The sequence below is a fragment of the Chrysemys picta genome, chromosome 6 (assembly GCF_011386835.1).
Source record: "Chrysemys picta bellii isolate R12L10 chromosome 6, ASM1138683v2, whole genome shotgun sequence".
In the NCBI taxonomy this organism is placed as follows: Eukaryota; Metazoa; Chordata; order Testudines; family Emydidae; genus Chrysemys; species Chrysemys picta.
The window spans coordinates 16,771,215-16,843,303 of NC_088796.1; the positions used below are offsets into that span (position 1 = coordinate 16,771,215).

At 45.2% G+C, this 72,089-nt stretch overlaps 1 protein-coding gene and 2 long non-coding RNA genes across 4 annotated transcripts in view; 2 read left to right on the top strand and 1 right to left on the bottom strand.

Moving 5' to 3' along the window:
• Positions 1 to 3,874: 3,874 nt before the first annotated feature.
• Positions 3,875 to 35,244, bottom strand: MEX3C (mex-3 RNA binding family member C). The gene is made up of 2 exons (XM_005296870.5): positions 34,488 to 35,244; positions 3,875 to 6,991 (listed from the first exon to the last, which is right to left on the bottom strand). Exons 1-2 carry the CDS (start codon positions 35,167 to 35,169, stop codon positions 5,766 to 5,768), a joined length of 1,908 nt encoding a protein of 635 aa, XP_005296927.3. The 5' UTR covers positions 35,170 to 35,244; the 3' UTR covers positions 3,875 to 5,765.
• A 339-nt stretch (positions 35,245 to 35,583) lies between these two features.
• LOC112059231 (uncharacterized) lies at positions 35,584 to 43,324 on the top strand. Of its 2 annotated transcripts, none has more exons than XR_010602098.1 (3): positions 35,584 to 35,865; positions 37,127 to 40,704; positions 42,901 to 43,324. It is a non-coding gene; the product is annotated as an uncharacterized LOC112059231 (long non-coding RNA). The 2 variants fall into 2 exon arrangements; XR_010602097.1 differs by having other exon boundaries at positions 35,584 to 35,735.
• A 26,732-nt stretch (positions 43,325 to 70,056) lies between these two features.
• Positions 70,057 to 72,089, top strand: part of LOC135984201 (uncharacterized) — an 8,857-nt gene continuing 6,824 nt past the window's right edge. The window contains exon 1 of the long non-coding RNA XR_010602099.1: positions 70,057 to 72,086. This is a non-coding gene — a long non-coding RNA (uncharacterized LOC135984201). The remainder of the gene's footprint in view (positions 72,087 to 72,089) is intronic.

Genomic DNA, 72,089 nt, shown 5'->3' on the forward strand with positions numbered 1-72,089 from the left:
CCTCCTGTCCATAGACAATGGCCATATTTCCATATTCATCTTTGGACTCGGTCATAATAAGCCACCAAGCTCTATCATCTCCTCTGTATTAGTCAGCATCCGTATGAAGGGGATCAGGTGAGAGACCACCAATGGCAGAGCCATCAGTATTTACATGAAACTTAGCTCTATATTACACCCACAGAGCTTTCTTGGGGGCCAGTCAAGGTCAACACCTGGAGGAAACGGAACCATATTAAAAAATTTGTCAGCACAGGGGGATGTTAGGGGAGGAGACAGTAGCTGCTTGCTGTTTCGGGGCTCAATTGGACTTCTTACTATTGGATGACAGGATGGCCATGACAAATGCTCATTTCCACCTGCATCTGGCAAGAATACCATGCCTCAGCCTATCGGATTCAAACCTGGCCGTCGTGAGCCAGGTCTTCATGAGACCTTGGGCTGAACATTGCAACTGGTCTCAGAGTGACTGTCTTCAATCGTAGGTAATGCTGACCGGTGGGGAGTGTAGCAGCTTATCTGCAAGCCACAACAGGATACCACAAGCACAAGTTCCTAAAGGATAGACTCCTGCCCAAGCAGCCTGATTTTCAGAAGTTCAGTGCACAAGCAGCTCCCTCTTGACTTCATTAAGAGTTGCTGAGTGCTTAGCACTTTTGGGAAAATCAGCCCACTTATTCAGAAGCCTAATTTTAGACTTTTTAAAAATCTTGATCAAAGTTACGTAGGAGCAAGGTGCTCAGATGGGGGCTAGGCATGCTATAAGAATCTAGATGTATTGAGAGCAGCCCCACTGCTGCCCCCACACCACACAATGGAATGCTCCGTTCATCAAGTGCTCGTATTTGCTAAGCCTCCACCAGGCCATGTTCTAACTGAAATCGTACTTAAGATCATCCCACTACCAGGCAGACTAAGTGTTCTTGCATATCAAGTCTTGGCTCTTTGTGTAAGTGAATTATCTTTACTATCACTTTTGCTTACCTCTGCCATAACCACCGAGTAGCCCGATATAATTCTTCATGTTTAGGGAGCAGCTTACATTATGGTTTTATGAAAGCTAAATGAAAACATATCAGAAACACTATCCCTTGCCCCTCCTCCCCAAGTTTCCCTTTGCTATTTTCAGAAGGGAAAATAAAAGTGTCAATCATAAAAGTTCTGATTATAAATCACTTTTAGGTAAGTACAGAAACTCATTCAGGTCTTTCATTGGCGATTCATAAAAGATGTTTGCTGACAGCGCTGAAATAGATGTACTGATGGCACTTTAGATCACTTTAAAAACACTAAATTAATCCTCAACACCCCTGTGAGGCAAGTATTAGATCCATTATGCAGATGAGGAAAACGAGACCAGAGGTTTAAAAGGAAGAGGCACGTGCGCCAGGGTTTGAACTCTGGAACTTCTGGTTCTGAGTTCCGTGGTACAGGATTCATTTTTTGTGCCTCAAATGATTTCCAGACCAGCAGATTTTTGAAAGGTTAATACTGCAGCTACCAATGAGAGTTCAAAATTGAATGTGTTTATCGAAACTTAAGACAAAACTATCCTTTTTCACCCCCTCTACCTCCCCCATGCAGAGGAATAGAAGTAACACACTCACATGTTTACTCAAGTTACAACACACATGTTGCAGCTGGGCACATTTGTGGCATCCAAATAACATGACCAACTCAAATTTGGCTTAAAATTTGCATGACCTTAAAACAAACATCTACAAAACTTAGGACCCATTTAAAATCTATTTTCTTTTTAAACTGACACTCCCTTAGTGTTTGCAATTTTATTATTTAACACCAAAATCTGAAAGTAAAATGGATTTGACTGTCTATTGCCCAAGCTGAACTGAAACAAGTAGATTAAAAAGTGTTCAGTTTTAATAACCATTTTATTACATCGGTAAACAAAAGCTATGGGATTTTTAAAAACTGTCAAACACGGACTTGCCAATGAATTAAAGATTCATGGAAATTGTTTTACCTCTATCTGAACAGAAGCTAAAATTCTGAACTTTAGTCACTGATCAGAAGTGTTTCTGATGCAGGGGAAATAAAGTGTAATACAATAACTATAAGAAAATCAAAATTAGTCTTTTAAGCTAATTCCAGCCTTGCACAATCTAACATAGCTGGAATGCTAACTGGTTAAGAAACAGAGATTTTATTGGAAAAATCAGCTGTGTATTTGGATATTATAAAACATGCCTCATTGTGGCATCTTCTCAAAGCCTGAAAGGTAAATTATTCCCTTGCCATATGACACACTAAAAGAGAGCAGGGGGTGAAGTCAAGTTTTATTTGTCCTCTTCAGGGTTCTATCAAGAAAAAAAAGTGAATGAGAAAAGAGGAATCTTTCATTCCAATCTGAAGGTGGACAGCAACATCTTCTGGGTGTTTCATAGCAGGGGGCCTACTGCACAAGAGGCTTGAGCATCTATAGAGACGCCGAGGAATACGGAAGTCAGGGTAGGCGATGATTAGAGAGTGGTAGGCTGTCTCCAAAATAATCAGGGCCCAGCATGTTTAGAGGCTTGAAGATAAATAGCATGACTTTTATTCAATACACTTGTTATTGCTGCTGGCAGAGAGCAATCACTTCAACAATGCCTACTGGATATTGATTACTATAAGAGCTACATTATCATTTCATAAGAGCTTGGACTGAAGTACATCGTGGTGCTCAAACAACCAAGTGCTGCAGATTCCAGTCCCTTCAAATGGAGAGGTCAACAGAGAACTCCTTTTCTTTACAGGGACATTTGTCTTCACTCTTCCCTTTTAATCCTAATGCAGCAGATTGATACCCTGAGCAGCAGCAGCCGCACCAGAGGCATCAGAATCTGGCCGGGTGGTAGAAATCCTTTACTGCCCAGTTAGATTATACATATTTTTCACACACACACACACACACACACACACACACCCCACCCCCCTTCTAGTTCTGGACAGTTTCTGAAGGCAATTTAGGGCCAAGTTCTGCACTCTTACTCATGTTGAGTTACAGCTCACTGAAATCAGAGGAAGAGTGGCCCAGTGGTTAGAGCAGCAGCCTGGGTTTCAGGAGGCCTGGATCCAATAACTCACACTGCCTCAGGATTCCTGTGTGACCCTGGGCAAGTAGTTGAATTGCTCTGTGCCTCAGTTCCCCATGTGTCAAACCAGGATCATAGCACTTCCCTACCTCTCAGGGGCGTTGAGAGAATAAGTGCATTAAAGTTTGAGATGCTCAAACACTACAGTAATGGGAGCTATAAACTCCTAAAATGGATCAGAACTAGGTGGCTTGCAGAGCGAGTTATGGATCAAAATGAGGGTGAGCAACAGAATCTGACCCTTAGTAAGTAGAACAGATCCCATGCTTGAGACCTCAACGCATCTGTGTTCACATTCAGTTTACCACCAAATACAATGCACCTGATATTGTTTAAAAATTTCAATTAAATGGGAAAGACAAAAAAAATTATACCTGCAACTTGAAATCAGCAAGGAACGGACACTGCTGAAATAATGAAAGTAAAACACTAGTTCAAACAAATATGTGATCATTCTCTTCTGCTGCATTTGTGTGTATCTAAGAAGGGAAATACATTTATCTTAGATGGGCTTGGAACAGAAAATTTCTAAATTTTGACTATTTGCTCTCAGATATTACCAGTCCTACAACTAACTTTTCTGAAATTTGGTCAGTCATTGCTATTTTTTTTTTTTTAAAGATTATGTGTCTAATTAAAAACTATTCACTTGCAAAGCACTTAAGCAATACAACCCCCAAGTTTTAAGGGAGGGAAAAGGAGCTAAGTCAGATTATAGTTTCCCAAACGTGGCTTGAAATGAGAACCATGAAGACAGCAAAAATCAGAAAACATTCAAGTTAATGGAAACAAGTCTTTATTAAGTAACTTTTAATATCAGAAAAATAAAACTCTTATAATTCTCTTTACAGCAAATATATAATATCAGTGCTTTGGCCATCATAAGTTAAAGGCCCTTTATCATAAAATATATGGTTTTTAAACTTTACTCAAATTGAATTTATAATCCCTATGACCTCCCTACATATACATAACAAAAAGAGTGTAGTAAAATTAGCAAATACTAAACTATATTGATAGTTTGTCATTGTTAGTTTGTGGTTTATAGAAATGGTACACGCACCTAATATCTGTCGATTCCTTGGCTTATTAGTTGCAGTGTACAATGCAATAAAATACAAAATACATGCTTGGTGAACATTTGTTCACATCTACAAGACTGCAGCTAAAGATTAGGTTTCAATACTGACATTTAACTATTCTACAAGCAATTAGCATTAAAGTTATGCATTACATAATATGCCATCAAGGCAACTCTTATACTGAAAAAATCGTCAAATAAAAACCATTATTTGTAAACTTTTATACGAAATGTAACTCTTCAAGTGGAAATAAAAAATAAAATTTCTGTATATTTACTAGTTCAATACATAGAATTTGTTTTGCTATACTGAGGAAAAAAGCTTGTGTGTGTCTTGGGAAAATAACGCTTAAAAAAATAATAGAAAATTCCACTTTGTGTGTGTGGGGGTTTCATTTTTTCATATGCCAGCACAGATTTTGGAACATACTGAGGATGAAGAAGCTAGAGACATCCACAGGTTGAAATGTAAGCAGCACATTTGAAAGACATTGTTTGTTGTGATTGGAAACAGTTTTGAAATGACGTACAACGATTGAAGGGCCATGGTCACAGCTGCTTTCAGGAATTATACAAGAGCACATACACGCCTCCCCCATTTTCCTTTACCTTACTAAAATAAAATATATATATATTTATATAATGTGCAAGACAAGTATGGATTGAACATAAAAATGCTTCACATTTTGAACTATATAATCTCTAAAATGTAATTTAAGAACACCTTGATCAGACTAGTGAATGGAATGTTAGCATCCTCACTATTAGCCAAAGTATGTGCACCCCAAAGCCCTTACTGAAATGGGATCAAGCCACAGTCAGGCTACTCCACATTCCATTAAGAAAAGCAATGGGTAGGAATTCACAATGAAGGAGACCAAATCGTTCCTGATCCTCTGAACATACCATTGTTCACAAACTGGGTGAGATGAAGGTCAATTTGGCAGTCCGTCCCTTCCCCCCCCCCCCCCGCAATTAACAGTGATCTATTTAAAACTGCCAACAACCTTACCCATTAAAAAAAAAAAAAAATCAAACTGTGCATTAAAAAGTTATTTGCAATACTGAAGAATTAGGCGTAAGTTGCTGTAAAATAAAACTAAACAAAACCCAAAACCTATTTCAAAACTGGCAGTGTAAAGAAGGCAGCATTGGAAGTGTTTTTTGATACATCAATAATACCACGAACCCTCCCGCGCAGACAAATTCTCTGTTTAGGCTATGGGGTCCATTGCCTCCGGAACATAGACATTACCAACACTAATACAGATCACTAAGAAAACCTGTAAAATTCATTTGTTTTCTTGGTTATGAAACTGATCTAAAGTTTCCCCCCTACTGTGCCTTAGCCTTATACCAGATGTATCTCTGATAAACATGCCATCTGTTTAAACCAAACCGGACAGAGACCATCTAGGTTTAGTGTTACCGTAGCAGCCTTTTAGAAAGTATAAGTTTACTAACAACTTTAGCCTAATCCCAAGAAAGCCCAATAACAGTCAGAATTAATTAGGAAGTTTACTGGGGGGGTACCATTACACCCATGCCTTTAAGAGTTTAAAAAGTCCATATATAATATCTATATATATTTAAGAGTGAATTTGGATTGCCTGAGTAACAGCGGTCTGGCAAACTGGACATGATGGAGTTTCTTTTTCACAGATCTTGTTGGCACATTCCATACAGAAGAGATTGTGGCCACAAGGAACTAGGGCAGCAATAACTTCATTCTCAAAGCATATCACACAGTCATGCTTTCGTCTAGACTCGGGTGGCGAACTGGATGTAGAACCGCCATTGGAAGAGGAGTAGCTGTTGGTACCATTAGAAAAAGCAGGGATGTATATTGGAAGGCCAACCTGGTTGCATGTACTGGGTGGGTCACTTCTCACTCTCCTAGCAAGCGGATGTTCCAAAGTTTCAGGAAATGTAGGTGACAGACGAGGAGTGGATGGCTGACTCCCTCGACGCTGAGTCTTCATGTTACCAGTAGGGTCGCTACCAAAGCCAGATAGCGGGTTTACTGGTTCAAAAGGGGTCCAGATAGTTTGGGAAGGCGTTGGTAAGGAGTCATATGCAGGAGAGTCAACTGCAAGATCTTCTGTGCCCACTGAAGGCAACGTTTCTCCAAACCAAAAGTTTCCTGTGCTGAATGGACTTGTTGGGCTGAAGTCAGCCAATCTATTGCTTCCAAAATAGGAATCAGTGGAGCCACTTCCTAAGGAGCTGGAGCTGTCATTTCTATAATTAGAAATCATTCTGGTGCGGCTAGGAGGGACAGGATTGGAAGTAAGCCAAGCAGATCCAAGAGTGCCGCCTTCAAAGCTCACATCTGTACCATTGTAATGGAAATCATTTTCTTCATTCAGCTCAATGTAGTTTCCAGTGCGCATGGCAATATGCATTTCTATTTCTTCACGTGCACGGTCTACATTTTCAGGCATCCCTGTAACCTCAAAGACTGGCTCCTTGTCTCTGCTGGGAGTAACAATGTATGTGTGTGTCTGCTGCTGAATTCTTTTGATTGTAGCTCCTTTGGGTCCAACCACTAGCCCAACTACACGGTAAGGCACCCTGACTTGGACTGTAGTCTGACCTGGCAGGTTGGGAGTACATGGCAACCCGCCCAGAGCAGGACCATTTTTGTTGCGTGATGCTCTGATCATGGAGAAGTGTTCAGCTGCTGAGAGAATTTCCCTTTTAGCCATGGCTACATCCTCTTTTCGTCCAGTGACGACAAAAATGGGTTCTTCTCCACGAACAGGGGTCTTAATGTAGGTATTCGTCTTGGCCCTTAATGCTTTTATTTTGCAACCTGTTTAGAGGAAAGAAACACATATTTAGTAAAGAATGTTTTCTTGTGGTTTTTTTTAAAATCAATCTACTGTTTTAAAATGCTTGCAAGCTTCAAGGAACTGCAAGGGTGAAACCTGAAGCCATGTGGTCTTCTCACAAGTCACGTCAGTGAAAGCAGCAAAAACTTCTCTCTCAATTATTTCCACGCTGATCTGTGGTGACCACAAGGGTGAGACTAACACACTGTGCAGTAACATTCTTCAATTGATTTTTCTTAATCACTTAAAAAAGTGTTTTTACATTATTCCTTAATACTACAATCTATTCTGAAGGCAATTCCCCTAGTGCTTGGCCTATTCGATGAGGCTGTGTTATTTTCTATAGGTTTTTTTTTTAAATAAACACATTATTAAAGATAGCACCTTTCCAATGTTTCCCAGAGAAGAAAGTGAAATTAAACTCACTGAGATATCAGAGTTGTAAGTGATGCAATAAAAGTTTTCATCTCCACGAGCACAGTGTTTACCGCACCATCGAGAATTTTATGGAATGTCAGTTCTACTAACAAAAGCAATCTTCTAACAAGGTGTCAACGTTTAAGATGAAAAGAAATTCACTTGCTTAGGTGCATGCTAAGGGTTTACCTGTGACAACGTTTGGGGGGTGGGGGGGAGAGGGGGTAGAAATTTTGCTATTCAGCTGTTCAATTCAACTCTTTTCAGCCCCGTCTACATCAGTTACTTTGTGATGAATCTTCAATGTTAGTACTGGTAGACCTCCACGAGTTGTAGTAACAGTGGGAACACCAGGCAAGATGCTGGCAGCCTTTCAACGCCGTGTCAATTAGGCCTACGTACCTGTAGCCTTGTCTACACTCGTGCTCCATGAGTGGTTAAAAACAACACAAAACAAAACACAAAACAAAACACAAACTCTGGATAAATGCCCTCACATTACAGAGCAAAAGTCAGGTATACATGGCTCCACCACCACCACATGGCACTTATTACATTTACTGGCACTGTGGAAGTTAACTAGAATTCTGTGCGTTTCTGGGTTTGTGGGGTATATTTCCTCAATCATTTCAAGATGCATGCTGAACACCTACAGGAACAAGCTAAACCCTCAAAAAACAAAACAAACAAGGCACACCAGCTTGCATTAACACACAGTCCACTGACTTCTCCTGGCCCCCTTCCCCCCCACATCAGAAGTGTTCAGTACAGAGAAATCCAACACTGACAGGAGTTAGGGAACAGACAATGCACACACGTACTAGGTACTTAAATCAACATCCTCAAAACATGACATGACATTTCCCAAGAAGGGTCATTGTTACCAGTGAGTACTAGTATCATTTATGCTTTACTCTTGCCTCATTTGATAAGTGGAGATTTCCTTCCCAGCCTGTTGAGTCTGCCAGTTTTCTCCTTATACATAATTTGGTATAATCTTTGTACATTAGGCGCCTGCTGGGATTTTCAGGCTGTATTTACACAATGAATGCTGAAGGAGTAGAAATGAATAGTTAAAGAAGCTTTACACTTGTATAATTCAAAGTCTGAGGACAAAATGGCAGGCAGGCCTCTTCCGAAAATACGTGAGGATTTTTAGCATGTTGCACACACAAGCAACTTGAACTCCTGCTGTACATCATCAGGACCCAGAAGTAGCCAACAGACTCTGTCAGGGAGCTGCAGAAGTTCTTTAGGACACAAGGTATGTCTACACTGAGCTGGGAGCAAGCCTCCTAGCCCAGGTAGACAGACTCCAGCTAGCAGATAAAAAATAGCAGTACGGATACTGCTACTCAGGCTGCAGCTCAGATTCCCTAGGCTTGAAAGCCCAAGCCACAATGGTCACACTGCGCTAGTTTGAGCCCCACTCGTGTAAGTCTGTCTACCTCGGTTGGGAAACTTGCTTCCAGCTGCAGTGTAAACATACCCAAAGAGGCCAACTTTAACATTAGCCACTTAACGGCCGTAGGGGGGAAAAACAATTCAAAGGGCACTTCGGCAAGGGAAACGATCAATTTAAGCTCCCCAAACATTTCCGTCTCAAAACATTACCTACTACTGTTTCAAGTAACACTTCTGATGATTAGAATCAGGAGTGAGTGTGTGTATATGTTGGGAGGGGGGAGATCATTACCTCTTGGGGCTCCTCTGCAGATCCTTTCTAGGAGTTTAGAAGCCCAGGGGATGTCAGGTCAGCTGACTTAGGATTGTGGGCCTTGGGCCAAAAAATTGGTGTGCAGACGTTTGGGCTTAGGCTGCCTACAAGGGTGGAGGATCCCAGCCCAAGCCAGAACATCTACCCAGCAATGTTTAGCCCCAAATCCCGAGTCAGCGGCTCACGCCCTGGAGCTTTTATCCTCATGTAGATGTGCCCTAAGAAGCCCTACATTGCAAAGCTGCTGTCAAGGCCAGAAAGCAGGCAGGTGAGAAGAAGAAACAGGTACAAATGGTGTGGGTGGCACTGGGTTTGTGCCCAACTGCTCTCCTTTGCTGAGCAGGCCCCTTAGTGTCAACCAGAAACCAGAAAACCTTAGAAAAGACTCTTTAAAAAAAAAAAAAAAGGATTTTCTATCAAATATTCCAGGCTATACTATGTACAAGGATGCTTGCAGAAAGGGAAATTTTAAATTAATTTAGTAAAAAAACCAAACTCGCCAAAAAGCGATGATGTGTCCCTTTCATTTACTTTGTAAAGAAAGATTTTATGCAAGTGATTTGGGAGTGGAGTCTGCTAATATTCAAATCCATCTAGCAGGCCAACTGCCACACCAGTAATTGAATGGGAGGACTCAGAAAAAGTCAGATTCACAAGCATTATGGGAGGTTGTAGGGATCAACTTTTGGAGAAAGGGTCAATTTCTCTGCTAACAACATTAATGGACAATATAGCTCCTAATTTAGGTAATTTCCTCTTCTCCCTGTACACCCTAGATTGTGTTGTGGGCTTCCCACTCTGAATAAGTGCCCAGCCTGCCCTTGGTTTTGGATGTCACCACAAACACTAAGTTGACAAAGCAACATGAAATTTGCCTCTGGGGATAAACTAACCCACTGTGAGTCTAATATGTTGCTGCTTAGCTTTTCAATCCAGTCAAGTCTTGTTTATCCAAATGCCCCCAAACTGAAGTCATACCCTCCTCATGTGCACCAACTATCCCCCCACACCCCCAACACACACTAGCAAGAATTACTTTAATTTCCTTCATTCCACTTGGATAACTGATACTATGTCTTTATTTCATAGAGGGTATGAAACATGAACATGTAAAGAAAGCCTTAAACACTTTAGAGTAGATCTGGCACAAAATGTGATTTAAAAATAGCAGATTTGAGCCTATTGAATACTAGTTTCCATGGTGCTTTACCAATCTGAGTAAGTTACACATTCAAAACAAGTTTCCCTGGTAGCTAGTCTTCTGTCTCCAACACCCAATCCCCGCAACCTGCAGGGACTTGTCATGTCAGCTGAAAACTCATAAAAATGTTGCTTTTAATAAACTTCAGTCCCAGTACAATTCACATTGATAAGAAGGTTTCATAACATGTCAGCATTCAGAATGGTGCACTGACCAAGAGGAGCATCGCTTTTTTTTTTAAGATATGACTCATCAGCCTCGAAAAAGCAAAGCCCCAGATCTGAGTCTTGCCAAAAGGTGGCAGAACAATACCTCAGACATTTAAAAATTGGCTTCACAAGAAAGCGGTTTCCACCAAATCCAAGGTATACTCTTAAACTTTATCTAAAGGATAGAAAAAACTGCCACTGAAGGAAATCATTCATACCAAATTCATAGTCCATTTTGGCCAATTTCACAGTCATAGGATTTTAAAAATAATCAATTTTATGATTTCATGGGGGTGTAATTGGGGGATGGGGGGTCCTGACCCAAAGAGGGTCATGGGGGTTGCAAGGTTGTTGTAGAGGGGTCATGGGATTGCCACCCTCACTTCTGCACTGCTGCTGGCAGGGGCGCTGCCTTCAGAGCTGGGTAGCTGGAGAGCAGTGGCTGCTGGCTGGCTACCATACATACATACAAGATTAGGTTTGGAAGAGACCTCAGGAGGTCATCTAGTCCAACTCCCCACTTAAAGCAGGACCAACTAAATCATCCCAGCCAGGGCTTAAAAACCTCTAAGGATGGAGATTCCATCACCTCCCTAGGTAACCCATTCCAGTGCTTCACCACCCCTCTAGTGAACCAGCTTCTAAAGCCAGTGCCACGACCAGCAGCAGCACAGAAGTGAGGTTCACAGAGTATGGGTGGGGTGGGTTACCATAGGTCCACGTTTTCCCAGATCCTCCCACCTGGATCGGAGGCTGTCCCAGCCAGCAGCCGCAGAGCTTCTTGCAGCCGGGTGAAATTAGAACATAAGAACAGCCATACTGGGTCAGACCAAAGGTCCATCTAGCCCAATACCCTGTCTTCCGACAGCGTCCAATACCAGGTGCCCCAGAGGGAATGAACAGAACAGGTAATCATCAAGTGATCCATCCCGTCGCCCATTCACAGCTTCTGGCAAACAGAGGCTCAGGACACCACCCCTGCCCATCCTGGCTCACAGCCACTGATTTTATCTAGTTCTAGGTTCCCAGAGGTGGGTCTGACCTGGCTCCTTGAGTGGCCCCTGCAGGGGAAGAGGAAGTCCCGTCTTTCCCTAGCCCTGGCCAGGACCACCCCGACTTTGTCCCTCCCCTATAATAACCAGATTTCACAGGGGAGATCAGATTTCATAGTCTGCGATGCGTTCATGGCTGTGAATTTGGTAGGGCCCTAAATCATCATGTACAACACCAGAGACCTATGAATGCATCAATCAATACCAACTCAGTTTAGTTTGCTAGGAAAGCTGGAAGACACCCATAATAGACTATTGTAAAAGGCAATTGTGTCATAACAAGGTCGTTAAACCTCATTATATAGTTCTATTAGAACGATTTTTCTATTTGTTTTTACTTGGCTGTTCTGGTTCCCTACCCTCCTCTATTAGTCACTGCAGAGGTGATGATGCACAGCTTGGCTGATTCCATTTCCTTGTACAGTATGCTGGATCTGACCACGTTGCCTTCAGTCTGACATGGAATCATTAAGCTATTAAGAGTCATGTGGCCACTGTACAAATCAAGAGGTTTCTCAGCCTGTTGAGTCAGGGACAAAAACGCATGCATATGAAGAAAAAATCCCCCAACCCTCCTCCGCCCTGGTGTCTCCTAATTCTTGAATTGAATAGAAATTTTGATGCAAGAATGTAGAACAGGGGTCCCCAACGCGGTGCCTGTGGGAGCCATGACGCCTACCGGGGCGTTTAAGTGTGCCCGCGTACTGGCCGCCGGACGAGCACCCGCCAAAATGCCGCTGACAAGCGGCAACGTCAATAGGCGTCGCCGCCGAAATGCCACAGATTTTTGGCGGCATTTCGGCGGTGACGCCTCCGGAGGATGCTGCTTGTCGGCGGCATTTCAGCAGCGACGCCTATTGACGTTGCCGCTTGTCGGCGGCATTTCGGCGGATGCTCGTCCGCCACCACGGTCCTCCGTGGCTCATTGTCTGGTGCCTGCCAGACAAAAAAGGTTGGGGACCACTGATGTAGAATATCCCAGTAACAAATGTAAACAGACATGAACAGTGAAGTCTGACAGCCAAGGAGTTCTGTAGACTGAGGCCTGATCTACACTTAGATTAACTTAGTTGCATTGCATCTTCAGGGCCATGAAAAATTTCTCATCCTGAGAACAGTAGTAAGGTTGACCTAACCCGTGCTGTAGACACAGCTAGGTTGATGGAAGAATTCTTCCACTGACCTAGCCACCACCTCTTGGAGAGGTGGACTAACTGTATTGACCAAAAAAACCCTTGTATTGATCCTGCAGTGTAAATATATCCGTAACTTGAGTAGTTCCACTGATTTTAAATGGGCCTACAACTGTGCTTAGTTTTATCGTGCCTTACTCAGTGGTAAAGTTAAGTGTAGACTGGCATAGCTGTCGGCAAGGGGTGAGATTTTGTTTTGTTTAAACTGACATAGTTTTGCCACTAAAAGCCTCTTGCAGATGTGGTTACACCAGATAAGGGGGTTTTATACTGGTACAGTTTATTTTGCTTTGCTGAACGTGAATAACGTTATACCAGTACAGTAACGCCTCACTTAATATTGTTACGTTGCTGATCTATTAGGGAACAAGCTCGTTTAAAGTTGTGCAATGTTCCCTTATAATGTTGTTTGGCAGCCGCCTGCTTTGTCCACTGTTTGGAGGATTCTCTGGAAGAGCAGCCCCTCCTTGTGGGGATTAGAAGCGGGGGGAGGGGGGAGGAGAGTCCCCCCCCCCCCATCAGCTCCCCTAAATTCCCTGTAAGGTACATGGCTTGACAGCTGCCCAGCAGTAGTTCAGGTGGCCCTCCCACCACTGCCATGCTGCTCCTGCCCTGCCCTCTGCCTTGGAGCTGCTCCCGGGAGCTTCCTGGGGAGAGGGAGAGAGGGGTGCGGATATCAGGATGTCCCCCTGCTCCTGTCCCCCCTCTCCACAAAGCGGAGGAGCGGGACAGGGCAGAGGGACAGAAAGGAGGGAGCTTGCTGGAAGCTGTTGCTTCCTGTTTGATCTGCTTAAAAGGGCAACATACTTGAAGTGGGGTCAGCGTGCTTAAAGGGGCAATGCACCTCTCTCTCTCTCTCATGTACGCACCCCCTAGCACTTTGGAAAGTCAGCACTTGTGCAGCCCTGCATGTGCTGTCAGGAAGAGGGAGTGGTGCGCTCCAGCTGGATGGCGTGGGTTCATCATCATGTTCAGTTTTTGCAGGGAAGTGTTTGCAGCTACTGCCTTGCGTCTATTGTGTTTCCTCCCTCCTGCCTCAGTCCATGCTGCCTTGTAGAGTGAGGCTACATTAACAACAATGTATTAACCTTTGAGGGCTCAATGGAGTGCTAGTTCATCATTTAGCAGCAAGGCATTCCCTGGGAAATATCGCACCCTTTGACTCCACCACCTCAACCAAGCTTCAGTCATTCATGGCTGTGTACAATATTAAACTGTTTAAAACTGTTTAAAACGTATACTGTATATGCATATGATGTCTTGTGTGGTGAAAAATTTCCCCTGGAACTTAACCGCCCCTATTTACATTCATTCTTATGGGGAAACTGAATTCACTTAACATCGTTTTGCATAAAAATCGCATTAAGTGAGAAGTTACTGTACAAGACCTTTTTTTAATTTTTATTTATTTATATATATATATATATATGTGTGTGTGAGACTGAAGGCTTGTCTACACGGTGGGATAATGAACATTGTAAGGGTAAGTTTCAGAGTAGCAGCCGTGTTAGTCTGTATCCGCAAAAAGAAGAACAGGAGGACTTGTGGCACCTTAGAGACTAACAAATTTATTAGAGCATAAGCTTTCGTGGACTACAGCCCACTTCTTCGGATGCATATAGAATGGAACATATATTGAGGATCTCCTCAATATATGTTCCATTCTATATGCATCCGAAGAAGTGGGCTGTAGTCCACGAAAGCTTATGCTCTAATATATGTTCCATTCTATATGCATCCGAAGAAGTGGGCTGTAGTCCACGAAAGTTTATGCTCTAATAAATTTGTTAGTCTCTAAGGTGCCACAAGTCCTCCTGTTCTTCTTATTGTAAGGGTATGATTTCTAAAGTGCACGAACATGCTGCACATTAATTGGTCCATGTAGACCTGCTGGTGTGCACTTAATGTTCTGTAGTGCACCTCAACACAGTGCCGTTACGCTATGCTAAACTGCGCTAGAAAACTTTTAGCGTGCACTAGCATGGTCAACACAGACCAATTAATTAATGGGCAACACGTTGATGCACTTTAGAAAGCACACTCCAGTATGCGCATTATTATAAAGCGTAGAGAAGCGCTAAGATTTCCCCCCCCCCCTTTTTGCTGTCATATTTAACAACACCTAAGTCTTTGAAGGATTGGGGCCTAACTATTTGCTGGTTGGTTTGTGCTGGTCATATACAAAGAAGTATGTTAAGCCTGAAGTTGATACTCCAAGGAAAACTAGAACACTTGGTTTGGCTCATCGTTCTCAAACCTCCTCCCCTTTTTCTTAAGAGACAGACTTGTCTGACCAGGAATTTTACAAGCTATAAATATTATACTTCCCCAAGAAACGCAATTTCCTCCTTTAGAGCAGATCTTCTCTCTCAAATAAAACACGTGTTTAGGCTCAAATAAATATCTAAAGGACAAAATAGGTCTTTGGCAACATAAACAGTCTTAAAGCCTAAAAACAGATTTGGCATGTGTGTTCATTAATCAGCTAGGGCTGGGTGGCTATTACAAATCATGAGTTTAAGCAAAAAATAAAATAAAATAAAATAAAATAAAATAAAAAAAAATAGTGTCGGAAACATGGATAACTCTAATGGCTTCAAGTGAGGTAGCATACTGCATTAGATAAATATTTATCATACAAGTGCTGATGGCATGCTCAGCCTTATACAATACACAGAGGCACTGGAGGGGTAATATTTTAGGACAATATTGCCCAGATAAAAGGCCTTAGCTAGCTGCCTGATCTAGTTAGTTTTTCCATTTAAAATGTACATATATTTACAATACACAACCCAGGGCATTTGGGAAGAGAGCTCAGTTCATAAAGGGAAGGGAAGATAATTTGTGATAAATAAGCCTGTCAGGATTACACTAAGACTGTCCTTCTTTACCCCATGCAATCATTTATTAAGTCTTTTTAAAGGGCAAGAATTATTTTATAGTAATAGCTCCTTCCAAGATGTTCTGTGTTTGTTTCTACCAGGTTCTGCCACTGTAGATAGGGCAACTCCAGATTCAGAACTGATGTATGTATCTAGAAATTTTACTGAGCTTTTATTTGTTCAAATTGGAACCTCAAAATACGGGTGTGGAGTGGAGATGTCTCAACTGTACTATAGCTAGAGTGATGCCTATGAGGAGCACAGGAGCAGGGCTTTGGAGCTGTGCTCCAGCTCCAGGCAAAAACCTGCAGCTCCACTGCTCCGGAGCTGCTCCACACTCCAGCTCCGCTCCAAAGCCCTGCAGGACAGCCAAACAAATTTTAAAAGATATATTACATTTCAACTTTTGGCTTCAAGTATTTAAAAAAAACCAACACCAAGTAGTTGAGGAGAAAACACTGATGGTTCCTAAATGTAGCAGCTGAAATGGTAATACTAATGCCCTACCAGTGGCCCCCAAACTATGGGGTGTGCCCCTGTAAGTGGGTGCAAAGGAACATTTGAGGGTGTGCACACAGCAGGGCCCAGGCCAACCCCATGGGGGGCAGGGAGGGAGCACCACCTAGCCGAGTTCTGCCCTCTGCTTGCCCCCAGCCCTGCCCTCATTCCCTCTCCACCTCTAGACCCAGCTACTCCCCCAGCCCAAGCGCCTCTGCTGCCAACTGTGTGGCAATGGAAGGTGTGTGTGTGTCGACACATTCAATTACTGGTATGGGGGGCGGGGCAGGAAAAGCTTGGGCACCACTGCTCTAGACAGTTCTAATCTTTTGTTAATAGGCAATAATAATCATGTTCTTATGGACTTCAACATAAACCAGATGAGACAAACTGTTAAGATAACAAGTTTCATGCACCAAGATTTGGAAGGGGAAACCTCAAAATGACTTGATAAAAGAACCATCTAGAAAAGCAACGACTACTTGAGCCCCTTCTCATGCAGCCCAACCCTGAGGCCTGGACTACACTTAAAAAGAGATCGACCTAGCTATGTTGCTCACAGCTGTGAAAAATGGATGTGCCCTCAGCTCTGTAATTGGGTCAACCTAAACCCTGGTGTAGACACAGCTAGGTTGACCTAGCTACCGCCTATTGAAAAGGTGGATTAACTCTCCTGACGGAAAAACAGCTTCCTTCAATGTAGAAAGTGTCTACACCAATGGTCTCCAACCTTTTTACGCACAAGATCACTTTTTGAATTTAAGGGCAACCCAGGATCTATCCGCCCCTTCCACCCCTCCTCCCCCCCAGTCACTCGCTCTCCCCCACACTCACTCACTTTCACCAGGCTGGGTCAGGGGTTGGGGTTCAGGAGGCGGTGTGGGCTCTGGGCTGAGGGGTTTGCATTGTGGAAGGGGGCTCCAGGCTAAGCCTGGGGCAGGGGGTTGGGGTGCAGGAGGGGGTGAGGGATGCAAGCTCTGGGAGGGAGTTTGGGTGCAGGAGGGGGCTCCAGGCTGGGACAGAATGTTGAGGTGCAGGAAGGGGTATGGGGTGCTGGCTTGGGGAGGGGGCTGAAGGGCTGGGGCAGAAGGTACGGGATGCCGGCTCACAGAGGGGCTCAGGGCAAGGGGTGCAGGAGGGGGTATAGGGTGCTGGCCCTGGGAGAGGGCTCAGGGCTGGGACAGGGGTTCAGGGTGCAGACTCCAGGAGGGGGCTGAGGCTTGGGTGCAGGAGGGGGATCGGGGTGCTGGCTCTGTGAGGGGTAGGGGGTTGGGGTCCCACCGGGCTGCAGTTACTTGAGGTGGCTCCCGGTTGGTGGTGCAGCGGGGCTAAAGAAGGCTCCTGCCTGCCCCCCGGCCCCACGCCGCTCACAGAAGGGGTCAACGCTCCCCTGAGGCCCTGGGGTGGGGTGGGGGAGGGGAGGACAGACATGGCTCCACATGCTACCCCTCTCTGCAGGCACCGCCCCTGCAGCTCCCATTGGCCAGAGTTCTCCGTTCCCGGCCAATGGGAACTGCATGGGTGGTGCTTGCAGATAGGAGCAGTGTACGGAGACCCCTGCCTCCCCTCCCCCGGGGGCGTGATGGCTGCTTCTGGGAGTGGCATGGGGCTGGGGCAGGCAGGGAGCCTGCCTTAGCGACAGACCCACTGCACCACCAGACTTTTAGTGACCAGAGATCGCAATCGACTGGGAGAGTCTCCAGGATCAACCAGTTGGTGACCACAGGTCTACACTAGAGCACCGCAGTGCCATTGCTATGCTGCTATACGGTAGACACACCCGTAAACATTAAGGAAGGAACTCCAGTCCCAATCTCCCTCAATTATTTCCTTCCACTAAAATTGAAGTGACTCCTCCGAAGTGATTCTTCAGAAGTGGGAAATTGGGCATGGATCTGCAGAGGCAATATAGTCAAAGAACACTTACTGTTAAGTAATCCTTCTCTTTCCAAATGGTCTCAGAACATCCCCAATGATGGGTGGTTAACAAGCAGTCACTACCCAGTTGTGAGGTGAACATAAAAATGGCCATACTGGGCCAGACCAATGGTCCATCTAGGCCAATATCCTGTCTTCCAACAGTGGCCAATGCCAGCTGCTTCAGAGGGAATGAACAGAACAGGGCAATTATCAAGTGAACCATCCCCTGTTGTTCAATCCCAGTATCCGGCAGTCAGAAGCTTAGGGACACTCAGAACATGGGTTACATCCCTGCCCATCCTTGCTAATAGTCATTGATTGACCTATCCTCCATGAAATTATCTAATTCTTTTCTGAACCCAGTTATACTTTTGGCCTTCACAACATCCTCTAGCAAGGAGTTCCACAGGTTGACTCTGCGTTATGTGAAGAAGTACTTTCGTAGGTTTGTTTAAAACCTGATGCCTATTAATTTAATTGGGTGACCCCTGGTTCTTGTGTTATGTGAAGGTGTAAAACACTTCTTTATTCACTTTCGCCAGACCATTCATGATTTTATAGACCTTCCCCCCAACAGGGGATCTGACAGAAGTCTATAAAGCTGAACAGTCCTAGTATTTTTAATTTCTTCTCATATGGAAGCTGTTCCATATCCCTAATCATTCTTGTTGCCCGTCTTGTAACTTTCCCAATTTTAATATATCTTTTCTGAGATGGGGCAACCAGAAATGCAAACACTATTCAAGGTGTGGGCATATCATGGTTTTATATAGTGTCTTTATGATATTTTCTGTCTGTCTATACCCCTTTCCTAACGGTTCCCAATATTGTCATCGTTTTTGACTGATACTGCACATTGAGTGGATTTTTTCAAAAAAAAAAACTATCCACGGTGATTCAAGGATCTTTCTTGGGTTGTAATGGCTAATTTAGAACCTGTCATTGTATCTGTACAGTTGGCATTATGTTTTCCAATGTGCATTACTTTGCATTTATCAACAATGAATTTCATCTGCTATTTCGTTGCCCAGTCACCCAGTTGTATGAAATCCCTCTAACTCCTCACAGTCTGCTTTGGCTTTAACTTTCTTGAGTAATTTTGTATCCTCTGCAAGCTTTGCCACCCCTGTTTACACCTTTAACCAAATCACTGATGAATATGCTGAGCAGCATTGGCCTCACTACAGACCCCTAGGGGACCCTGCTACTTAACTCTCTCAATTATGAAAACGGAACATTTATTCCTACCCGTTGTTTCCTGTCTTTTAACCAGCTACTGATCCATGAGAGGATCTCCCCTCTTATCCCATGACTGCTTACTTTGCATAAAAAGACTTTGGTGAAGGACCTTGTGAAAGGCTTTCTAAAAATCCAAATACTCTTATTATTCAAACCCAAGTACACCGATTGACTGGATCACCCATGTCCACATGCTTGTTGATTCCCTCAAAAAATTCTAATAGATTAGTCAAGTATCAGAGGGGTAGCCCAGTTTAGTATTTAGACTTCTAGCATTTGTATACAAGCATTTATACAATTTGTCAACATTAAGTTGTGTGCCTTCATGTGATTTAATTGAATGAGACTCTCTCATTTGACTGTTTCCTCTCAATTCCTACCTGTACTTTATCAACATCTACCCTCAGGGATGTCTCTGCCCAAACAGTGTGCGCCTCTGCATCTGTTGAATTTCCCTTAGTTTAAAAAAATAAAATTAAAAAAAAAATCCTCTACAACTTTTTTAAATTTTACACGCCAGCAATCTGGTTCCATTTTGGCTTAGGTGGAGCCCATCCTTCCTGTATAGATTCCTTTCCCCCCAAAAGGTTCTCCAGTTCCTAATAAACCTAAAACCCTCCTTCCCTATACCATCATCTTTTCCATGCATTGAGACCCTGAAGTTCTGCCTGTCTAACTGGCCTCATGTGTGGAACTGGAAGCATTTCAAAGAATGCTACCATGTGGATCCAGGACTTTAATCTCTTACATAGCAGCCTAATTTTGGCCTTCAGGACCGCTCTCGTATCTTCCCCTATATTATTGGTATCTGCATACCAGAACCACTGGCTCTTCCCCAGAACTTCACATAAGTCTGTCTAGAGGTCTTGAGATCGGCGCAACCTAAGGTTATGTCTACACTATCACTTTTGTTAGCAAACCTTTTGTTAGTCAGGGTGATGAAAACCAAACAAACCACCTCGACCAACAAAAGCGCTGGTGTGGACAGCGCTATGTCGGTGGGAGAGCGTTTCCCACCGACATGGTTACCGCCGCTCATTGGGGGTGGTTTAATTATGCCGGGGGAGAGCTCTCTCCCACCCGGCGGCAGAGAGCGGCTACACATGAGACCTTACAGACGCACCGCTAGAGCGGTACAGTTGTGCTGCTGTAAGGTCTGTAGTGTAGACATAGTTTAAGTCTCCAATATTTTTTTTGTAGTGAGAAAAATAAGATTAGAACCTCTTCCTCCTTCTCCTCCCCCAGACTACTGAGGTTCTTCTACATTTCCCATTTAAAGAAACAGCTACCGTGACAGTTTGGTGGATGTATCTGTGTCAACTGAAATTCCATTTTTGCTTTGTGAAAGCCATGTTGTATTACAACTTCCATTTTCAATGGAACTGTACCGTGGCTGTGAGCATTCATTGTGCCGCAGGAACTTCCTACCCAATGTGTCTGGGAAACTGTTACAGAGCAATCAAGGGGCATCAACCTTGAATGGCTTTACCTCAGTGGAACAGCAAGTATGGCAGCAGGGTGCTGAAGAACTCTGCCCAGAATCTAAGGGGGTTTCAGCCTGGAAATTCCCCAAACAGAAGCACAGAAAGGAGTCAGAGGCTGGAATGTTCTCTATGAAAAGCAGGCCATTTCACTGCCAGAAGGCTGGAAGAGTTGCAAGGTCTAAAGGATTCACGGAGGCACTAAGGTCACAAAGGACTGCATTCAGGAGTGGTGTTGTTTTCCCACACTCTTTACTCTTAAAGAGTTTGTATGTATATTAAATTATTTTGCTAAATGGTTTCTTGCTTTACTCTCCTGCCACACTGTGCCAGGGTGTTCCCAGAAAGCCAGAGCTCCTGCAGCCAGGTGCACTCTGGAGGGGAACATGTCTAAGCAGCTAGGGGGAGAGGGGAGTCAGGACGGCAGATGCATTTGTTTCAGGATCTAGGCACCTGGACTTCAGGGTCTCATTGCCATCGAAAGGAATCAGACAGGGAGTGTCCTTGAGACACCCTGAGGCAGAAAACTGATCAGTCGCTTCAAGTCCCAGAAGACTTAGAAGCACACAGAGAGCAGGCTTGGCACTGGTTGTAGCAGCTACTTTTAAACAATTTTCCAAGTAAAGATAAGCAGCACAGAGTGAACTTTGTTTAGATTGCAGTACCACAGAGGTGGGCAAATTACGGCCCCCGGGACCCTCCTGCCCGGACCCTGAGCTCCTGGCCCAGGAGGCTAGCCCCCTGCCCCTCCCCTGCTGTTCCCTCTCCCCCGCAGCCTCAGCTCACCCTGCTGCGGGCACAATGCTCTGGGCGGCTGGGCTGCGAGCTCCTGGGGCAGCGCTGCTGCAGAGCCCGGCCGGACCCGGTGCTCTGTGCTGCGCGGTGTGTGGCTGTAGCGCCGTCAGCCACCGGTCAGTGCTCCAGGCAGCGCGGTAAAGGGGCAGGGAGCCGGGGGAGAGGGGGGGGGAGGAGTTGGATAGAGGGCAGGGAAGTTCAGGGTGGTGGTCGTCAGGGGACAGGGAAAAGGGGTGGTTGGATGGGCCATCAGAGGGTGAGAAGTGGGGAGGAGGCAGGCCACGCCCCCCCTCCCCTAACCAGCCCTCCATACAATTTCTAAAACCCGATGCGGCCCTCAGGCCAAAAAGTTTGCCCGCTCCTGCAGTAGCACCTACAGACCTCAAAAACTGGGGCTTCCATTGTACTAGGGACTATACAATCGCACAGTAAGGTTACTGAAAAATCTCACAATCTAATCAGACCAGACAAAAGGCAGGAAGGGAGAAAGGCACAGAGAGGTGAAGTGACGTGCTCAAGTTCACAGCAGTTTGTCCCAGAACCGAGACCAGATCCCAGGGTGCCTCCTGTGTCCCAGGCAGCGACCTCTTTCTGTACCATGCTGCCCCTTGATTGGGCTGCACGGTCAGCCTCTAAATTCTAAACCTCAATGAGCCATAGCAATTGCACTTCATTCCATATGGATCAGATGGTACTCAAAAGAAGAGGGAAAAAGAGACTGACTCTCAGGCCGCCTCTGACATGTGATGCTTTAAAGATGGTGCAGATGTTGACAAATTTGAAGGATCAGATATCTGCCTATCATCTACACTGCTGATTCCTGGTAGGTAGTGACTTAAGACGATGACACAGCAGACAAATGGTCAGTCCTTTTAACTTTGTCAGTTTCACACCATCACCCATGTCGGCTGTCTCTTTCATAACTTTCCTCTGAATGTTTGAGCCCACGGTCGCGACTCACACAGCCCCAACTGGCAGTGCTCTTCTAGATGGTTCCAAGCTTGTTGCAATGGGGGTTTTCACGACTCATGGAAGCAGTTCTTGAGTAATTTATTTTCAAAATGTGTGATGTCAAGGTAGACATATGGATCCCTTTGCCATCAAGTTTGAGGTGAAATTAGGTTTAGCCTGTTTTTGAGAGAGGTGGCTACAGAAACAGGAGATGCCTCCTCTTTTACTTCTAGTTGCAAATACAATAGTACCACAAAGTAGAGCCCTGCAGGGGATTATTTTTTAATCCCGCTTCCATCTTGCCCTGCAATATCCACTCCCACCGGCTCCCACATTGTTTCTTGAATTTTTACCCTGCTCCCCATGGCAGTGGGTTCTACGATACCCCAGTCCCACTGCAGAGCTCTACCATAAAGGCAAACAATACTAGAGGAAAGTAAGTTATTGAAAGGTACAAAAAAAGAGGAAGTGGAGCTCTGGAGGGACTTTTCCAAGTGGGAGAAAGACAACGTGTGGGTCTCGCATGTTAAAAAAGTTAAAATAACTTGATAAAGATGACATTCTGGTCCCTCCACTCATTAAACACTTAATTCTGATTGCAGTGGTAACTTAATTACACTGCATTATCTGGAGTCCTTTTACTGACCTGTGGAACATTTCTATACTGATTCATTCTTTGCATAGCTATTTACAACACTTTCATTATAATTTAGTCATGCTTAGTTGTTTCCTTTTTATAACGCATCAATGTCCGCTCTTTTGGACTTTGGCCTTATATTTGAGTACTTTCAGTACGAGCCAAAAATGTATTGGGCCAAAGGGTTTTATCCAAGATTTTAGATTGTAAGCTCTTTGAGACAGGGCTTTTCCTTACGTGTGTATAGTGCCTACTGCCAGGAGTCCTGGCCTTAGTTGGGGCCTACAGATGCTACAAATAAATGAGGGATCTATAGTGCTGAACTCCCTATTGGTTTTGATGACAACTGAAAGCACTCTGCGTCTTGTAGGATCAGGGATCCTCCAACTCTTTAAGATGGACTTGTGAAGGCTCCTTGCAAAACATCCAAGTAAAAAAAATTTGAGGGGGACGGGGACAATGGAGAAATCACTTATTTACCATGGCAACGGTGGTTCTTAAAGAATTTTGCTTCTGTGGGTTCACAGTGGTGGGATATGGCCCCAACTCCACCCCTGTTAAACCTGTGGTGTCTGCACAAGTGCCCTCTCATAGCACTGAGCAGCTGGGGTAAGATTATGTAATGGTTGTGTTGCCCCAATCACTCTAGCAAGACTAAAGAATACAGAAGACATGATGGGACTAGATAAAGGCCACACTCTCAGAGAGCCACTAATTACGAACAACAGATTCTTTGAAGGAGCCTCTACTTTCCCCATAGGAAGTGTAGCACAGAGTACAATTCTAGCAATTCAGGAACGTGTGCTGACAACTTCTAGTTTACACAAAGATAGTAGAACCGCTCTCTGAAAGTTGGCTCTAGGTGCCCACGTCAGGAGAGTAATGCTGTGTAAGTCTGTGTACAGAACAGGTAACAGCCAAGCAGACTGCTATGATAGACATGTTATGAGGTGAACATTCAATACTGCCTTGCCCTAGAAGTGTAAATTCGAATGTCATGAGGTAGACACCCAAGCCCAAAGCATAAAGTCCTATACAGGCACTGATTGAATGAAGCAGTTTTCTTTACACTGTGCCCTTTATTCACACTAAGTCTTGAGGATTTCCTAACTGACTTAGTCAAATAAAAACTCAAAGACCTTTCGACATCTACGGCATACATAGAGTCATTTCCTTCACGTGAGAATGAAATTTTGGAAACAACTCCACATGATTAATGGTCTGATTCAGGTTATTTCATAAAGCAAGGATGGTCACTGAGGCACTAGCCTGGGACTGTGAATTGAACTTGGCCTCCTCAGCTCTACCACAGACTGTGTGACCTTGAACAAGTCATTTAACCTGTGCTTCAGTTCATCATCAGTAAAATAGGGGTAATAGTACCTGACCACTTCAAAGGAGTGTTGTGAGGAGAACAATGAGTGCTTAGACAGAATTCAAACACCACATTTGGTATAAATCAGGGATGAGGAAAGTCTGCAACTCATTCTTCTCAGCTGTAAGTGCAAATAAAAATATAAGTAGAATGATAAATATTCACCTACAAGGTAAACACCTAAACTGGCACCCATCAACCTTGTCAGCACCAGCTGGGGTCCCATTGTATATCAGATTATTTGACCAGTGGGAAGACTAGACCTCTACAGTCATCCCACTACAGATGCTTGAAAACAGGGCTGTCCACTGGAAGACAATATGCTGAAGTAATAGATACCCTTGACGTAAGACTAGAAAAGGCTGAGACTTTCAAATCCACTAAGATGTCCATAATACAGTAACTCCTCACTTAACATTGTAGTTATGTTCCTGAAAAATGCGACTAAGTGAAACAATGTTAAGTGAATCCAATTTCCCCGTAAGAATTAATGTAAATGGGGGGTTAGGTTCCAGGGCAGCTTCCCCTACTCTGCAAGCACTAGGGGCAGGGGCACAACCCTCAGCCTGCCCACTCCACCCCTTTCCCCAAGCCCCCACCCTTGACCCGCCTCCTCCCCCTTTACTTCACACGCTGCCTCCTGGCTCCTCCCTTCCCTTCTAAAGCCGCAAACCAGCTGATTGCCGCATTTGGGAGACAGGGGAGGGAGGAGGGAGGCACGCCGAGTCCTCGCTCCTTCCCTCTCCCTCCTGCCCAGGGCAATCAGTTGGCTTGCGGCATTTAGGAGGCAGGAGGGAGGAACGAGGACTTGGCGCAGACTCCCCGTCCGTCCCCCCGCCTCCTGCCCACGGCAATCAGCTGGCCTGCGGCGTTCAGGAAGCAGGGGAGGGAGTGGGAGCCTGCGCGCCAAGTCCTCACTCCTCCTCTCCCCCTCCTGGCTCCAAAACGCCGCAAGCCAGCTGAGTGCCGTGGGCAGGAGGCGGGGGAAGGCGCTGATCCGCGGGGTCTGCCGGCGGGTGGCGCACGTAGGGAGGCTGCCAGCTGTGGAGAAAGCAGGCAGCCAAACAACGTAAGGGTGGAGCATTGCACAACTTTAAATGAGTATGTTCCCTAATTGATCAGCAACCTAACAACGAAACAATGTTAAGCGGGACAACTTTAAGTGAGGAGTTACTGTACAGGATATGGAGGTAGTATGTAGATATGGGCTATTTAGAAAAAGCCTTTTCCATTTCTGAAAGTAAAATTTCAATGAAGATTATTTTCTAAACAGCAGCAGAATTTTCTGCACTTATATAAGACATGTGAGGTCAAAAGTAATTAAATGTCTCATGATTCAAACAGCAAGACAAAGCAATTCCAGACTGGAATGGAAGGCAAGATAGCAGGTCTGAAGATAATGGCAAGAAATACTGAGGCTCCACAAAAATATTGTGTAATAATTACATTTGGCCTATGTTGCAGCAACCAGTATAACTCAGGCTCTGTCTATCTTTATGACTAGTGGTGGAATAAATAGACAATCAGCTAAGGACATGCACGGAGGCTCATCACAAAGAGGGCTATGGATGCACGGCCCTACTTCTTGAACAGTAGACCCATCTGTTTAATCTATCAACTGTGATGTTCCTGAAGCCTATGAACTGATACTGTGTTCTCTTTGCCTTCCAGACTGAGAAATAGGGGATGCACTTGGGCAGTCAGCAATCCCACAAAGCCAATGTCTCCTGCCAGAATTGCACCTCCTTTTTTGTTGATGTAATATACAGCTGTAGTTCTGTCTATTTGTTAGCATTTGAACAATGCAGCCATTGATCTGTGGCAGAGATTTTAGAGCTCACTTTATAACTTTCAGCTCCTGAACACTTATACGGAACTTAGTCTCCCACACATTCCACCAACCCTATCTGGTCAGCCTCCGGTGATAGGATCGTCAACCAAGAAACATCTGTTACAATTACAATAGCTGGGGATGAAATACTGAAAAAAACCTCACTTCAACACATGGTGGCAGCTTGCAGACAAATTGAAGAATAATCAGCAGAGCTCCAATGTCATCCATATTTAGAGTGAAATTTGTTGCTAACTAACCTTGCTAACTTGAAATAAGTTTTTATAAAAGTGTCTCACATGAGGAGCGGCCATCTACTCCATTAGCCTGAGGTAAGAGCTCACTGATTTTAGATTAAGCTCTCAGAGGAAGACTGATTCAGGGACACTTAAGCTCTATTCTGGAAGAAATGGCCCTAGGGCAGTCCATGCTAGCCCTTCTGAAAAGTTATTTGGGTAGGTACAAGGCCCCATTCAACTATCAATATGTTATAAATCTGCAGACTGCAACAGTCTGCAAGTCTCATGAGAAGAATATGCTAATACCAGAGATGAGTGGCAACCAGTGCCAGGCACTCTGAAAACACCTTTGGCCCAACAGAAAAACCAGAGAGCGACACCTTTTATTATTTGTATTACTGTAGCACCACAGAGCCCTACTCACAGACCAGGACCCCACTGTACAGCGCCTAGCACCAACAGAACGAAGACAGTCCCTGCCCCAAAGAACTTGCAATCTATTTATAAAGGTCACCTTCCACATAAAAACTGAGGTATTTTCTGTGAGTCACTCCAATAACTATACAAAAGTAGGCACCTTTAAGCCAAGAGGCTTAATTCGGTCTGGAGGGAAAAGGTAGGAAACAATGGACGCAAGCCTGAACTGCCTAATGAAGTTCTCCAAGGTGCCACAAGTACTCCTATTCTTTTTTTCTAATGAAGTTGGTCAGTTTTTGGAGGCCAACTGTGGGAAGAAGGCAGTCTCAATATGCACCCTGATTGCCCAAGCAAGAAAACCAAGATACCTCCCTAGGTAACCCTTTAGGTCAGAAGGCCCAATTGTCAACTGCCCTCTCAACAGCCTTGACTAGTACTGATGTGTTTTCAATTCAAACCCCCATAGTGCACAACTTCCAAGTCATCAATGCCAAAAAAGGGATACTGCCCTCTTGCATTTGAGGGCAGTAGAGTTTCCTGGCAGTTTGCTGCCTAGGACACGGAGCCTCATATGAAACAGCAGTAGCATATGGTTTGTACCATCAACCTAGGAGACTTAAAGTATGCAGATATAATGTATTATGAATTCAGGAAAAGTGTGTGTGTGTGGAAAAATATGGACAGTTAAATACCTGGATAGACAGAGGGTATCTGGGGAGAGCTTCCTTTTAAAGAAATATCTGAAACTTGAAATGAAGTAGAATTCTGAACTGGCATTGGGTTGTAAACTTATGGGGTTCCCCCCAAATTATCATCTTTTTCATCTGCATATGAGAACTGGCCCTTGACCTTTCAGCTCAATTCTTACAAAATAGGTTTTAAAAAGAGGCACCTTACTGATCCCGCTGAAGCACTGCATCTAGAGGTACACTGGGGTCAGGGTCTTGCTCAGATTGTTGAGTCCATATGTAACATATGGGGAAACATTCAAGATCCGGTAGATTTGATGATGCAGCTTGTGAAATAGTTTCCCCCAGGACCAGTTAGTCCAGTGTGGTTTAGAAGTACATTAGTCTGGACTTGTGGATTTTCATGTGTGAACATCTACGCAAGATCTTTGGCAAGCTATATAAATGGAAAATCTGTACACTTCAGGTGTGAGCTGGATGGGAAGGTCTAGATGTGAAAAAAATATTACAATATGTTAACTACTGCAGGTGGTAAAATGGTTCCCACTTTTAACAGTGACAACAGTTTGTTTGTTTTTAAGCACTAGCAGTTATATATGTTATTTACTCTGTCTACACTAGAGCTTTCACCAGGGGAAACGTATCCATGGTAGCAACAGTAGGAAGTTTTAGGAGGTAAATAAGTCTACTGTGGACAAAACTTCTGTAGTTTATTTTTCCTCCTCAAAATCTTGTATGTCTGGAACCTCTGGAAGGCTTCACCCAATCTCCTTCCACCACTGCCCCCTAAACCACATTTTTGCCCTGTTTTTGTTTTTTAAATCCCCACTTCTATTAGCAATGTTGGGGCCCAAGTAGGCAGCCCAAGTCAACAGTTTTCTGAGTTTGGCTACAGACTTATGTGACCTCGTGCAAGTTATTTAACCCTTCCTTTGTCAAGCCAGCCAGCAGGTCGCTATCCTCCCCTCCTTTCTGCCAGTGCTCAATAGGCCTGTGGAAATCTTAGGGGTTTCAGAATTTATAAGGAAAACGTATTGTTTTGGGAAACAATGCATGAATTCATTGGAACAAATGGGTTATACCTTCCTCCACGTGTTTTCTAATGGGACGTGAATGCTCGCAGTATGAAGACTAGGACTGAAACGTATACGACTAGGTCACTAAGGCCACGTCTAAACTACGGGTGTTAGAGAGACATAATATGGTGCCATAGCTACGCTGCTATAACCCCGTAGTGTAGATACAAACTACAACAACTGGAGGGGTTTTTCTGTCACTGTACGAACACCAGCTCCCTGAGCTATGGTAGCTAGGTCGACTTAAATGTTCTTCCACCAACCAAGCTGCATCCACATCAGGGATTAGATTGGTTTAACTATGGTGCTATGGGGTGTTGATTTTTCACACCCCAAGTGCAGTATCTAGCTTGACCGGTTTTAAGTGTAGACCAGGCCTGAAGTAGGAGCCCTCAATGAAGCGTTGTCTACACAAGAGAAGTGCAGATTTGCAACTTACATCAACAGAACCTCTGTAATTTGCAGTAGTGCAGGGTGTCCACACTAGTGTAAACCTGCTGAATATATCGACACAACACAGCTCCTTCAGCTTGAACTACACTTTAAAATTAGGTCAACACAGCTACAGCACTCAGGGGTGTGAATGCACACCCGAGCGCCACTGCTATGCCAACCTAACCCCTGGTGTAAACCAAGCTAGGTTGACAGAAGAATGCTTCAGTTAACTTATAAAACTTAAAAAGTTATTTTTCCTCCCTTGGTATCCTGCTGTTAATTGAATTGTCTTGTTAGACTGACCTCACACTTGGTAAGGCAACTCCCATCCTTTCATGTATTTATACCTGCTCCTGTATTTTCCACTCCATGCATCTGATGAAGTGGGTTCCAGCCCACGAAAGCTTATGCCCAAAAAAATGTGTTAGTCTCTAAGGTGCCACAAGGCCTCCTCATTGTTTTTGCTGATACAAACTAACACAGCTACCACTCTGAAATCAGTAAAGTTGGCTCCTGTTGCTCAGGGAAGTGGAGTTCTTACAGTGATGAAAAAATCCCTCCCATTGCTGTAGTTATTTATCAGCGCTATGGAGTTACAGCAGCATCACTATGGAGCTGTACTGATGCCGTTATACTGTTCGCAATGTAGACATGGCCTCCAATTGCTCCAGTATCTAGGCATTAAGGATATCTGTCAGTTCCCAGCACAAGTCCCCAAAGTGGGAGGGTTGTGGGAATAGCAATCCAGAAGGGTAAGTGCTGTATCAATATTTTAAAAGTACTGCATAAGTTAGCATTTTTAATATATAATACAAGTATTTTGTAAGTTTAAATATAACTGACAAATAGAAGTCAGCTTACACCTTTTTTGCTTTGCTATGGTATATAAAGAATGCTGGTAGTCCATTCCCCCGCCACCCATTAAAAATTCAGCTTGGCTAAAGAACATTTTTGTTAAGTTCCAATCACCCTAGCTCTTCCTTTTAAATACACACAATAAACATGCTCCTTAGACCCCTATGAGTCCTCCAGGAAAACCCACACCAGATTTGACATTCCTGATATTGCAGCGATTAAACAATCAGGAAACAAACACCTTCCAGGTTCTCTTTGTACAAAATAGAGCTACACACACACACACACACACACACACACACACGGACACAAATCCAATTGTAAGAGCATTCACAGGTCACCTTTAAATTGCATCAGCACTGCATGCAAATATTCTTTTTATTAAACAAAAGAATTATAAAAACAGGAGACCTCTGCATAGTATTATAGAAGCTGTATTAGTTCAAAATCAGAAAGCAACCAGATTTTCAGGAGATATGATGGGATAACCACATTCAACAGTGCAGTTGCAGTGTCCTTACTAATACTGGAATGGACACAAGGAAGGCAGAATGTAGCATCAAAAGGAGTGGTTCCAAACTGTTGTGTGTGAGCTTGATGTCCTATCCATTCACCTCAACACACTTTTTTAAGAAGGTGGTCCATGAACCAATCAAGTTCGGGATCACTGCTCTATCAATACAAGGGTAGACTGTGTCTGCGCATGAGAACAGTTCTATTTAATAAATAGAGATACTGGAAGAGTAACAGGTATTTCTAAATACAACTTTGAAAATTCCTTTGATAAGTATACCACTTTTAAACCAACTATTTGTTTAGCAATCTGAAGTACAGACTTCCTTTAATGAGTTGCCAATACATCTTTAAGAAAAGCAATGCTTTTATGACCGTGTTTTTGGAGAAGATAGTAACGAAAATCCTGAGTTCTCTCTTCTGCTACTTGTCCTCTTCTGAAGCCATCATTCAGTTTTTGGCATGATCTTCTCCACAGCAACTAAGTGTTTTATCACAAACTAAAAAGTATGATGTCAGCTGAGGAATAAAGGAGGCAGAGCAGATGAACACTTCAGGAACAAAGATCCGGTTTTCATTCAAACTCCATTGTGAGAGACATTTAAAACAAGAAAAAAGTACTGAAGAATATACTACAAGGAACAATCTTAAACCGGTGTAGAATAGACTGCATACCTAATGAGTCTTTCACATCTAATTTCTATGATCCTCTGAAAGAGGAAGAGAAATACAGAAAACATTTTTCAATTCTGTTTTCCGTTATGCGTGACCAAGTCATCAGTCACTTGTGTTTATTTCCTGGAAAAGCATTTTCACTTCTGAATACTGAAATTATTTGTTGCTTTCATGGACACGCTTTTAAAGAAAGGGTCTCAGATCTGTGTAGTCAACCCTGTCCCATGGGGAATCAAGGGGCATATTTCTACTCTAATAATCTGTAAACATTTGATTTTGAAGTTTGTTAAATGAACACTTCAACTACTTATACCACAGAAATGATTAAATAAAAAAGGGTATTTGTGTATAGGCTTTTCATGAACAAATAAAGAGAAAACCCTTGACCTGAGCAGCTTACAGTCCAAACAGATAACAGACAAAGGATAGGGAAAAGTACACCCAGTGAATGAACTGTGTTTAGAATGCATCTTGTTAGCGCCACTTATTTTGTATTAATTATTTTTACTATTTAGTTAACTTTGTTTTGAGGAAATACCATGGACTGTGTAGTTTAACTCAATCAGAAAATGTAAACAATGCAATACAAAAAAGGGAAGGGAACAGAGTGCTTTTGTCTAGGCACCTAACTTTAGGCAACCACGTTTGATCATTTAGGCCCTCCCCCTTTACAAATTAAAAAAATGCTTTTAATATTCTTACCAGAAACACTTGTGCATGAAATGATCTTACCAACACCCCCATCTCTCTCTCCCACCTTGATACCACAAGAAAGTGACAATACTGAATCTGTGACATCACAAGCATGGCCTTATCATGAAAGCATGATTTGAAAAACAAACATGTGACTTTGCAGTAACATCAACAGGAAGCAAAAACTGGAGTGTGAGGGCAAGAACACTTAGTCAAACAAGCAACAGTTAAAAATAGCAACAAGGGAAATAACACACATTTATTCCCCGTTATGTTTGCTAACGGTGGAAGTCTCATCATCTTATTTGTCTGAATGAGCATGAATGGAAGTTTGTCATAATAAAGGACTAAGCATGCAATTCTGGAAACATTCAGGCAAGTGACTATCTTCATTCACATACCCACAGAAGCCAAAGAGACTACTCACATGCATGTGTTTGCAGAAACTGGCCTAAAGTTAGTAAATTTCAAACTCAATTTTACCACAAATTGTATTTTAAAAAACCACCACACTGAAAGTAAAAAGCTATTTGTACTCAAGCAGATTATATTGAAATTTCTGGTTTAAAGTTTAACACACACAAACAAGTAATCACCACTAAATGTATGAGCCTGAACTATTCTTGCACTCGGCTCTTTATGCAGGCTTCCCAGGCCATTCCAGTCTCATGTTTTATTACATGCAAAGTCCTGTTCCCACCAACCCCGAGCCCCAGGTATTGTATCCCCAAACAAAAAGATACTCATAGAATATCAGGGTTGGAAGGGACCTCAGGAGGTCATCTAGTCCACCCCCCTGCTCAAAGCAGGACCAATCCCCAACTAAATCAAAGACTGGGGGAGTTAGTTTAAGGGACTGGTTGGAGAATTTACCCCACTGACTGAGAATGAAGAGAGGCATTCATTCAGCTCTTTCGTGCCATTATGCAAACCTGAATAGCTGCAGTTACTAAAACTGAAAAAAAAAAAAAAACCTTATCAAGTTTAACCAAGCAGTCTTTGATTCTAACAGCCTGCCCAGAAGAAGAGATTACAGCGCTACCCCTTCACAACCGTACCTCTGCCTCCCTACAGTGGCTTGTGCTGGTTTATACTCCAGCAGTTGTCCAGCATCCCCTCTCCCTGGAATAAGCTATACTATACCCCTCCATGTCTAGTTAGTAGACTCATAGACTTTAAGGTCAGAAGGGACCATTATGATCATCTGGTCTGACCCCCTGCATGCTGCAGGCCACAAAGCCGTCCCTACCCCTTCCCTTGATTCTGCTGTTGAAGTCCCCAAATCCTGTGGCTTAGTGACTTCAATTGGCAGAGAACCCTCCTGCTAGCGATCCCTGCCCCATGCTGCGGAGGAAGGCGAAAAACCTCCAGGGCCTCTGCCAATCTACCCTGGAGGAAAATTCCTTCCCGACCCCAAATATGGCGATCAGTAAAACCCCGAGCATGTAGGCAAGAGTCTCCAGCCTGACCCTTGTTAGCCATTATACTATTTACCTGCCATGGCTCGGTATTCCTTGGCTAAAATCAAGTAACGCCAATCTGTTAAGCAGACTCCTGTTTCCCCATTTTACCAGAGCTGTTCTGTGCCAGCTCAGTTCTGCCATCCTGTCCCATTGGTGCACCCATACTTCAGGCCGCTTGACTGGTAAATTTCACCTCCCCACAGTCCTATTCCTTTTAGTATAAATGCTCACCACCACCTTGCCTGACAGTGATTGTAGTGGCTCTGACATTCCTCAAGTTTCCCCACCCCAGGCACTACTGCCCATTGCCCTGGCAGAACTTGCCCTACCAACCTAGTGCTCACCCCTCAGAAAGCTCATCCCACCCAACTCCCGGCAGGAACTGTGGCCCAGTCCCCACAGAGCTCAGCTCACCCATCCGGCATGCTATTGCCTAATCTCCTGGCAAGGCTCAACCCTCACCCAGCTTCTCCTCTGGGAATACCAAGTCTCCTGACCAAGGTTCACACCAACACAGGTCCCCTCTTCAGGGGCTGGTCGCCAGCCATCTTCCGTGGAAAGCCCCCCACACCCTAGCAGATCCTCACATGGGCATCCACCTCGCTAGGGCGCCCCCTCCCGCAGACCCAGAGTCCCCAGCCCCCCTTATAACATCCTCCCACGGTCACCTGCCAGGCTGGCCACACCTCTACCCATGACTAACCCCCTCAGGGGGCTCCCCCGGGATTACCCCATCCCCAGGGAGCCTACCCGAGCCCGCCCCAACTTCTCAGTCCCAGGCACCTCACCGGGGCCTCCTTGCTCCGGTCGAGCCACAGCCTCACCTGCGAGGCTTAGCCAGGCCTGCTCTCGCACAGCCGGGCCCGGGGCCTCCCCGCCCGCACCAGGCTCTCTCCGCTCCCCCCAATCCTACCAAGCGGGAAGGCCTCAGCCCCGCACCTCTCCCGCTGGCCTCGCCCAGGCCCCGTCCCCCTCTCCTCGGGTACGACTCGTCCCGACTCCCCTTTGCCCGGGCGGGACTCACCCTGACGGCCGACGATCTCGGCCACATGCTCGGAGCTGGGCACCGGGACGCACTCGGTGGTGTTGACGCTCTTCCTCCGCAGCAGCGCCGCCTGCTCGCCGTTCAGAGCCGGGGCTGCCGCCGCCGCCGGCCCCCCGCCTAGGCCGCCACCGTAGGCGTGGGACAGCATCGCCGCCATCATGCCCTGGGGATCGTCCGCCCCGTACAGCACCCCGGCCACCGCCGTCTCCTGGGCATCGAAGGCGGCGGCGGGGGAGAGCAGCACGGAGCCGAGCCCGGGCAGCAGCGGGTGAGGCGGCGGCGGCCCCCCCGGCGGCAGCTGCGAGGGCGAGGAAGAGGAGGACGAGGAGAGCAGCAGCGAGGCCGGGTCCTCCTCCTCCTCCAGCAGCTCCTCCTCCAGGTCCCCTTCGTCCTCGACCTCCTCCGCCCCGTCGGGCCCCGGCTCCCGCGCGGGATCAGGCAGCGGGGGCAGCCCCGCCAGCCGCTCCCGGGCCTGCTGCCGGGCGGCCGCCTCCCCGCTGCCCGCTAGGCCGTGATCGTGGAGGCCCAGCCCGGCCAGGCACTCCCGCAGGAGCAGGGTGTCCGGCTGCTGGAGCAGCAGCAGCGGCGGCGGGGGCAGACGCTGGGCCTCGGGGGGCTCCTCCTGGGGGCAGGCGGCGGCGGCGGCACTGCCGCTCGGCATGGCCGGGGGCGGGGGGCTCGGCTAGGTCCGGGTCCTACTGCCGCCGCCGCGGAGCCTAGAGGGGCAGCGTCCCCTCCATGCCGCTGCCGGGGACACCGAGTGACGCGGGGCAGGGGGCACCGGGCGCGGCCTGGGCGCTGCTGCCGCCGCCGCGTTCAGCGCTTCTTTTGTTCCATCGCTTCCCACTCCAGAAAGAGCCGCAGGCGGCGGCGAAGGCAGCTGCAGCCCCGCCCCGCCCCGCTCTCCCCGCCGAGCGATTGGATGGTGGAGCCGGTGCCGGGGCAGGACTGGGAGAGGAGGAAAGCGTCTGTCCCCCCCCCCCCGCCCTTGAGCATGAGCAGGCGCTGATTGTTGGGGCGGCCCAGCGCTTATTGTGACGGCGAGGAGGCCGTACTGGATCTCCCTTCCTCCGCCTCCTCCCCCGGCCTGGGTCAGGTCAGGGCGGCCGCGCAGGCGGCGGCGGCGGCTCTGCTGCTGCTAGGAGAGGAGGCATCGGGGCTGGCATAGAGAAAGCGCCCCGGGGGAGCCGCCTGCGAACACGTGCGCGGGGAGCGGCCACAGAAGAGGTTCGGTCGCCTGAGCATGTGTGTGGCTGGCTGGAGAGCGGCCCTTGGGGGCTGCCTGTGCCCGGAGTCTGGGTGTCTGTCTGTGCTCGGGCTCGTGTGTCCTGGGAGTCCGCCGGGGTGTGTGTCTATGGTGCGTGTGCCTGGGGCATCCAGGTAGTAGCTGTGAGTTTTCCCCGAGTATCCCAGCACCTTCGGATGCATCTGAAGAAGTGGGCTGTAGTCCACGAAAGCTTATGCTCTAATAAATTTGTTAGTCTCTAAGGTGCCACAAGTTCTCCTGTTCTTCTTTTTGCGGATACAGACTAACACGGCTGCTACTCTGAAACCAGCACCTTCTTATTTCAAATGCGGAATACCTGTAACAAGCTTTTCCAGTCTGTGTTCAGAAAGTCTGAGTCTCTGCCGATGCGGGCTGTGTGCTGAGATACTGCATTGGGGTCTGGGTATCATTTGGCTGCTTTTGTGCTCCACCATCATGAGGTTGACTCCTGCAACAGTAACAACACTAACTGTACACTTTGAGAGTGGGGTTGCCCCTTTTTGACACGAGCCACTAGTAAAATTTCAGGACCCTGGGGATGCTCCACTTCAAAGCAGAAATTGATGAAGTCTGGTATTCGCTTTGATGCATCTGCATTTAGTTACAAGGAATGCATAAAGTCCTGCTTCTCAGCGCACAGCAGGAACTAAGAACAAAAGTGCTCCTTTTGTAGCTTATACAGACTCAAGCCCTTTAGCTAACTGCCTCCAAAGCTCTCTTTCTCTTGCTTTTCCCAGGGTCACACTACCCATCAGCTACTGTTTGGCTTTCTTGCTGTCTACTTCTGCCTCTTGCTCTGTTCTTGTCTGTCATTGGTGTCTGGCTGTGTGTTCTCTTTCTCTCACTCAGGCACAACCTCCCTCCCCTCCACCCCCACCTGTTTGAGGTATGGGCCTTTAACCTTCTCTGACTATCTTAAATGAAGGGCACATTCACGTATCAGTTTGAACAAGTTTTTAACTCAGCCTATAACAAGGCTTCACCCAGCTCATAACAACAAGGAGTCTGGTGGCACCTTAAAGACTAACAGATTTATTTGGGCATAAGCTTTTGTGGGTAAAACCCTCACTTCTTCAGATGCATAGAGTGAAAGTTACAGATGCAGGCATTATATACTGACACATGGAGAGCAGGGAGTTACTTCGCAAGTGGAGAACCAGTGTTGACAGGGCCAATTCAATCAGAGTGGATGTAGTCCACTCCCAATAATAGATGAGGAGGTAGGTGTCAATTCCAGGAGAGGAAAAGCTGCTTCTGTAATGAGCCAGCCCCTCCCAGTCCCTATTCAAGCCCAGATTAATGGTGTTAAATTTGCAAATGAATTATTTGGCTATTTGGACTCTCTCCTCAGACCCTACGCTACCAGCACTCCCAGCTATCTTCGAGACACCACCAACTTCCTGAGGAAACTACAATGCATTGGTGTTCTTCCTGAAAACACCATCCTGGCCACCATGGATGTAGAAGCACTTTACACCAATATTCCACATGAGGATGGACTACAAACTATCAGGAACAGTATCCCTGATGAGGCCACAGCACGCCTGGTGGGCTGAGCTTTGTGACTTTGCCCTCACCCACAACCACTTCAGATTTGGGGACAACTTATACCTTCAAGTCAGTGGCACTGCTATGGGTACCCGCATGGCCCCACAGTATGCCAACATTTTTATGGCTGACTTAGAACAATGCTTCCTCAGCTCTCGTCCCCTAATGCCCCTCCTCTACTTGCGCTTCATTGATGACATCTTCATCATATGGACCCATGGAAAGGAGGCCCTTGAAGAATTCCACCTGGACTTCAACAATTTCCACCCCACCATCAACCTCAGCCTGGACCAGTCCACACAAGAGATCCACTTCCTGGACACTACAGTGCAAATAAGTGATGGTCACATAAACACCATCCTATACCAGAAACGTACTGACCGCTATACGTACCTACATGCCTCCAGCTTCCATCCAAGACACATCATATGATCCATTGTCTACAGCCAAGCCGTAAGATACAACCAAATTTGCTCCAACCCCTCAGACAGAGACAAACACCTACAAGATCTTTATCAAGCATTCTTAAAACTACAATACCCACCTGGGGAAGTGAGGAAACAGATTGACAGAGCAAGATGGGTACCCAGAAATCACCTACTACAGGACAGGCCCAACAAGGACAATAACAGAACACCACTGGCCATCACATACAGCCCCCAGCTAAAACCTCTCCAGCGCATTATCCACGATCTACAACCTATCCTGGAAAATGATCCCTCACTCTCACAGACCTTAGGAGGCAGGCCAGTCCTCGCTTACAGACAACCCCCCAATCTGAAGCAAATACCAGCAACTACATACCACACCACAGAAACACCAACCCAGGAACCAATCCCTGTAGCAAACCTCGTTGCCTACTCTGTCCCCATATCTACTCTGGCAACACTATCAGAGGACCCAACCACATCAGCCACACCATCAAGGGCTCATTCACCTGCACATCTACTAATGTTATATATGCCATCATGTGCCAGCAGTGCCCCTCTGCCATGTACATTGGCCAAACCTGACAGTCCCTCCGCAAAAGAATAAATGGACACAAATTGGACATCAGGAATGGTAACATACAAAAGCCAGTAAGAACACTTCAATCTCCCTGGTCATTCTATTACAGATTTAAAAGTCACTATCATTGAACAAAAAACCTTCAGAAACAGACTTCAAAGAGAAACAGCAGAACTAAAATTCATTTGCAAATTTAACACCATTAATCTGGGCTTGAATAGGGACTGGGAGGGGCTGGCTCATTACAGAAGCAGCTTTTCCTCTCCTGGAATTGACACCTACCTCCTCATCTATTATTGGGAGTGGACTACATCCACCCTGATTGAATTGGCCCTGTCAACACTGGTTCTCCACTTGCAAAGTAACTCCCTGCTCTCCATGTGTCAGTATATAATGCCTGCATCTGTAACTTTCACTCTATGCATCTGAAGAAGTGAGGTTTTTACCCATGAAAGCTTATGCCCAAATAAATCTGCTAGTCTTTAAGGTGCCACCAGACTCCTTGTTGTTTTTGTAGATACAGACTAACACGGCTACCCCGTGATACCAGCTCATAACAGTATTTTCAGCCTTTCATGTAAGCTGTGCGCCAACGTTCGTTCTAAACATACTTGTGGCCATTTTCCTTGAACCCTCCAACAAGTTTCACAACTCTGAAACAGTCCTCTCTCAAAAGTAAATGAAAGCCCCTGGCTAATATTCTGGAATTTTCCAGTGGCATTCCTCACCAAAGGGCATCTCCCGTGTAGCTGCTCTATTACCCACCCCCAATGAGCGGTGGTAGATATGTCAGTGGGAGAATGTCTTCTGCCAGCATAGCACTGTCCACACCACTGTTTTTGTCAGTGAAACTTACATTGGTCAGGGGTGTGTTTTTTTTGACACCCGTGACTGACAAATATTTTGCTGACAAAAGTCCTAGTGTAGACAAAGCCTAATGTGTATGAATGTTTACAGGATCAGGGCTATGATAAAAAAATAATCTCACATTAAAAAAAAAAGTTCTTACATTATTATTTTTCTTCTTCCTCATTCTGGGCCTTTGACCCGCATTGGGGATGTTTACTCAGTATAGAACCAGAGGAGGACCAATTGTTCTTTCCGCATGGGTGGAAAGAACAAGCATTTTCCCTGCACTTTTGTTGGGCTAGTATATGCACCCTCTTCAGTTTTTCCCTAGCACAAACAGTGTTTTTTGTTCATTCCCAGTACAAGAGCCTCGGTAAATCCACCCTATTTAAGGCATATTATTGAATACAGCAAAAAAGAAAAAAGTAAAGCTTATTATTACATTTGCTTTTGTTATAGTTTCTAATGCAATAATAGACAGTTGGCATACAAGTGTTGGTGGGTGTACAGTTTATCTGTCTCTCACATTTGTACAAACATTTCAAGTGTTTGTCAGCCATTAAAGGGAACCATGCAATGCAAGTCTGAGCTGGAGAACAGAACACACAATCGAGAGTGAAACACCTTCAACAGGCGAGAGTCCCACATCTGAATAACCCAGTGGCTAGAGCATTGTCCCAAGAGATAGGAGACCTTTGTTCAAATCCCTTCTCTCATTAGGTAGAGATGAGGAATTGAACTGAGGTCTCCTGTATCCTGGGTTAGTGCTTCAGCCACTGGGCTAAAGTTATAAAGGAGGTTTCTCCTCCAGCATTTCTTGTAAAAAACAACTTAAGTGCTTGACTCCAGGCAGGGCCGGCTCCAGGGTTTTGGCCGCCCCAAGCAGCCAATAAATAAATAAATTAAATAAAGCCACGATTGCGATCTGCGGCGGCGATTCGGCAGGCGGTCCTTCGCTCCGAGTGGGAGTGCGGGACTGTCCGCCGAATTGCCGCCGAATACCTGGACGTGCCGCCCCTCTCCGGGGCGGCTGCCCCAAGCACCTGCTTGCCAGGCTGGTGCCTGGAGCCGGCCCTGACTCCAGGAGAGGGTTCCCAAAACTCAACTCTGCCCCCACTCTAAAAAACCAAGAAATGCAATCACCACTAAGAACTTTTACAAAGGGACCTTCCTAGCCTTCTCTGAAGTAATCTCATTAATTAACTCATCCCAGTCTATCTGTTTTGCTTCCAAGTTCTCTATTGAAATAACTGCCAGATCATTTAACCTTTTTCTGCCCTGTGGATGCTCTTGCTCAGTTTTAGCTCACTGAAATTCCTTTCATTAGCAGCTACAGTTACAGGAAGACCACAACATTATACAGTGCTGTTTCTTGCATCTAAAGACCTTTTGTGAATGTAGCTAAGGAGACCAACGGGTGCCTTCATTTCCAAGTCATCCTTAACAATTTGCTTGCAAAGACTGGTGAAAAGCTCAATCTTGTTCTCAACACTCCAGAGTTTACATCCTCAGGATAGCTGCTTGGTGAGTTGTGTGTGCTTCTTTAGTCTTCACTCCTGATACTTTCAAGTTTCTTGCCCATGAAAAAAACCAAACCTTCCTCTGACTCCATCGTACTTATGAATCCTATTCTCTAACTGTGTTGATATTGTGTCGGATGACCTTCCATCTTTTGCAAGTTTACCTGGCTTTACTCTCCTCCTTTGAGATTTCTGAGATTAATTTCTCTTTGAACTGCATGGATATTGCTAAATGTTTCAAAACAATTATGAGCCAAACCAACTGGGAGGAAGAATTCAATCAGAAAAATGTGAATGGTAATTGGCAATTGTTTAAGAAAACTTTACTAACTGTCCAGAAACACAATCCCACAATTGAGGAAAGCCACATATATATATTTTTTAAATCAATCTGGTTTAGAAGGGAAGTGAAGGCAGCTATAAAAATATAATGCAACAAATGGAAGAAAGGGGAAGTTGACAGTAATTAATATAATTTGGAAGCTATGAATTGTAAAAAATTGATAAATGAAGCAAAAGGACACAATGAGAAACCTATGGCTAACAAATTTAGAGGACAATAAGGAGTTTTTAAAGTATATTAGGAACAAAAAGCATCCTGACGATGGTATTGGTCCATTACGAGAGGGAAATGGTAGAATTATCAATAATAATGCAGAATAGACAGAAACTTTCAATAAATATTACTGTTCTGTATTTGGGGAAAAACAGATGATGTAGTCATATCATAATGCTCTTTCAATTCCACTAGTATTGCAGGAGAACGTTAAATAGCAGCTACTCAAGTTAGACATTTTAAAATCAGCAGCTCTGGATAACTTGCATCCAACAACTTTAAAAGAGCTGTCCGAGTTGTTCACTGGACCATTAATCACTGGACACCAGGCAAGTTCCAGTAGACTAGAAGAAAGATAATGTTGTGCCAATATTTTAAAAGGGTAAATGAGATGACCTGGGCAATTATGGGCCTGTTAGTCTGACATTGATCCTGGGCAAAATAATGGAGCAGCTTTGAGATTTGATTAATGAAAAGGAGGGTAACATAATTAATGTCAGTCAACGTGGGTTTATGGAAAATAGCTCAAAGTAACCTAATATCTTTTTTTATGAGATCACACATTTGATGCAATATTCTTAGACTTCTGTACAGCATTTGACTTGGTACTGCATGATATTTTGATTTAAAAAAAAGCCTAGTAAGATATAAAATTAACAAGGCAGATATTAAATGGATTAAAAGATGGCTAACTGGTAGGTCTCAAAATGTAATTGTAAATGGGGTGTCATCATCAAACAGGTGTGTTTCTAGTGGGGTCCTGCAAGGATGTGTTCTTGGCTCTATGCTATGTAGAATTTTTATTAATGACCTGGAAGAACATGTAAAATCATCACTGAACGTTTTCAGATGACACAAAAATTGGGGTAGTGGTAAATAATGAAGAGATCAGGTCACTGATATAGAATGACCTGCCTAGTAAGTTGAGTGCAAGCAAACAATATGCATCTTAATATGGCTAAATGCAATTGTATACCACTGGGAACAAAGAATATAGGCTACACTTATGGGATGGAGGACTCTATCCTAGGAAGCAGTGACTCTGAAAAAGATTTGGGGGTTGTGGTAGGTAATCAGCTGAACATGAGCTCTCAGTACAACTCTGTGGCCAAAAGGGCTAAAGCAATCCTTGGATGCATAAATACAGGAGTCTTGTGTAGGAGTAGTGAGGTTATTTTACCTTTGCATTTGGCACTTGGTGCAACAGCTGCTGGAATTCTGTGTCCAGTTTTGGTGTCCAAAATTAAAAAAGGATGTTGAAAAACAGGACAAAGTTCACAAAAGAATCACGAGAATGATTAAAGGATTAGAAAATGTGCCTGATACATTGACCTCCTTGAGTCTCTAATTATTTAGCTTAAAAAAGAGACGGTTAAGGGGTGACTTGATCACAGTGTGGTGCTGGTAAACCAACTGTGAGCTCTGGCCAAGGCTGTAGGCATTAGTTATGACAAAGTCATAGCTGGAAACCAAACCAGCTCACCTGTATGTTAGTTTTGTTCAAAATAGGTATTAGCTTTATAAGAACGCAGTTAGTGATTAGAGTCTATAAAATATTTATAAGTTACTGCATGCGTTAATCTCACCTGTAATGTCTGTATTCCATGCTGCAAGGTAACATAAGTTTGTTTTATAATTGTAAAGATGCCTGCTCTGCACTTGTGAACTCAGACAGGAAAGTGGTTCCCCCCACGCATCAAGAAGGACTATCAAGACTTAATGGGCCATCTAGCACAAAAAGCTTTGTTGATTGCTGCATCCACCCATGAAGAAGTTGCATGCAGGAGTCCTTGTACCATCGGTTGAACTCCAGGAGAAAGTGATATAAAGATGCTCACAAGAAGAAATGGTTCTCTCACAGGGCCAGAGACACTAAACTAAGGCAGAGATCCCCAGGGGTTATCCCTGGGTCTGCCCTGAAAGATATTTCGAAATGACAGATTACTACATCTCTGTCATTGTTAGGAACCATAGATAGTAATTCATTTGTGTATATGTTTGCTTGAATCTGTAAATAACTCTTTTATTTGTTTTTCCTGGTTAATAAACCTTTAGTCAGTTTATTACAGGATTGGCTACACGCGTTGTCTTTGGTGTGAGATCTAAGTTACAAATTGATCTGGGATAAGTGACTGGTCTCTTGAGACTGCAAGCCACCTGAATATTTTGTGATTTTTGGAGAAAGTTAGACGGGACAGTGGGGAGAGGAAGGGGAAGAGACTGGGGCAGGGTCCCAATGGGGAGAGAAAGGGGGAGGGGATAGGGAAGAGAAGGAGATGGCAGGCAGGGGACGCAGGAGCCCAGCATGTGGCATCCCCTCAGCAGCAGCTGGGGCTGCCCCATTAAGCAGGCCCATCGAACCCCCACTCTGATGAGCCCCACCCCCCCTGAACCTGGACCACTTCAATGAGCCCTCCCTCCCCCCCCCCCCCGACCCATCACTCCACTGAGTCCCAACCAGCTGCATTTGGCACCACCCCACCAAGGCCCGCACCCCAGCACCCAGACCCCCGCTGCTGAGTCCCAACCACCTTCACCTGGACTCCCCTGCAGAGTCCCATTACCCCTGCACCTGGAACCCTGCAACGAGCCCCTGGGTATCCAGATCTCCCACGGAGCTGCGCACACCCATATTGCCCCACACAAAACCCTCTTACGCCACACCTGGGTCCCCCCACACTAAGCCCCTCCACACTTGGATCCTGTTGGGCTGAGCCTGCTAACACCTGGTGCCGAGGGCAGGGCCCCGGGGTGTTTCTGGGGCAGCCTCACCACCGAGTCAGTGTCCTTGAGGGTAGGGGATGGTGGCTGCAGGATGATCTCCCACCTCCATGCAGCAAGTGGCCTGTGCGCCCCACTGCCATGCTGGAGCCTCCACATTTATTTATTGACAAATGAATTTTGCAGAATTTTAAAATGTGTGCAGAATTTTTATTTTTTGGCACAGAAATTTCCTCAGGAGTAAAAATGGGGTGTTTCACTAAAAGATGCTGTAGGAATCGTTTTGGGGAAGTTTTGTGGCCTGTGTTGTACAGGAGGTCAGATGACCACAATGGTCACTTCTGGCTTTGGAATCTATGAATCTCATTCTGTGAAGTAGCAGCTTCCTTACATGAAATGAACCCAGAAGACCATAATTCCAACAAAGCATCTCAAAGGCCACCAAGTAAACTGCAGTAAATGTTTTAATATCACGGTCTGGACTCGGCAATTTTTTGCTCACAACGTTAACTTTTGGACCGAGAGTATACCATGTCTCAGCCAAAACAAGGAATGAAAACTCTGAAATGTTCGTTGGCAAGCTATCAACTTCCGACTTAATTCTGGCATAAGAGTGTGTGAAGTGTTGATCTTATCTAAAGCATCAAGAACACACTCAACCTGATTTTGAAGTGGATGGATTGCCACAAACCTTGCTAACCATCTTGTCATGATTTGGCATTTTAATGTAATGCTAATATGCTTGTTGGAATTATTAATATTTGAAATTATTAATATTGATATGGGAAACCACGAAACATTAATTTAATTTAAATTCCTTTATTAAATCCAAAGGCCAAATGGCATTTATACAATTGCTCTAAACATTCCTAAAAACCTAAATAAGAAGCAATTTACTACACCCAATAGATTAACAAAACATTTATAGGCATTTGATAAGATACTTACAGTGTGGTCAGACAAGTATTAGCAATGAACCCTTTAAGACTTTACGTTTTTTTATACCCCTTAACAAACAAGTGATGTCATTGCCAAGTACTGACTTTAGCTAAAAACCAAGTCTTAATTCAGATAAGATTTACAACCTCCTTTCTTCCCAAAGCCTTTCCTCCCCTCCTTTTTGCTCCCCCACAGCTTTTCCATTTCACCTGGCTTCACATAGGCTTTAAGACTGGTGCGTGGTTTGGTAAGGGCCATGTTGGCTTATTTTAAGACATATTCTCTTTGTTTTATTTAAAACAATCTGTAGTCATCTGTAGTGGTCAGAGGCCTTCTTTTTAGAAATTTCCCTTCTCATTTAGTTACTCTTTCAACCAGATATTCTCCCTACTTTATTCCTTCTGGCTTTATAAGTTATTATTTTCAGGACCTCCTACTTTCTAGTCAGGGGCAGTCTTTACAACACATATATTTCGTTAACCAATCTTAAGGTAACTAACTCTAATTCTTTAAGTTCACATTTATCTTACAATGCTTTCTCAACACATCCCAAAAACTAGCAGAAAGCCAAAACCAGGATTTATAATCTTTGAACAATTCCAAAAAATAGAACAATTTGTGAATAACCATTACAGCAGCGAGTGTTTGCCTCCACATGTTCTTTTGAATGTTCACATTGGCATACTCATGCGTTAAAGTGGAAAAAGTTTCTGAACCCGGTTTTATGGTTTGCAGAGGAAGATGAGGAATTTGACTGGAAAAGCAAATAAGTGAAACAGAACAAGGAAGCAAGAGTCAAACTGTGCTTCTACCAAGACTTCTGGAGTAACTCCCCACTAGGAGTTTTGACAAAGAACCATGCTTTAATACTTGCCTTTCTTTGTGTTTGCTAGGTGAAAAGCCTTTTTCTAAATTAACAACAGGTCCATTTTCTACCCAAAAAAAAAAAGCAAACAGAATCTGTCACTTGTGGCAAAAATTCCACCCCACACTTTCAATAATCAAACCAGTTTCAGTGCCCCCATCCATAACAATTGCATTAGCAACCAACGGGCAACTTTCTGTCCCAGAATCAGAGACTCCAGGACCCAACAATTCAGTGCCAAGTTGTGTGTTGGAATCAGACTCCAGCACTCAACAAGCCTGAAAAACCCAACTCAACGTCCTCACTAGCTAAGGACGGCTCAGAAGTGCAAGTAGCAGAACCATCGTCAGACTGTTCACCGTGTACATGGCCAAACTTCACACGTTTCAAGAAACTTTGCAGACCAAGCCCACTTTTCTGATCTTCTTTTTCGTAGGCCTGCTGCAGCTTGTGCTTTTGAGCACCACTCTTGTGTTTGTAGGTATTCATGGAGGAAATTATGGTTGGCTGTAAGAATTCTCCAACAAATGAGTTACTAGGTTTGGAATGACTGTGGTAGCAAGTAGAAGGTGTAACCAAAATTCTGAGAGAAATCAGGTGAAAGGTCATAATATCGCTGTGAAACTCAGACTTATATCAAGTGAAACTAATGGCCCAGAGTCCAGGAATACAGATAAGGTCAATTGAGGTCAAGTGAAGGGAGCAGTTACAGAGAAGGCTAGCGACCCATGGCCAAAGAAAAGAGCAAGTAGTATAAAAACAGGGCCCTTTATTGGTCCAGGCCTTGTTCCACTGGGGCAGTTTGAACCCTCCTTTGCATGGCCCTGTTTACTTCAGGACCTATCGCCCCCCTACCTGTCATCTCATTCAGTATCAAAAGGTTGACTGTCACCTCTGATTGGCCCATGATGTCAGCCTCCATCATGCAGTTGTTAAATTTTTAAACACCCACCTTTGTGCTTCCTCCCGTGCTGACCCAGAACACTTGGGAGGAGCTCCCCATAAACATCTGCAAAACTAACTCATTCTCCTCCTTCAGATCAATCCTTTGAACTGAAACCTACAAACATTTTGACAATGATTAGGCTGATGGTGTGCTGAGACCATACAATCACACTGACCAGTATTGTCTCATTGTTTCTTTGTACTCCCCAGTTGGTCTGTTTGTTGTCTCCATCTGTTGTTTCTTGTCTTAGACATAGATTGCAAGTTCTTTGGGGGCAGGGACTGTCTTTTTGATCTGTGTTTGTACAGCACCTAGCACAATGGGGTCCTGGTCTATGAACAGGACCCCTAAGCACTCCAATAATACAAATAATAATAAAATAATGATCATTTCACATTCCCTTGTGCATCCATATTCTCAGTATAGGAAACACTTCCAATGCCAAAGCTATCTAGCTACTAATATTTTGCATTTAAGTCCATTGTCAAGTTTAAGGGCTACCACCGTAATTACTTTAAAAATAATTCTTTTACTACAAACACTTTTTTAGCCATGCAGATAGATAATCATTACTTATAACAGATCAGAAGTAAATTTATAAAAAACGTGTACTACAATAGGTAGCTTTTCTTACTCTTCCCATTCAAATCTCCTCCCTCCACCCTTCAATACACGTCAGCAAAAACCATTTCAACACAAACTTTAGAGTTCTTTAGGTTACTTTTCAAGTGTACCTGATTAGCAAGGCCATCAATCATTTTTTTTAAAATACCTCTTGGCCACAGATCCCTGCTGAAATCTCCTTGTTTATAAAAGGGATGAACTTGAACATTACATACTGTACAGACTGGATTTGTAGAGTCGGTTGGGAACAGCACCTGTTCACACCAGTGTAACATTTCTTCTAATATATTAATGAATCTCACTTAAATTGAAGATTCTCCTTCAAATATTTTATTGTATGCTTCATTTGGTGTCTGTGGTATATATTTTATGTATATGGAACCACAGGTGTGTATTTTCAAAGCTAGAGAGGTGCTTTATGGGGGCTCTTCTATCTGGGTATTCATGGAGGTGAGTCCTGATTCAACAACAAAAAATACACAACCATGGCCCTGTAGAACAACATTTCGGTGCTTGGGTCCAGGGGCGGCTCTATGTGTTTTGCTGCCCCAAGCACGGCAGTCAGGCGGCTTTCGGTGGCGTTTCTGCGGGAGGTCCGCTGGTCCCGCACCTTCGGCGTACCCACCGCCGAATTGCTGCCGAAGCTGCGGGACTGGCAGACCTCCCACAGGCACACCGCCGAAGGCTCCCTGACTGCCACCCCCACAGCGACTGGCAGGCCGCCCCCCGCGACTTGCCGCCCCAGGCACGCGCTTAGTGCGCTGGTGCCTGGAGTGGCCCCTGTTTGGGCCACAGTTGGTGACCTCCACAGAGCTTGATGCTGTACCTTTACCTGTGATAGGGTGACCAGACAGCAAGTGTGAAAAATCAGGATGGGGGTGCGGGGGTCATAGGAGCCTATATAAGAAAAAGACCTAAAAATCGGGACTGTCCCTATAAAATCGGGACATCTGGTCACCATAACCCATGGTCACATACGGACAGCAGCCCAACTGATGATATCATATTCATAAAACAGAGTATGTTTGTATTTTTCAGAAGCTGAAACTGATCTCACTTAGTGGCGAACACTTGATATCCTATTATACACCTGCCTTAACCAGATCATATGTATTTACAAGCAGAGGATTATGAGATTTGCAAATGTCCTTCACCTTGGATGACCTGGAGTCCTGTTCAGATAGTTGCCACTGTAAGCTGGAATCCATGCACCATGTCACTTAAAATCACCAGAATTAGTATCATCACCCTTAGACCCTTTAACTTACTCAGGACTGATTCACTATGGCCTTACAGATAGTCATTTGTGAACTGGAGAAATAAGTAACTTATCTTTGGACTCCATTCTGTCCTTTGGGAGGGAAAACGTGTAAGGAGGGAAGACTTTAGGAGATGAAACTTGTGATGTTGTCTATGTGTGAGGATAGAAGGGTGGAGTAGTTTCAAACGCACGTGAATGGAAGAAGCTGGCAGTTCTGCTTTCTTTCAACGTCAGGTTGTATTGTGCTGTTTCCTCTGTGAGTTTTGGAGGGAGAGAAGCCTAACCAGCTACCAAAGGAGCCTGAGCCACTTTCATTTAAGCAAAAGACAGACCAGGCATAATACAAACATTTCAAAGGCTTTCATCAGTGCAGAGAGACAGTAACCAGGAGGCAGGTTTCATTTCCATCCAGGCTATAGGGACCATACGTCCTGTTTTGGCCAGGACAGTCCTCTTTTTAAGCTCTGTCCTGGATCTCACGACTTTTCTGGCAAAACTGGGCATTTGTCCCATTTGCTCTTGCCCTACGTTGGGCACGGAGGAATATTCGGGCAAGAGCAAATGGGACAAATGCCCAGTTTTGCCAAAAAAGTCATGATGTCAGCTCGGGCGAGTCACAACACCAGGTGGCTTGGGTTGTCAGCCGGGGGGGCTAGAACTGTCAGCCCCGCACAGTGGGGCTTGGGCGAGCGGTGACGCCAAGTGGCTCGGGCTGGCACAAGCCACCTGATGTCGCTGCTTACCCAGTGTCCCATTTTCACTTTAGTGAAATATGGTCACCCTAGTTCAGGCAGGTTTCTCACTTTTTGGGGGGGGGGGGGGGGGGGCTACTTTCATTTTCTCCCCAGTTTTGCAGCTCTAGCCCTTTTTCTTTCTCCAAGTCATGTTCACATCCCTTTCCCTGTTCTTCTCACATGTTTACCCAGCTTCCTGTTAATTTATCTTCCCTGACTGTTTGCCTGTCTCCTCAGGGGATCTCCTCTTGAAGACAACCTTTCTGAGACTGCTCTGCCAGGAATCTAACCCTGCAGGAGAGCCAATCTCTCTGGGCAACCTAATGAGTGCAGCTGGCCTGAAGTAGGCTGCCTGCTTGGCTATTATGTCTGATTGGTTGGCAGAGTCAGCAGACTGCCTCTTAAGCCCAGCAGTCATTCAAAGCATTTGCCCATGGCTGTGATAGCACCTGCTCTGGCCCCAGACTTGCCTCGCTGCAAATAACCTGATTCTGACCTTTGGCTCAGATCCTGATCACTGACTTTGGCTGGGACCCTTGGCTTTGGCATCTGGCCTCTGGCTCCCGACTCCGACTGTGACCTTTGGCCTCTGACTCTCACCTGGGCTCAGATTCCTGTTGTAACCACTAGGCCTGACTCCTGCACCAACCACTAGGCATGACCACCCACATCCTGATCACTTTCCTTAGCCCTATCCAACAACCCCACTCCCATATGGCATGTAACAATCCATTTCTAATATTCTAATCTCCTGTTTAAAGGGATATTATCCAAAACATGAACTTGCTGTTTAAATACCGGGCAGAGTGGAGAAGAATATCATTCCAGCTGCACCCTGTTGGCTTTCACTGGAGAAAACGCATCTCTCTGTAGTGGAAACTAAACCTGTGCTGCTATTGTATTATAGTCATATTTTTTCTTTGTGAATTTAAATAAGTTTCTCGTTCTCAATCATGTTCTCAAGTCAAGTAAGTAAGTTATTATCATAGTGCAACTCTCCACAGACTCCAGCACTTGGTCATAATTTGCATAATCCCCTAAAGAGAGCTGGTCAAAAATTGGTGACAAATTTGTCTTTTTTTTAAAGTTTAACAGTGAGGGTGATTAACTATTGGAACAAACTTCTGAGGGACATAGTGGATTCTGCATATTTGAAGTCTTGAAATCAAGACTGGGTGCCTTTCTTGAAGATATGCTTTTAGTCAAACAAGTTTTTGGGCTGAAAAGAGGGGCATCTGGGTGAAATTTTATGGCCTGTGTTATACAGGAGCTCAGACTAGATGATCTTGCATTCAAGAGTTTTAAAAGAGCTGGATGAGGAACTCACTGGACCATTAATGTTGATTTTTCAATAAGTCTTGGAACACTGAGGCAGTTCCAGAAGACTTGATGACAGTTAATGTTGTGCCAATTTTTAAAAAGGGTAAATGGGATGACCTGGGTAATTATAGACCTGTAAGTCTGACCTTGATCCTGGGCAAGATAATGAAGCAACTGATATGGGACTCAGTTAATAAAGAACTAAAGGAGGGTAATGTAATTAATGCAAATCAACATGGATTTATGGAAAATAGATCATGTCAAATTAACTTGTTTTTTTTAAAAGAGATTACAAGTTTGGTTGATAAAGGTAATAGTGTTGATGTAATAGACTTCTGTCATTTGACTTGGTACTGTATAACATTTTGATTAAAAAATAGAACAATCTAAAATTAACATGGCACCCATTGAATGGATTAAAACTGGCTAACTGATAGGTCTCAAAATGTAACTGCAAATGGGGAATTGTCATTGAGTAGATGTTTCCAGGTGGGGTTCTGCAGGGTTCAATTCTTGATCCTATGCTATTTAATATTTTTATTAATGACCTGGAAGAAAACATAAAATCATCACTGATAAAGTTTACAGATGACACAAAGATTGGGGAATTGGTAAATAATGAAGAGGACAGGTCACTGATTCAGTGTGATCTGCATTGTTTGATAAACTGGGCAGAAGCAAACAATATGCACTTTAAGATAGCTAAATGTGAATGCAGCTCATAGTTAAATGATAGCAGTCATGAGATAAGAGGGAATGTTCTCTCATTGATTGGTAACTTGTTAAAAGATAGGAAACAAAGGGTAGGAATAAATGGTCAGTTTTCAGAATGGAGAGAGGTAAATAGTGGTGTCCCCCAGGGATCTGTACTGGGCCCAGTCCTATTTAACATATTCATAAACGATCTGGGAAAAGGGGTAAACAGTGAGGTGGCAAAATTTGCAGATGATACAAAACTACTCAAGGTAGTTAAGTCCGGGGCAGACTGTGAAGAGTTACAAAAGGATCTTACAAAACTGGGTAACTAAGCAACAAAATGGCAGATGAAATTTAATGTTGATAAATGCAAAGTAATGTACATTGGAAAACATAATCCTAACTATACATATACAATGATGGGGTCTAAATTAGCTGTTACCACTCAAGAAAGAGATCTTGGAGTCATTGTGGATAGTTCTCTGAAATCATCCACTCAATGTGCAGCGGCAGTCAAAAAAAAAAAAAAAACAATGTTGGGAATCATCAAGAAAAGGATAGATAATAAGACAGAAAAATATCATATTGCCTCTATATAAATCCATGGTATGCCTTGAATACTGTGTGCAGATGTGGGGGGTCTCCCCATCTCATAAAAGATATATTGGAATTGGAAAAGGTTCAGAAAAGGGCAACAAAAATGATTAGGGGTATAGAACAGCTTCCATATGAGGAAAGATTAATAAGACTGGGACTTTTCAGCTTGGAAAAGAGGCGACTAAGGGGGGATATGATAGAGAGGTCTATAAAATCATGAGTGATATAGAGAAAGTAAATAAGGAAGTGTTATATACTCCTTCTCATAATACAAGAACAAGGGGCCACCAAATGAAATTAATAGGTAGCAGGTTTAAAACAAACACAAGAAAGTATTTTTTCATGCAACGCACTGTCAACCTCTGGAACTCCTTGCCAGAGTGTGTTGTGAAGGCCAATACTATAACCGGGTTCAAAAGGGAGCTAGATAGATTCATGGAAGATAGGTCCATCAATGGCTATTAGCCAGGATGGGCAGAAATGGTGTCCCTAACCTCTGTCAGAAGCTGGGATTGGGTGACAGGGCATGGATCACCTGATGATAACCCTGTTCATTCCCTTTGGGGCATCTGCCATTGGCCACTGTCAGAGGACAGGATACTGGGCTTGATGGACCTTTGATCTGACCCAGTATGGCCGTTCTTATGTTCTTATAGGAGAGTCTATCCTGGGAAGCAGTGACTCTGAAAAGATTGGAGGTCATGGTAGATAATCAGTGGAACATGAGCTCCCACTGTGACACTGTGGACAAAAGAGCTAATGTGATCCTGGGATGCATAAACAGGGGAATCTTGAGTAGGAATAACAAGGTTATTTTATCTCTGTGTTTGGTATTGTTGCAACCACTGTTGGAATCCTGTGTCCAGTTCTAGGGGCCAGAATTCAAAAAGGATATTGATAAATTGGAGAGGGTTCAGAGAAGAGCTATGAGAATGATTAAAGGATTAGAAAACCAGCCTTATAATGGTAGACTCAAGGAGCTCCATCTATTTAGCTTAATAAAGAGAAGGTTAAGGGGTGATCTGATTACAGCTCATACATACCTACACAGGAAACAAATATTTAATAATGGGCTCTTTAATCTAACAGAGAGAGAAATAACATGATCCAATGGCTGGAAGTTGAAGCTAGATAAAGTGAGACTGGAAATAAGGCATACATTTTAATGTAACCATTGGAACAATTTACCAACAGTCAGGGTGGATTCTTTATCCCTGACAATTTTTAAATGAAGATTGGATGTTTTTCTAAGCGATATTCTCTAGGAATTACTATGGGAAGTTCTATGTTCTGTATAACTCAGGAGGTCAGACTAGATGATCACAGTGGTCCCTTCTGGCCTTAGAATCTATGAATTTGTTGGAATTAATTTTCCTAGTCTTTATATGAAGTGTCAACAATCCCTGGAAATGTTCATATCCCAGGGATATTAATTCCAAAGAGGAACATTGTGATGGGAAATAACACTGCTACATCCCTAATACACTATTCTCTTATTTCAGGCTAGGAAATATTCACAATGGTTAAAGTGTGTGACTACCATTGTGGCTGTGTTCTGCCAGTCACATTGTGACCCTGGGAGCCCCTCAATACCAACTGGCAGAGGGCATACCCTACTGTGACTCACCTCAGGCCTGACACACTCATTGCTTCAATACACTGTTATCATAATCTGTATCTAAAAGGTGTCACGTAAAGTATGATATGCAAACTGGTAACACACTGGTCCCAAAAATAATTATGTGGTGTATGTACGGGGTGTATACAGAGAGTTATAGATGCATGCTGGAAATCTGTTCTCAAAGTGAGTTTGGCAGACAGCACATAAGCCCAACCTGCCCTAAACAAAATAATGTGTATTTACTTGTCTGACCAGCTTGATCACAGGCTGAGGACAATGTAAGTATATTTACATATAAGGTAGCGTGACCAGATGTCCCGATTTTATAGGGACAGTCCTGATTTTGGGGGCTTTTTCTTATATAGGCACCTATTACCCCCCACCCCCGTCCCAATTTTTTACACTTGCTATCTGGTCACCCTAATATAAGGTGAACAAAGACATCAAGCTAACAAGCAGGAGAGAAGAGCATTTAATCATCACGACGAGGGATGGAATCTGTACCCGAGGAAGCCAATCTGGCTCTTGAGACAAACAATGAACTTTGGGGAATATAAAGACAAGCAAAAAACCATTTTGGTTATATATCACTGAGGGCACTTCGGGTTCAGCACCCTCTGAGGCTATGAAAGATGGATCCTTTTGGCCTGGAAGACAAGAGTAGCTAGAAATTGACTAGGTGAGATCCTGCTCAGACAAAGATAATAAATAACTTGCTGAAATTAAGGTTTAGTCACTAGAAAGTGGGTTTGGTTTTGTTTTACTTGTAACCTTACCTGTTTCTTTTATTCTTATTATCACTTAAACTTCTGTTCTTGTTAATAAACTTATTCTTGTTTTATTACAAAACCATCTCAGTGCTTTGTATTACAGTGACTCATAAGTCTTCAGCTAAACTAACAGGCTACTGTGCATTTTGTCTCTTTGGAGGCAGAGAACTTAATGTTTGTGAATGTCCAGTTAGAGCAGTGGTTCTCAACCTATTTACCATTGTAGGCCGCATGTGGGGCCCACAATGTGTTATGTGGGCTGCATCCAATAATACCTGTATGACCCTGAGGATGTCACATGGGCCATAGCTCTGTGCTGACTGGGCCGCAGGTTGAGAACCACTGAGTTAGATCATAAAATTGGAAGGGACCTCAGGAGGTCATCTAGTCCAACCCGCTGCTTAAAGCGGGATCAATCCCCAGACAGATTTTTACCCTATTTCCCTAAATGGCCTCCTCAAGAATTGAACTCACAACCCTGGGTTTAGCAGGCCAATGCTCAAACCGCTGAGCTAGCCCTCCTCCCCTGTGGGACTGGACACTGCAGAGAGATGTCTCTGGGGGAAGTTGTGAATTGGGTTCACTGTCACCTGGAAGGTAAAGTTTGTATGACAGCGTCCTGAAGAGTCTGCTGTCAAGGAGGATGAGCTAGTGTGTCAGGGAGATGATACATAGCTTTGCAGCTGCAAAGCTCTCACTTGCTGAGGCTGAAAGGGGCAACATAGTGGCTCACAGTTCTCGGTATCCCAAGCAAGACGACATATGCACCAAGATGTGACTAAGCATGGATGACACCAGAGTCCTCTGATACTGGTAGCTGTGACCTTGAACCTCACAATGAATGACATAAAAGCCTCAGTTTGAGTGTGTGACTCCATGAGCCTGTTCACCCTTTCAGCAGAGCTGGCTAGATACCGTTTAAGGCTCCAAGCTTCCCCTATCCTGCATCCATGTGGAAGGAGCCTGTGCTTCTTTGTCCCCCACCAAGAACTGAAGGGACACATGGCCTGAGGCTATATTAACTACTGCTGGCTCCACTCTAGTCCCCCACGTTGTGGGGAAGGACTCTGGCAACAGTTATTATAGTCAATGAGTCTCTGATAGCATGGCTCCAATGGGCCAACACTTCCTGGGAGCTAGGACTGAATGGACAGAGGTTTCCAGAGATGGCACAGAGCCTCCAAATGACTGACCCTGTGTCTCTGGCAGCTCCCCTGAGATTTGCCCCAATTCCAGAGAATCTCCAGCCAGCACCCTGATGGAAGATTTCCCAGCAAACCATATGAAGGGCAGTCTGGGGCCCTTAGCGATTAGAATTTGCTCACTGGAGAAAAAGAAGTTATCCTGTTTACACTTTATCGGGCATCATTTCAAACTTGTCCTATGCCAGAAGGGACTCTTGTTTTCAGGCGGTTTCTTGAGTCTGATTCTTTCTCTGTGCTCCCTTTCTTCCCTGACACTGTTCTTCACACCAACACTTTAGCCTGCTTCCTGCTAATGTTTCCTCCATACTTTCTTCAGACTTCCCTGTACCTCCCTGGCTGCCCAAACTCAGTTACTATTCCCCTCTGTGCGAGTCCAACAGTCATAGAACCTCGCAGCACTTAGTGATTCCAACCTTCTGTCCCGTCTTTTTAAAGGGAATAGCATGAGTTGAGAAGCAATGGGCCAAATTCACCTCTCAGTTGCAGTCCAGTGACAGGGTGCACCGTCTGCCTGCATCCCAAGGAGGGTGATAAGGTCAGGAAGCCCTAGAACGTCAGACCAGGAAGGGCAAGGTTTAGCAAGCAGGGCAAGGGAACAGCTGGAGTCCATTAGCCTTTCTAGAGACTATCAAAGGAAATAAGCCATCAGCAGGGGAGTGCTAGAAATGTCTGAGGAGCCAAGTGTGGCATTGATCATCAAGGACTTGGAAACATTAACCAAAATAGTTTTACAGTGAAATCTGTAAAGACTTTTTCATTTTCCCTTCAGGGAGTAGGGTTCAGGAACTGTGTTTGATTTTCCTCTCCTCGTCTCTCCCCCCCCCCCCCCAAGGACTTTTTCAGTTCAACCTTAAAGAGGGAAGGAATTCCAAAGGCTGTGAACCAAATACAGACTAAAGGGCTGAACTTTACTTCATTCAGAAAAGGCAAGAAATCCCAGAGGCTGGGGCCTCACTCTTTAGGGGCAGAGATCCCAAAGAGTCTTTGGAAGTTAGTAGAGAGTTTTGTGAAGTTCATCTTTAATACTGCTTTTGTTCAGAGCCCAAGTTGGGAGCTCTCATGTTCATGGTGGGGGCCCCTCTTAACAATGAGGACAACTGCTGGCAACGTGATTAAAAATATTCTGGTATAAAGCCAGAGTCACTCCACTGACATAGGGGAGTAAGTCTAGCTGTATATTGGTGTAAATTGAGCAGAATTTGGCCAAACACCTCTCCATATATATTCAGTGCTGCAGCCAGCAGCCAGACTATTCTCTGACAGCGTTTAGATTGGGACTATGCCTTGGAGCCAGATGGTTTCTTCTGGCAATGAAATCGTGCCATATCCCTCAAGATGCTAATTCTCTGTTGTAGGGCACAAGTGCCTAAATCACATTTTTTTTTAAATAAAATATGAGATATCAGAGCTTGACAGCTGATTTTACAGGAGAAATACAGATAAAATATTGATAACATTTTATCTAAGTCAGCTGACTTCTTATCATGGTCTGACACGTCAAAGGGATTTTGCTTTCTGAAAAAAACACGGTAAATGGGCTCCCAGAACAGGCAAACCTATATCACGGAATGTTCTTTGCAAGGTGGAACACCTGAGAGGTGTTCATGCTACAAACAACCAACAATTTTCTTGCACAAGGAAGAGCTGCTCCACCCTCTTTGCTTCAGAGGAAGCAACAAACCAGGCCTTTCACCTGAGCCTCTTGCATTTGAACTATTTCAACAATATTTTTAACACTACTTGAGTCTCTTCATGGGTAGAACATAAACAACAGTGCAATACTTTCCTTTGTGTATTGTTCTCTGCCATGGGTTTTTCTTTGTTCAGGCCCTCTGCCTTCAAGACGACAAATATGCAAGAGCAAGTAGTCAGCAGTGTTTACACACTGTCTCCTGATGCAGTACAGACTACTTAGGGAGTGACATAAATCATCTCATAATTCAGTTTGTCATCCTCTATCACTGAATTTGGTTTAGCATCTAGGGTGCAAGTTCTCATGTGGGATTGGAGCTGGCCAAATTATTCATTCTGACCTGTTCCCCCCCCCCCCAACTAATGTATCCATAGTTGATTGTTTGAGGAACTACTTATACATTCACCAACCTATAGAATGTGACTAATAGAATCAGTTGCCACCCAAGCACCCTCTTGTGGCCAGAGGTCACTGTGCAGCACCCTGCCTCTGTCTCCCCTCTTGGTTACCCAGAAACACCACATCCACAGTCCAAAAGGTAGTTAAAACACTCCCCATTTGGGGATCCAATTTATTTAGTCTTTTCCATCCATCCAGGCCCCATTTGCAGGTCAGTGTCACTCTCTCCCCTTGGCAGGGGGCCCCAGCCTCCTTCCTATAGCAGGGTCTCAGTTCACCATCTCTCAGGCTTTACCTAGCTGTATCCTAGCCTTCAGGCTCCGACTTCAAAACTCCCATGGCAACATTTTTCAGTTCAACTTCCTCCTACTTTAGCAAGCTACTCCCAGTCCTCCTACAGAGGGCAACTCCCTTGGTCTCAGGATCTTCCCTGAAGGATCCTTTCCATATTCTCTACCACAGGAAGTAGTTCTTCACACAATACACAGTAAATCTGTGGAACTCTGCCAGAGGATGTTGTCATAGCCAAGACTATAACAGGATTCAAAAAAGAACTAGATAAGTCATGGAGGATAGGTCCATCAATGACTATTAGCCAGGATGGGCAGGGATAGTGTCCCTAGCCTCTGTTTGCCAGAAGCTGGGAATGGGCAACAAGGAATCGATTACTTGATGATTACCTGTTCTGTTCATTCCCTCTGGGGCACCTGGCATTGGCCACTGTCAAAAGACAGGTTACTGGGCTAGATGGACATTTGGTCTGACCCAGTATGGCCATTCTCATGTTCTTACAGCTTCCTAATCTTCACTGTAACCTCCTGCTGCCTTTTATAGGGGAATGAGTTGTCTTCCATCAGGCCCCATCCAGGCTGTTAATGTGGCTCAGGTGGGCTGGAGCACTTTCTTCAGTAATCAGGGTTGGCTGGCCACAGGCCTCCAGCCCTTAAGGGGGAAGCCACCCTATTATAATGACCTAACTCACTTGCTTTTGCTTCTGCTCCCTGAGTAGATGACTGAGAGTGACACACAAAATAATAAATACCCTTGTTTGTCTGCAAATACAAGCTAGTTCATGCAAATTTTCATGAACAGTGAATTAAAAAGGGGCATGGACTCCCCACCAGCCTGAAAGCATGATGTGCACCTCTGTTACTAAAATGCCTGGCAGATGTTTGACAGGGGAGTGCCATATCTTTAGGGATCTAAACAGTCAGTCCCTGCTGCTTCATTTTCCCCACTGGGTGACATAAGAAAAGTAGCTTTTTTTCAGAGGCTGATAGGGAACAAATTATGCCAGCTGGCTCCAGCAGATTGCATCTCTGGCCATGCTTAGATACTATAGAGATGGATCCTGTAGACAAATCTATGAAATTCAGGACCAGATTCTAGTATGAAATGTCAGTATCCCATCTGTATGAAACTTTAAGAACTTACTGTCCAGAATTCTCCAACTCCCAGCTCTAGGCCAAGACCTAGAAGAACATCATGTGCTTTGGCTGTATGCTGTATGTACCAGTGAGAGGCGCATCATAGGATCACAGAAATAAGACTTACTGGGTCATATTGCCCCTTATCTGCCAATGCATTATTGTTTGCTGGTCTGATTTTTTTTCCCCTTTGGAGCTTTAATGAAAAAAAAAGGGCTTTCATTTTTGTTGAAATTGTCCATGAAAATTTTTGGGTTTTCCCCTGAAAACTCAAAAGCTGAAAGACTTTTACTCTTTGGCCAAAATCTGTCAGTTTTCAGCTGAAATATTTTGGCAAAAACTCAAAAGTTTTATAGAGAGCAGACACTTCTCACAAAATATTTCATTAAATCAAAAATCAACTTTCTGTTGTAAAACAGCCTCAATGAAAAATTTTCAACCAGCCCTATTCCCCACAGTATATTTTGTAGTGTTTTGTCCTATTTTAGGTGATTTGAGCAATGGGTCTCCCACCACTTTCCTTGGGAGACTGTAACAGCCTTATATGTCTCACCATTAGGAATGTTTTCCTAATAGCCTAGTTTTCCTTTGCTTCGTTCCAGGTAGGTGAGTGAGCAGACCCGCTAATATATTATAGAGATATTCGTATGTTTAAACCGGCATCAATGATTAAGGCACCTAATTTGGAAACTTCTTGTAGCCTGATAGAGATGGTCACGAACAACTCACATTATACCCAGGAAGGGCAAACATTATAAAGCTTTAAGAATAAGAACTTCCAAGAAAGGAGGATGAATTCCCACAAACTCCGTTCTCTCTACAGAAAATAGCCTCATTCATTTTTCCCAGCCTAGCTCGTGTCACTGGGCCATGATGTTATCCTGACTATACCTGGTATAGAAATAGCAGTTATTTAAAGAAGTTCATAGACTTTGGGTATGTCTATACTACGAGAGTAGTTTGATTTTACTTAAAGCGAATTTGTGGAACCGATATTACAAAGTCGTGTGTGTCCACACTAAGGACAGTAATTCGACTTTGTGAGTCCACTCTAACGGGGCAAGCATCGACATTGGAAGCGGTGCACTGTGGGCAGCTATCCCACAATTCCCGCAGTCCCCGCTGCCCACTGGAATTCTGGGTCGAGCCCCCAATGCCTGCTGGGGCAAAAAATGTGTCGAGGGTGGTTTTGGGTAACTGTCGTCATTCAACCCTCACTCCCGCCCTCCCTCCGTGAAAGCGCCGGCGGGCAATCAGTTCGCGCACTTTTCTGGTGATTGACAGTGCGGACGCCACAGCACTGCGAGCATGGCTCCCGCTGCGATCATCGCTGCAGTTATGGCCGTTGTCAACACCTCGCACCTTATCATCCACCTTTTTCAGAGGCAGATGCTGAGAAATCGGGCAAGGAGGCTACGGCAGCGCGGTGAGGACATTAAGTCTGAGAGGGGCACAGACCTCTCACAAAGCACGGGACCCCGCGCTGTGGACATCATGGTGGCAAGGGGTCATGTTGATGCTGTGGAACAGCGATTCTGGGCCCGGGAAACAAGCATGGACTGGTGGGACCGCATAGTGCTGCAGGTCTGGGATGAATCACAGTGGCTGCGAAACTTTCGGATGCATAAGGGAACTTTCCTGGAACTTTGTGAGTTGCTGTCCCCTGCCCTGAAGCGCAAGGACTCCCGGATGCAAGCATCCCTGACTGTCCAGAAGCGAGTGGCCATAGCCCTCTGGAAGCTTGCAACGCCAGACAGCTACCGGTCAGTCGTGAACCAATTTGGAGTGGGCAAATCTACCGTGGGGGTTGCTGTGATGCAAGTAGCCAACGCAATCATTGAGCTACTGCTCTCAAAGGTAGTGACCCTGGGAAACGTGCAGGTGATCATAGATGGCTTCGCTGCGATGGGATTCCCAAACTGCGGTGGGGCTATAGATGGAACTCACATCCCTATCCTGGGACCGGATCACCAGGCCAGCCAGTACATTAACAGAAAGGGCTACTTTTCAATGGTGCTGCAAGCACTGGTGGACCATAGGGGACCTTTTACCAACATCAACGTTGGATGGCCGGGCAAGGTTCTTGATGCTCGCGTTTTCAGGAACTCTGGTCTGTTTAGACGGCTGCAGAAAGGTATTTACTTCCCGGACCACAAAATAACTGTTGGGGATGTGGAGATGCCTATAGTCATCCTCGGGGACCCACCTACCCGCTAATGCCCTGGCTCATGAAGCCCTATACAGGCGCCCCGGACGGTGAAAAAGAACTCTTCAACTACCGGCTGAGCAAGTGCAGAATGGTGGTGGAGTGTGCTTTTGGACGTCTGAAGGGGAGATGGAGAAGCTTACTGACTCGCTCTGATCTCAGCGAAACCAATATCCCCATTGTTACTGCAGCTTGCTTCGTGCTCCACAATCTCTGTGAGAGCAAGGGGGAGATGTTTATGGCGGGGTGGGAGGTTGAGGCAAGTCGCCTGGCTGCTGATTACGCCCAGCCAGACAGCCGGGCAATTAGAAGAGCCCAGCGGGACGCGCTGTGCATCCGGGAAGCTTTGAAAGCTAGGTTCCAGAGTGAGCAGGGTAACCTGTGACTATTAAGTTTGTTTAAACAGAAGCTGAACCTGCCCCCGTTTCTTTACCCAGTTCATGTTGACTATCCTCTCCAGTTACCAACCCCCTTTCCCCCTTTCCAACACACCTTTAAAAATAAAATCAATGAAACTTTGTTCATTAACACCGTTTTCTTTATTAAGGATTTCGTTTTAAAGTGTTGAAACTGGGACGCAGACTGTGGTGGGGAGCGGGTGTAGTGATGGAAAGGACGCTTCTAAACTCGAGGAATGACAGGCTCCTGCTCCTAGAGCGGTCTGCAGTGGTGGACTGGTTGTTTCAACGGAGCCTGCCACCCTTCCTTTTTGGGACTCTGTGTGTGGGGGCTATGTGACTTTGTGGCGGGGGAGGGCGGTTACAGATCCTCTGCTGCATGGCTCTGTCATCCAGGCTAAGGACCGCTGCATAAGATCTGTAACCGCCCTCCCCCGCCACAAACTCACATAGCCTCCCCGCCCCACAGAACATGAAAACCACCTCCCAGACTGACCAGGGTGCCTAGTTACTGCAATGTGTGTGTGACCTTCTGCTGAACCTGCCCCCGTGTCTGTACCCTGGTAAAGGTGACTGTCCTCTCCAATTACCATCCCCCTTCCCCCCCTTCAAACACACTCTCCTCTAAAAGAACATGAGGGAAACTGTAATTAACAGAAATGTATTTTTTATTAACAACTACACAGTTAGGGATGAAACTGGGATGGGGGCTTGGGTGAGGTGCTTTTGGAGTGAAGGAAAGGACTTATCAAATCTTTGGGAATGAGAGCCTTCTGCTACTTGAGCAGTCTGCAGGGGTGGAGTGACTGTTTTCACGGCCCCTGCCGCCCCTTCTTCTTGGGACTTTGTGGCGGGGGAGGGCGGTTAGAGATAGAATGCAGCGGGGCTCTGTCCTCCTGCCTCCGGTCCTGCAGAACATCTACAAGGTGCCGGAGCGTGTCCGTTTGCTCCCTCATTAGTCCAAGCAGCGTTTGAGTCGCCTGCTGGTCTTCCTGCCACTACCTGTCCTCCCGTCGCAATACCAGCGATCACACAGCAAACATGTTCTCTCTCCACTGGGTCTGCTGTGCCACCTCGGCTCAGGAGCAGCCCATAAGTTCTGAGAACATCTCGTCCCGTGTCCTTCTCTTTCGTCGCCTGATCTGCGCCAGCCTCTGGGAGGGGGATGCCGGGGTAGCTCGGGAGACACTCGCAGCTGTGGGATGGGAAAAAGGGAGTGAATTCCTCACAAAGATACAGTTTTGCGAACAATTAATATAGTCTTTCTCTGTGAACAAGACCATGCACATTATCTATCACATGTGCACTCAGTACAAGGTCGAATTTTCGGCCTTCCCATTGAGTGCCTGGGGTCTTGCTGTACAGATCACACAAGCGGGGCTGGACAACGGAATTCGGCTAGCAGGCGGACATGGTAAGCCGTAGACTTTTGGCTGCTTAAAGCTTAATTTATAGCAGTGCCCTCCTTTCACGTTCCAAGCAATGCTCCTAGCGTTGGCCAGTTCCTGCTGCCGGCAATCCAGTCAGCATGAACTCTGCCCCTGTCCCACCCCCCTCGTGGCTGTCCCCAGGAAAGATCCCTGCATGCTGCCCCTGTCCCGCCTCCACTGCGTGGCTGTAAACCGCCGGTTACAGTTATGTAAAGGAACAGGCAATTAGTCCCAATACTAACATTCCCCTAATTCAAAGCAGGTCACCATGAGTGATATCACTCTGATGAGGATTTTGGAGACAGAGAAAGACCGCATGCTGAGTGAATGCCAGCAAGCACCAGGGCTGTATGCCGCCATGCTTTGCGAGGCAATGATCCCGGAGTACTTGCTGCTAGCCTGGCGCGGAAAAGTTTCCTACCATGGAGGACGCAATAAGGCCGCTCTCCCCAGGAACCTGATGCAAAGGCTTTCACAATACCTCCAGGAGACCTTCGTGGAGATGTCCCAGGAGGATTTCTGCTCTATCCCCAGACATATTGACAGAATTTTCCGGTAGCTGCACTGGCAAGGACTAAAAACTAAAGCGCCTAGGGCAAACTAATCATGAAAAACCCATTGTTAAGATACCATTCCTATTCTGTTCAAAATAAACGTTTAAAACACTTACTTACTGATCCTTCCCCTGATTCACGGTCCGGGTTACGGCTTGGGAGGGTTGGTAGGGGATCTCCGTGAGGGTGATGAAGAGATCCTGGATGTCGGGGAAATCAGCGTTGTAAGCGCTGTCGACTGCCTCGTCCTCCTCATCTCCTTCCTCATCTTCCCCATCTGCGAACAGCTCCGAGGAAGCAGCCGTCGACAATACCCCATTGTCAGTGGTGGGGTAGTGGTGGCGGCCGCACCTAGAATGGAATGCAGTGCCTCGTAGAAACGGCATGTCTGGGGCTGGGATCCAGAGCGTCCGTTTGACTCTTTGGTCTTCTGGTACCCTTGTCTCAGCTCCTTGATTTTCACGCGGCACTGTGTTGCATCCCGGCTGTATCCTCTCTCCGTCATGGCTTTTGAGATCTTCTCGTAGAGCTTCGCATTCCGTTTTTTCGATCGCAGCTCCGAAAGCACGGACTCATCGCCCCACACAGCAATCAGATCCAAGACTTCCCGATCAGTCCATGCTGGGGCCCTCTTTCTATTCTGCGATTGCATGGTCACCTCTGCTGGAGAGCTCTGCATCATTGCCAGTGCTGCTGAGCTCGCCACGATGTCCAAACAAGAAATGAGATTCAAACTGCCCAGACAGGAAAAGGAATTCAAATTTTCCTGGGGCTTTTCCTGTGTGGCTGGTCAGAGCATCCGAGCTCAGACTGCTGTCCAGAGCGTCAACAGAGTGGTGCACTGTGGGATAGCTCTCGGAGCTATTAGTGTTGAATTCCATCCACACCTACCCTAATTCGACATGGCCATGTCGAATTTACCGCTACTCCCCTCGTCGGGGAGGAGTACAGAAATCGATTTAAAGAGACCTCTATGTCGAAATAAATAGCTTCGTTGTATGGACGGGTGCAGGGTTAATTCGAGTTAATGCTGCTAAATTCGGCATAACCTCCTAGTGTAGACCAGGCCTTTGAGACAGAAAGGACCACTGCGATCATCTAGTCTGGCTTCCTGCATAACATAGGATTTACCTACAGGCATTTCTCTAGCACTCATCACTGTCATAGCTGAGTGCTTTAGTTATGCTGGCTCAAGCACATTTGAACAGGCAGAGTTATGTGGTATGTCAAAAGCAACCAAAGACGGGGAGAAACGACTATATCACCCTGAGCTGCTAGACTGGAGGTGCTGAATGGGTTGCCGTGAATATAAATAATTGGATCAGCATAGATCACCACTATTTCATCAGGTGTGTATTACAAGCCTGCCAGCTACAGACAATGCATATTAAATTCTTACAATCCTTTCTTATAAAACAATCCGTCCAGCCCCTTAATCACTGCGTTGCATAAGGAGTGGAGCTTTTGGTGGGCATATACAAGGGAAAGCTTCCTCCAAGTCAGTGGCCATCAGAGGCTCCACTGAAGCTAGGGTGACCAGATGTCCTGATGTTATAGGGCCAGTTCTGATATTTGGGGCTTTTTCTTATATAGGCCCTTATTACTCCCCACCCCCTGTCCCGATTTTTCACACTTGTATCTGGTCACCCTAACTGAAGCCCAAGGCAAGAAAGTGGAAAACTCCTCCGTTCCACGTGGGCAGGAAAGCATTGCCACAGACCCCGACAAAAGCCCAAGATTTTGTCTTTCTCTGAATGGTGGTGAAATAGTGCCTTGTCCTTGACACTCCAGCTGCCATTTTCCACCTCAGTGGCTTTAAGCTGATGAATCAACAGTATACTAATTATTTCAGCTCTCAGAGCAATGGGGTTTGTGAGGCAGCTTAGTCATGCCTGGAATTTGTGTGTCTGTAATTCGCTCTCTGCTATGGATTACAGGCGTGTGGCTGTGTGGCTAGCTGAATTATAGCACTTCCCTTGTCAGAAAGTATTCAGTGCAACACTAGAATCTGCCTCATCATTATGCTGTCCATGCAGCTGTTAGAACATTCACTGTGTGAGGCTAGCCCAGAGGCAGCCCCATCACGCACACCGTAACACAGAAGTCAGAGCTCCTTTTTATGTTTGGCTGAAGCATCTGCTACCATGACTCCAAGCTCGAGGCTATATCTGAGGCCCCTCTGGAATGTGGGAGTGTAGCGGAGGCAAAAGGGAGAGTCCTTCAGGTAGCTTTCAAAGAAATGCTTTCCAAACAAATCAAAGGGCCATGTGTTGGATTGATGAGATATCTTTGCATCGCGTCAACTGAGGGAACCAGTTAGAAATAGACAAAATATTCCATTCTTAATTGTCTTTCGCTGTGTAGCCCAAAAGCAACAAGGGTGGTTCTTGGGATTGACACTACTATGATCTGCTAATAGTGGAGCAGAGAATGGGGGTAGGAGTATCAAGATAACATAAGAGAACCAGGAAGATTTGGCGGGCTAATGGTAATTGAAATTAGGTAACGCTGATTATATATACAGCACCTGAGTGCTTTACAAACTGAAACAGAAAAGAGACGAAGGGACAATTTCAACCATCCCTAAAATGCAGCCACCTCTGCAACCCAGCGTCTGACACATGTATGGCACCAATTTAATAGCAAAGAGCAGCACCGCAAAACAGATTGTGGCAAGGAGAAAGAAGAATAATGTATGCACTTGAAATTGTCTCTCCATCTAGTCTGCATATAGATTTCCCCTGAATTTCCAAGGGGAAGTGAGTAGTCGTTAGACATCTCCCTGCTACCATTCTTCTCCTTCTTAGTATCGTGACAGATATGGCAATTTCCTGCAATATCCTGGACAAATCTTATTGAATTAAGTTAAACTTTATTGAATTCAGTTTCTGTAATTTAGGAGGCCATTACTTTAAAAATGCAAATATGTATGTATTATTGTAAGACTGTTGGTAACTTCTCTAGGAGATGTAGCCAATGTAAACCTTGGGAAGTGTTATGAGCTTCAAAGGACTCTGACACAAAGTGCTGGACAAACAAAGTTAAGTGGGATTCCTGGAAAATACTTGGGAGGAAAGGAAGGCAACTTCTCACCTCCGCAGCCATCTTTTTGAAGCAGCATCCAGAGGAGGCATCCCTTGTCAGCTGATTGATCACTTGTTACATGAAGACAAGAGCAGAGGCCTAAACTGGATAAAAATGTGACTCACAGATTCATGTTGGTGCTTGTTCTGAGCCAAGGTGATTATGAACTTGGGACCTCAGAAAAATCTGCTGGTGGGGTTTGAAGGACTGTTTACCTGCCAGAACTCTTGTTGGAGTCAGGGATGATCTCTGGTAACCTTAGCATGCATGTAGCTTCTTTTATTGTTTTTAATATATTTTCTCTGTAATGCTTTTACCTTAAGAATAACCGTGCTTGCTTACAAAGAGTGTGTGATAACTTAACCGTGGGTAATTATGCTGTTTATAGCCTTAGAAGGGAAAGCACAGCAGAGTCACTGGCCTGCTTAGGCACTCTGTATGGCTTAGGAATAACACAGTGCCGGCAGGGAACTAGGCAGCCTGGAAATACCCCGGTCAAGAGGGAGAGAGACGTGTGTCTCCGGCCAAGAGAGGCGACATCTGGGGAGCTGTAAGCTTGAGACTGGGTGCTCTTGCTGGACCACAAAAGGGGGAATACAGGGGCAGCTGCCCTGAACTCTGAGAAGTATCACTTCCAACCATTTGATGTCGTCCCCTCTTCTTGTGAAAGCCCACTATCTTCTCCTTAGAACCTCCAGCTTTTGCTTTTGATCCAGACTTTTGTTTATTTGATTTGTGTAGTTTATTGCAGTTTTGCTCTAATCCTTCCCCATCACCTTAAAAGAGAAAGATTGCCTAGTAAGAATCTCCCCTCCCATTCACAATTGCATAACATCCCTATGGCAACTACAGTAATTGCTTGTGTGAAAAAGTAACATTAGTAATGCAGTTTAAACTGCCTTTAATGCAGTGTTGTCTCATCTTTGGGAAAAAAAAAATCAAACACGCTGTCTACTTTTGCTGTTCATTTCATCTCTTCCCACCCACCTGTTCTGTTCCTCTCCTTCCCCCAGCTGTCCTGCTCATGCTTTTGGGCCATCTGGTCCTTTCTTTCCTCAGTCTCTTGATGTGCTTTCCTGCTGTCTGCTTCTCTTCCTCTCTGGGTGTACTCAGAGACCCCCGCTCTCTCAATTTTTGTTGCGAGTCTCTTGAGATGTGATGTTTTTCTTTATGCCCCAGCTCCTGGAGTCCTCTGATTCCACAACAATCTCAGCTTTCATTTAAAAAAAGAGAGCACATTTCTAGCTCTCATGGCCGCAGAGAAAACATGAGCTCTGAAGGCTTGAACACCAGGAAGGAAATAAGTAGAAGTCCACATTTATTATTTGAACATCTCACGATTTTTAAGTTGATCTGATGATTTTGGGGGACCTGACTCACAATTTTTGATTGCTTAGGGCTCACAATCCTGCCCACTGCCCACCTTCTCTCTCTGCTTCTTTAGACACATTGCCTTGTTCCTTCCTTTCCTGGTCCCTTGGACATGCCTTTCCAAGTGCTTTCTGGCAGCTCCAATCCCAATGGTATCCGGTCTCTGATGGATTTTCCTATTTCCTCTCCTCTTGTTATTTAGCAGTAACCCGTAGCAGGTTAGGCTGCCTCTGCCTCCAGCTGCTTTTATAGGTGATCAGCCTCGTTGCAATGGAAAGCCCGGACACCTGTAGAAACAGCTGGAAAGGAGGAGAGCCAGCACCAAATCACCAACTGGCTCTCCGTGGACTTCCACACAGCCAGCAGTGGTTCCCAAACCACAGTCTGGGAAACTTTGCTCTACAATAATCCCTTGGAGCCGTTTCTTTAACACTGGAATTTAGTGGCTCACAGCAACGTATTATAAAGTAGCTCTTGTGCTGGTAAATGTGTTTGTTTATTCAGTTTGGGAAATTTTCAGTCTAGAACTAATTCTGCTGGAGTTTTTAAGAAACCAGGCTGCTTATATGAACTCTGGGGTGGGGATGGAAGGTGAGGGAGTGCAAGAGCTGGACAAACACAGTGGAGCGGAAGGTTTGTCCTGTCAACTAGGAAAAACAATCTCTACCAAATATCCAGGCCAAGCAAGATGACTAGATCTTGAGGCCAAGGAAATAGATATTTTTGGCCAAGGAGTTAACACTTTTTTTTCTGGGAATGTGATTAGCTCTTGGAAGGCTAATTCAAAAGGAGGCCATCACATCACATCCCCCCCGAGGGACAGCCGCCATCCCAAATCCTCCATACGGACATTTCATTTATGGATGTGATAACTTGTTTTTACAGATGGCTTGAATAGTTAAATCAACTCCACACAATCATGGCACAAGATTCCCCCTTCCTTCCCACTCCTGAGTGTGATCTCAGCCCATACTATCCATCAGACTTGTCAGTGCACAGACATGATTACAGTCAACTAACACAGAATGCTAGACTTAAAAGTGACCGCAGTATTAAAATGTCCATGTTTATGTAGCTGCTTCTTAAAAGAGTCTACCACAGATCTACAGCATTACAAGTAACAGATTTGGAAACCTTTCAGATCTAAGTGTACTGGAAACTCGATTCCGAGCGGGTGTAAAACATTGCCATTCTGAGATAGCAAGGTAGTGGAGAATCAGATTCACCGTCTTCTGTTGTGACCTGGCCTAAAATGAGAGAGAACATCACAGAATTGCACATCTCCTGGTGCAAGAAAATATTGGTCTCTTACATGGAAACCATGTGTATCTGTAGATAGTATATGATGGGCTGTGACTAGGGTGACCAGATGTCCCGATTTTATAAGGACAGTCCCGATTTTTGGGTCTTTTTCTTATATTGGCTCCTATTACCTCCCACCCCCTGTCCCGATTTTTCACACTTGCTGTCTGGACACCCTAGCTGTGACTGGGAGGTAGTGATTGGATTAGGAGCCAAAAAATGATTAATTTAGCTAAGGGTATTGCCAACCTGGGTCTAATGGAACATGTATATTTGTGCCTTGTTATCAGTGTAAATAAATTTACTCTCTAACTTGGGGGGAGGTGAAAAGGTTAATTGGAAAACAGCTAATCAACAGCTGCACTGAAGCTTGCTGATAAAAGTTGATTACTTTGACACTTAATTGGCTCCTTTAAAATAGAGGTTCCAATTTAGAAACAGTTATAAAAAGGTATTTGAATATGATATTGATGGTGATATTGCAGGTGGGATGTGTATGAGGGACAGATGATGTGGAAAAAGCTGAAGTACTTAATGCTGTTCTTGCCTTGGTCTTCACAGACAAGGTCAGCTCCCACACTGCTGTCCTGGGCAACACAGTATGGGGAGGAGGTGAGCAGCCCTCAATGGTGAAAGAACAGGTTAAGGACTATTTAGAAAAGCTGGACATGCACAAGTCCATGGGTCCAGATCTAAAGCATCCAAGGGTGCTGAAGGAGTTGGCGGATGTGATTGAAAAGCCACTGGCCATTATCTTTGAAAATTCATGGCGATTGGGGGAGGTCCTAGATGATTGGAAAAAGGCAAATATAGTGCCCATCTTTAAAAAAAAGGAAGAAGGAGAACCCGGGGAACTACAGACCGGTCAGCCTCACCTCAGTCCCTGGAAAAATCATGGAGCAGGTCGTCAAGGAATCCATTTTGAAGCACTTGGAGGAGAGGAAGTTGATCAGGAACAGTCAACATGGATTCACCAAGGACAAGTCATGGCTGACCAACCTGATTGCCTTCTATGATGAGATAACTGGCTCTGTGGATATGGGAAAAGCAGTGGATGTGATATATCTTGACATTAGCAAAGTTTTTGATATGGTCTCCCACAGTATTCTTGCCAGCAAGTTAAAAAAGTATGGATTGGATGAATGGACTATAAGGGGATAGAAAGATGGCTAGATTGTCGGGCTCAATGGGTGGTGATCAACCGCTCGATGTCTAGTTGGCAGCTGGTATCAAGCGGAGTGCCCCAGGGGTCGGTCCTGGGGCCGGTTTTGTTCAACATCTTCATTAATGATCTGGCTGATGGGATGGATTGCATCCTCAGCAAGTTCGCAGATGACACTAAGCTCGGGGGAGAGGTAGATATGCTGGAGGGTAGGGATAGGGTCCAGAGTGACCTAGACAAATTAGAGGATTGGGCCAAAAGAAATCTGATGAGGTTCAACAAGGACGAGTGTAGAGTCCTGCTCTTAGGACAGAAGAATCCCATGCACTGCTAGAGGCTGGGGACCGACTGTCTAAGCAGCAGTTCTGCAGAAAAGGATCTGGGAATTATAGTGAATGAGAAGCTGGATATGAGTCAGCAGTGTGCCCTTGTTGCCAAGAAAGCTAATGGCATATTGGGCTGCATTAGTAGGAGCATTGCCAGCAGATCGAGGGAAGTGATTATTCTTCTCTATATAGCACTGGTGAGGCCACATCTGCAGTATTGTGTCCAGTTTTGGGGCCCCTCACTACAGAAAGGATGTGGACAAATTGGAGAGAGTCTAGCGGAGGGCAATGGAAATGATCAGGGTGCTGGGGCACATGACTTATGAGGAGAGGCTGAGGGAACTGGGGTTATTTAATCTGCAGAAGAGAAGAGTGAGGGGGGATTTGATAGCTGCTTTCAACTACCTGAAGGAGGGTTCCAAAGAGGATGAAGCTCGGCTGTTCTCAGTGGTGGCAGATGACAGAACAAGGAGCAATGGTCTCAAGTTGCAGTGGGGGAGGTCTAGGTTGGATATTAGGAAACACTATTTCACTAGGAGGGTGGTGAAGCACTGGAATGGGTTACCTAGGGAGGTGGTAGAATCTCCATCTTTAGAGGTTTTTAAGGCTCAGCTTGACAAAGCCCTGGCTGGGATGATTTAGTTGGTGTTGGTCTTGCTTTAAACACAGCCTCCCCGGGAAGGCATGAGACCCTCCACTACACACGGTGCTCCCAGCCCAAGCTGGGGCACAGCCCGTCCACCCCAGGTGAGGCACAAAGGGGGGACTGTACCTCTCCCCGCGGCAAGTGGTCCCTGGGTGTCTTCCATCCCTCCCACAGCCCAGGGTGGCAGCGCTCTCCAGCTCTGCTCGTGCAAGTGAATGCAGCGTCGGCCACTCCCCTCCCTGACATGGGACGGAGGCAGCGGGGCAGCCGAGATTGGGAAGGGGCTGGGATGCTCCCAGCACCTTCAACAGCTGCTGCACCTGGCCGCAGCTCACAGCACCCCCAGGCGGGCTGATTCGGAGGCTCACCCTGCTCCAGCCCCACACGCTGAGTGGCCAGCAATCTGCACCAGGAGCCTGGCCACCCACAGGGTAACTTTTAAACTTTTAACCCACTTTTAAGCACCTCTACAATGCCAGCACTCCTTGGAACGTGCCTACTGTGCCTAATTGGAAATCCGGCCCTGATTCCAGGTG

What these genes read in the sequence shown, in the direction of transcription:
- MEX3C (XM_005296870.5), bottom strand. Translation starts at nt 35,169, where the DNA reads ATGCCGAGCGGCAGTGCCGCCGCCGCCGCCTGCCCCCAGGAGGAGCCC. An exon ending in CGAGATCGTCGGCCGTCAGG is followed by an intron (nt 6,992 to 34,487) that starts GTGAGTCCCGCC and finishes TCCTCTAAACAG; the next exon opens with GTTGCAAAATAAAAGCATTA.